This window comes from Acomys minous (assembly GCF_964271855.1).
Source record: "Acomys minous genome assembly, chromosome: 12".
Lineage (NCBI taxonomy): Eukaryota > Metazoa > Chordata > Mammalia > Rodentia > Muridae > Acomys > Acomys minous.
In genome coordinates, this window is record NC_140493.1 from 4,779,131 (window position 1) to 4,847,835 (window position 68,705).

Genomic DNA, 68,705 nt, shown 5'->3' on the forward strand with positions numbered 1-68,705 from the left:
AAGGAAACCCTTTCTCCTCTCTCACTCTGTGGACCTGCTTTCCACCCAGTAGACTGATTTCTGAGGGTGTAGAAACAATATAAATGTGGCCAGGCGTGGTGGCGCACACCTTTAATCTCAGCACTCAGGAGGTAGAGGCAGGCGGATCTCTGTTGAGTTTGAGACCAGCCTGGTCTACAAGTGAGTCTGGGACTAGCCAGGACTACAAGGGAAACGCTGTTTGGAAAAAACAAAAACCCCGAACCCCAAAAAACTAATGTAAAGGTAATATTTATTAAGAAGCGACCAGGGGCCCAAAGGGTTAAGAAACTAAGGTCCTAGAGCTGAGAGAGTTGGGTAGACAGGCTTGAAAAAAAAACCTGGCCAGTCATGGGGCAAGCCTGGTAGCTGTCTGCACCCGTTAGCGGGGGAAGATTGATGACCAAACAGCAAGAGGACAGAAACGGGAGGGGGGGAAGCCTAGAGTGAGGAGTAACCAGGGACGAAGTCTGAGCAAATGTGTATCACGGACCATGAGGTGGTTGGAACAGGAATGCCTGGTCTTTAGAGTTGCTGCTTGAGAAGGACCAGGAGGCATGGCCTTGCTGGAGGAAGTGTGTCACTGGGGGCGGGCTTTGAGGTTTTAAATGCCCAAGCCAGGCCCAGCGGCTCCCCCCCTCCCCCCACCATGCTTCCTGCCATGATGGCAGTGGACTTTAACTTCTAACACTGGAAAGCAAGCCCCCAATGAGATGCTTTCTTTTATAAGCATTACCATGGTCACAGTGTGTCTTCCTAGCAATAGGACACTAAGACAGACAGGGGCCAACGCCTCAGACGCACGGGAACTGGGAAAACCTTCCTCCACGGGGTCAGAGTGTGAACACTGACAGGAAGCACCTCCTGCAGCTTTCTCCTTCCAGGACCACCGCAGCCTGAGACAGCTCTCCGCCGGAGGCCTCCCGTGGAAACCAACTAGTTCCTCTTTCTCATGCTCGTACGTAATAGCCACTCTGAGGATCTGGGGTGCTGTAGAGATGGTGCCACTTCGTCAGAGAGACCATGACCCACCCGCTCCCCCAGCTTTTCCGTCTGGGGTCCCTGTCAGTCTTCGTGCCCTCATCACCCATGTCTGGATTCCAGGACCAAGCCCTGCTGGACAGGACAGCAAGGACATCAGATTTCTCTTTCAAACGTGCCGATGGCCGTACACCGAAGGTGCACAAAGTGAAGTCCTCTCCCCACAAGGTGCCCCGGTGAGTGTGTTTTGTCACAGCAACAGGACAGTAACTGATAGAGCAAAGGACTGTGCGTGAGGTTTTTGGTGGTGGTGAGGACACAAGTTTTTGAAACATGGTGTGGTCGAGGCTAGCCCTGAATTCATCATGTAGCCCAGGCTGAGTGAAAGAAGAGCACCAGGGGATCACACTGGCAAGGGAGAAGGGGCTAGACCTCACGGGCCGCTGGAGGAGAGCCCATGGTGCGCAGTGGCCTGACCCTAGTCCTTAGCTCTTTGTCTTTCTTCTTTCCAGCTTTGGTCTCCAGCAGCTCCTGCCAGCTGCGCAGGCTCGGCAGTTCCTGAGGTTGCTTGGCGCCCCTCTAGGAGGTAAGTATTCTCGTACCTTAGCGAGGGGGGATAGGAGTTCTCACAGGTCTTGTGATGGAGGCTCAGTGCTAGTCTTGAGATGTGTGGTGTGTGTGTGTGTGTGTGAGAGAGAGAGAGAGAGAGAGAGAGAGAGAGGGAGGGAGGGAGGGAGGGAGAGGGAGAGGGAGGGGGAGAGAGGGAGAGGGAGAGAGAGGGAGAGAGAGAGGAGGAGAGAGAGAGAGAGAGAGAGAGAGAGAGAGAGAGAGAGAGAGAGAGAGAGAGGAGACTGACTTCTTCATAGTTCAGGCTGACCTCAAACTTCGTATCCTCCTGCCTCAGCTTTCCAAGGGCTGGAATTCCAGGCATTCACCACCACAGATGGCAGTCACTTGCTGTTTGGCCTGGCCAAGTCGTTTAACTGTTTCTTACTCCAATTTCATGACTATAAAAAGAGGCTGAGCCAAGCTTGATGGCACACGCCTTTAATCCTAGCACTTCTTGGGAAACAGAGGCAGGCGGATCTTTATGAGTTCGAGGCCAGCCTGGTCGATAAAGAGAGTACCAGGACAGCCAGGGCTGTTATTCAGAAAAACCCTGTCCCCAAAAGCAACAAAAAACAAAACAAACAAAAACCAAAAAAAAGAGGCTGATCTTCCCTTCACCCATTTATTGTCTAGCATTGCTGCTGGCCTCAACTATTTTTAGTGTTTGGCAGTGCTGGGACTGGGATCCAGAATGCATGCTGCGCAAGTGTCCCTCTCTGAGTCACATCTCCTGCAAGTATGGTGCTTTAAGAAGTAGACAGAGGGGCTGGAGAGATGGCTCAGAGGTTAAGAGCACTGTCTGCTCTTCCAGAGGTCCTGAGTTCAATTCCCAGCAACCATATGGTGGCTCACAACCATCTATAAGGTGATCTAACGCCACCTTCTGGCATGAAGCTGTCCATGCAGATAGAGCACTCATACACATAAAAATAAATAATTATGTTTTTTAAAAAGTATGAAGAGGCTGGGCGGTGGTGGCGCGAACCTTTAAACCCAGCACTCGGGAGGCAGAGGCAGGTGGTTTGCTGTGTGTTCCAGGCCAGACTGGTCTACAAAGCAAATCCAGGATAGCCAAAATTACACAGAGAAACCCTGTCGGGGGGGGGGGAGGGGGAAGGAAGAGGGCCAGAAAAAATGGCTCACGAAGGAGCTTGCTGGCAAGCCTGTCAACTGAGCAGGATCCCAGACCCACATGGTGAAAGGGAAGAGCCCAGTTTCCACAGATTGTCCTCTGACCTCCCCATGCACACTCAGGCCTGCACACATACACACACAGGTACTCACTAAAGAAATACTATGCAGTTTCAATAACTAAGAGACACTTGCTTCCCAGAATGAGAGCTGTTCAGGGAGCCCGCAGCTGACCTCAGGTATGCCTGAGGTATCCGAGTGCACACTTCACCTCTGGCTCTTTTCTGAGCCTCACCGTACCCTGCACCCACTCAGTACTACACTGGCCACCTCCTAGTTAGAGCCCCACTTCCTGGGTCCAGCCTCATCTCCAAGATGAAATTTAGTGCTTCTCTCTGTTCATGCTCAGCCCTCAAAACTCATCCTTTAGTGCTGGGTGTGGTGGCGCACGCCTTTAATCCCAGCTCTAGGGAGGCAGAGGCAGGCGGATTGCTGTGAGTTCAAGGCCAGCCTGGTCTACAGAATGAGTTCCAGAACAGCCAGGGTTACACAGAGATACCCTGTCTCGAAAAACAAAACGAAAGACTCGCCCTTTATTTACTATTATTATTATTATTATTATTATTATTATTATTATTATTACTATTATTATTACTACTACTACTACTACTACTACTACTACTTTTATGAGTTGGGTGTTGTACTTGCATGCATGTCTATTGATGATGTGTAAAGAGGCCAGAAGAGGAGGTGGGGGTCCCTGGAAGTGAAGTTCCTTGCCTCTGACATCTGGCCTCTTTCCTCTGCCCCTGAGGCTAGCTGTTGCTCCCCATCTCTGCTTATCCTTGGCCTGCCTGAGGCACTCACCCCTGTGGCCTCATTTCCCACCTGCCCTTTCCTGGCACCCCTAACCTGCCAAGTGGGCCCGATGAGGGCTTTTCAGGATTCTATTGCTTCCTCGGGCCCTCATCCACAATTTCCTTCTGGCCTAACTTGTGTTTGTCTGCCTCTTTCCTATTGCTTCCGGCTTCAGCCTGTCAGTCATCCACCCTTCTCTACCAAGACTCCTGTGGGACCTTCCCCCGGGTCTCTCAGAATTCAGATTTCACTACTGTGTTGTTTGCTTGCTTGTTCATTCTCAGACAGGGTCTCCCTTAGCCCAGGCTGGCCCTCAGACTTGGAATATAGATAAAGCTGGCCTCGAACTCTTAATCCATCTACTTCAGCCTTCATTAGTGCTGGGAGCATGAGCAGGTGCCACTATGCTCAGTTACCCACTGGGTGTTTGTTTGTTTGTTTGTTCAAGACCGGGTTTCTCTGTGTAGCCTTGGCTGTCCTGGACTCCCTTTGTAGATCAGGCTGGCCTCGAACTCACAGTGATCCGCCTGCCTCTGCCTCCCGAGTGCTGGGATTAAAGACATGCGCCACCACACCCAGCCCCAACCCACTGTTTTTTGAAGAGCCACTTCACTTATCTGTGCCTCCCGTTACTCTGTCAGACTTGGGCATAATTATAGTTACCTCCATATGAGCCAGGGTACAAAAGACCAGGAGAAAGCCGGCCAAGCCTAAGACACCGAAGCCCTTGGGTTTGATTTCCAGCCCTAGCCGAAGAAAAAGAAAAATAAAAGGAGGCAGGTGTGGTGGCACGCACCTGATAATCCTAGAATTTGGGAGGCTGAGGCAGGAGGACTGCCATGAGTTTGAGGCCAGCCTGGCTACATATCAAATCTTGTCTCAAACTGAAAAGAGGGGTGGGTGTGCTGGTGCACGCCTTAAGTCCCGGCACCTGGGAAGCAGAGGCAGGCAGACCCCCCGTGGGTTTGTGGTCAGCCTCGTTCCCAGGCTCTCAAAACAGAAACGGAACAACTTCACGTGGAACATTTGAACGTGTGAATAACAGATGCACTGTCTGCCCTGGTCTGATGATCACGCCATGCGGTGTGCACGTATGGAAATGTCTCCCGACTCCCCATGGAGTGGAGGCAAAAGGAGGCAAGAAGGTTCGCACACACGCACACACGCACACATACACGCTGCTCGCTCCAGTCTTACCACAGTGAGGATGACTGCTAATGAGAGCCCTTCAACTGCATTTACCAACCAACCCTGCCTTGCCCCACCCGTCAGTTTAGCTCCAATGAGACAGAACACAGGCTTCTCCACGACCATGCCCTTCGGCGCTTCCCAGGCTCTGCTCCAGCCGGGTCCTCAAACGTTTTGAACTTCCCCACTAATTCTTAGTCAGCCTCCCATGGTTTCCTCTCCCTCCCCTCGTCTCCTCCACCCTCTCTTCCTCTTTGCTTCCCTTCCTTCCTTTTTTTCTCTGGTATCAGGGCTTGAACCCAGTACCTCAAACAGCTAAACAAGTATACCACTTCTGAGGTTCATCCTCAGCACTGAAAAAAAAAAAATTTTTTTTTTTGAGACATAGTCTGGCTTCCTTGCCTAGACTGGTCTTGAGCTCACTCTGTCACCCAAGATAACTTTGGCCATTTATCTTCCTACCACAGTCTTTTTTGGCGGGCTAACAAGCACAAGCCACTACATTCCATTCTTATTTTTAATTTTTTCTCTCCTTCTACACTTACCTTCACACATACACACACCCCAAACTCTTCCCTGGGCTTGCCTGTTTTACTTCCAAGCTATGCTATTCTTCTAGATTCTAGAGTCTAGAATATTCCCTATACTCTGACCAGCTCTCAGATGCTACCATAGTATCATAGCTCAGCGCCATTTCTCTCAGGGTATCTTCTTGGGAGAGTCTCTTCAGGATTGTTTTCTCTTCTGCTGACTCAACAAAACAAGCCCACCTCCCAGGGAAAAGAGCAGGAGAGTGGCCAAGACAGGAAGTGCTGCCCCTGGCAGCTGGGCACTGGGTGGGCACTCGGAGTAATGCTTTGCTTTTCTCCTGTTGAGGACAAGCCGTTTCATACAAGACCATTATGAGGTGAGGCCATACATTCAAGCCACAGGAACAAGAACACATTCACCTGTCCTGGCTTGTATGGCTGCTACACCTCCCCAAGCCACCCTCCCGTGGTCTGATTACCCCAGGCTGCTCACATCCTTGTTCTTTTTTTTTTTTTTTTTTGGTTTTTTGAGACAGGGTTTCTCTGTGTAGCCTTGGCTGTTGTCCTGGACTCACTTTGTAGACCAGGCTGGCCTCGAGCTCACAGCGATCCACCTGCCTCTGCCTCCCGAGTGCTGGGATTAAAGGCGTGCGCCACCACCGCCTGGCTTCATCCTTGTTCTTTTAAAGGAGTCAGGACAAGTTACAGCTCCCCTCTGTGGAGTCAGCTCCTGTTCTATTCAGGAATGGGCACACACACACACACACACACACACACACACACACACACACACACACACACGGGCAGGTGGCAAGGTATCTGGGGATCCTTTGCAGAGTCCCTAGGGCTGAGAAGGTGCTGAGCTTGTGAACTCTCTGGTAAAGTCCGGGTGAATTTTAATTTGCCAATGCCCTGAACATCTTTGTGTATTCCGCCTCTGTCCCAGAATGGGAGCTTATCCGAGTAATCAGAACCGGAAAGAAGATAAAGACGGTTCTGAGCTTTGAACAGGTGGTGTCCTCTCCCTCCCTCCTTCCCTCCTTCCCTCCCTCCCTCCCTTCCTCCTTTCTCTGTTCCCTGGGGTTTGTCCTTTCAAAGAGACTAGGGGCAGAATGAACCCCACAGGGCAGCACCCCAATTCTCATCTTTATGGTTTAAGGCTGTTTATAAGATTCATGTTAAAGAAATAGCTTGTGAGCTCACGTGGTAAGGAAAGCAGGGTTGGGGTAAAAATTTCCTTAACTTGTAAGTGACACTGTTGGAGATACCATCAGCAAAATGCTGAATGCTGGGAACAATCCACCTGGCTTCTCACAAGAAAACAAAACAAGTTGCAGAGGGGTGAGTGAGGTAGCTCAGCAGGTAAAGGTCCTGACAACCCGGACCCACATGGTGGAAAGAGAGGACCAACTCCCACAAGTTACCCCTGACCCCCACAAGTTACTCCTGACTCCCACAAGTTACTCCTGACTCCCACAAGTTATCCCTGACCCCCACAAGTTACCCCTGACACCCACAAGTTACCCCTGACACCCACAAGTTACCCCTGACACTCACAAGTTACCCCTGACACCCACAAGTTACTCCTGACACCCACAAGTTACCCCTGACCCCCACAAGTTACTCCTGACTCCCACAAGTTACCCCTGACCCCCACAAGTTACCCCTGACACCCACAAGTTATTCCTGACACCCACAAGTTACCCCTGACCCCCACAAGTTACTCCTGACTCCCACAAGTTACCCCTGACCCCCACAAGTTATTCCTGACACCCACAAGTTACCCCTGACCCCCACAAGTTACCCCTGACCCCCACAAGTAGCTGTGGCATCTCCCCATCCCACCACCCAAACACACACAAAACACTATTTAGCTGCAAAGAAAACTTTAATCACAAAGTTTGGAGGAAAATGGATGGAATTAGAATGTATAGAGGCAGCTGCAGAGATGGCTCAGAGGTTAAGAGCACCGTCTGCTCTTCCAGAGGTCCTGAGTTCAATTCCCAGCACCCACATGGTGGCTCACGACCATGTATAATGTGACTTGATGCCCTCTTCTGACACCCAGGTGTACGTGCAGATAGAGCACTGTATACATAATATACATAATAATAAATAAGCTGGGGTGGGTGGGGTGGGGTGGCGTGGGGTGGAGTTGGCGCACCCATTTAATCCCAGGACTTGGGAGGCAGAAGCAGGCAGATCGATATGAGTTCCATGCCAGCCTGCTCTACAAAATGAGTTCCAGGACAGCCAAGGCTACACAGAGAAACCCGGTCTTGGGAATCAAATAAATAAGCCAGGGGTGGTAGTGCACGCCTTTAATCCCAGCACTAAGAAGGCAGAGGCAGGTGGATCTCTGTGAGTTCGAGGGAGGCTAGCCTAGTCTACAGAGGGAGTTCCAGGACAGAGAAACCATGTCTTGAAAAACAAAAACAAACAAAAAACAAAACAAAACAAAAACAAAGAAAAAGAAAAAGAAAGAAAGGCTAAATATAAATATTAGCAGACAACAGAGGACTGACTACAGATAACGAACATGCGTTATGAGAAAAGATATAAAGCTAAATGTTTTTCTAGTTGTAAGTCTGTCATGGATTTTTCATTTTTAGTAGCGACTGTCTAAAAATACATTCCGTAGTGAAAGTGTAAAATCCAGCACGAAGCCCCACAGTTTCTCTACCAAATGCTGCTCTCTGTTCAGAAGTTCGCTTAGATGTACAGACTTTGGGTCTGGCTAATTGTTAAAATTATTTTATGTGCATGAATATTTTGCCTGCTTGCACGTATGCGTGGTATGCATGTGTTGGGGGCCCACCTAAGTCAGAAGAGGGCTGCAGATGCTCTGGAACCGGAGTTACAGACAAGCCCCCTTATGAGTGCTGCTCTTATTTGCTGAGCCAACTCTCCAGCCCCAGTGTGGTTTAGTTTGTTGTATAATTTTTTTTTGCAATATTTAAAAATCATAAAGTTTATAAAATAAAAAAATGCTAAAAAGAAATGGGAAATTAGAACATAAAAAAAGTTTTAGTCCTGGCAGTCGTGGTGCATATCTTTAATCCCAGTGTTTGGGAGGCAGAGGCAGGCAGATCTCTGAGTTCGAGGCCAGCCTGGTCTACAGAGCGAGTCCAGGATAGCCAAAGCTACCCAGAGAAACCCTGTCTTGAAAAACCAAAAAACAAAAAAACCCTTTTAAACTGCATTTTTTGTTTGTTTGTTTGTTTTGAGGTGGGGTTTCTCTGTGTAGCCTTGGCTGTCCTGGACTTTCCTTGTAGACCAGGCTGGCCTCAAACTCACAGTGATCCACCTGCCTCAGCCTCTGGAGTGCTGGGATTAAAGGCGTGTACCATCACTCCCGGCCCTTGAACTGCATTCTTATTTATTGTGTGTGCATGCATGTGAGTGGACATCAGGGGACAAGTCATGGCAGTTACCTCTCCCACCATGTGGGGACCCAAGGAATTGAACTCAGAAAATCAGGATTGGTAGCAAGGAGTACCTTTATCCACTGAACCATCTCCCAACTCCTGGTTTGTTTGTTTGTTTTGAGACAGGCTCCCCTGTAGCCCAGGACAGACTCAAACAGGATATGTAGTTGAGGATGACCTTGGCTTCCTGCTCCTTCTGCCTCCACCTCCTGCACACTGGCATTACAGGTGTGCACCATCATGCCTAGTGTTTATGGCCTGTTCATGCAGCCCTAGGGATTATGAACCTAGCACTCGCTGCCTGGATTCTTAGAGGCAAGTGCGATAGCCATTAAGCTCTATCGGTGTGTGTGTGTGTGTGTGTGTGTGTGTGTGTGTGTGTGTGTGTGTGTATGCGCGCGCGCGCGCGTGTGCGTATGTGGTGTGTGTGTGCGTGCGTGTGTGGTGTGTGTGTGTGTGGTGTGTGCGTGTGTGGTGTGTGTGTGTGTGGTGTGTGCGTGTGTGTGTGTGTGTGTGTGTGTGTGTGGTGTGTGTGTGTGTGCGTGTGTGTGCGCCTGTGGGTACACCTTTGTATTTCTCAAGTTCTGAGTAAAAGCATGCCTGCTTGGCTATAACCTTGCTCCTTCAAGATGTAATACACATGATATTGTAGAGACCAAACCAATGCCAATTTGTGTTCAGGGCCTGAGAACTTGACACACACACACAATCCGCCCTCCCCGCCGCCCCCCCCCCCACTCCACCCACCAGAGTTTCCAAGGAGAGCCATAAACCATTCCTGGGAGCTTGCACCTGGGGCCAACCAATCAGAGTCACAGGTCACCACAACCAGAACATACAAAAAACTGTCCCCTGCAGTCTGGCACTGGTCCCCCTTGCTTAGCCCTGGTCCCCCAGCCAATCAGCTTAAAGGGCAACTTTCCTGTGCCCCTCTAACCTATCATGTGATAGCAAGGCTTGGAAAAACCCCCTACAGTTTTTTTCCTTTAAAAACCCTGTTCCCCCAGCACTAGGGGCCGCCATCTTCCCTCCTAACAAGGGGGCTGACAGTCCAGGCTCTGAGCTTAAAATAAATGAGACCCTGTGTGATTTGCATCCAGCTGATGCCTGGTGGTCTTTGGGGGTTTCACAACTTGGGCATTGTAATACAAACAGCTCATCAGTTTAAGCTGTGTGATTTGGTGGATTTATAATCACCCTCTCTACTCTAGCACCCTCAGAGGCTTGTAATCTGCTTTCTTTTAACATTTTATCACAACATATTTATTTATTTTGTGTGTGTGTGTGGTGTGTGGTGTGTATGCTCACATGTGTGCACATGTATAGACCAGAGAGCAATCTGCAGGAGTCTATTCTCTTTCTCCACCATGAGGGTCTTGGAGGGGTCAAACCCAAGTTGTCAGACTCTGTGGCAAGAGCCTTCACCAGCTGAGTCATCTCACTGCCCTGCTTGACCTTCCACCTCACTGGATTTGCGTGTTTTGAAGACTTAGTGTAAATGTATCATAATATGTTGTATTTTTAACTGATTTCTTTTTTTAATTGTTTTTTTTTTGTTTATTTATTTAGTTATTTATCATTTATACAATGCTCTGCCTGTATGTGTGCCTGCCCGTCAGAAGAGGACATTAGATTGCATTATAGATGACTGTAAGCAACCATCTGGGTGCTGGGAATTGAACTCGGAACCTCTGGAAGAGCAGCCAGTGCTCTTAACCGCTGAGCCATCTCTCCAGCTCCCCTTTAACTGGTTTCTTTCACCCTTAAGCATGTGGCTTAAAAGATCCACATGCCTCTGCCTCCTACCTAGCACTAGGATTAAAGGCATGGGCCACCATGTCCTGGCTTAGTGGTTTCAATTTTTACCTTGTTTGAAATGTCCCTAGTGTCACCAGGGGACATCCATCTTATAAACATATTATTCTGGCTACAGAATTTTAAATAAAGACATTTTGAAGAAGTTTAAACAAAGACAGGAACTACTGGGTGGTAAATGGGTCAACAGGACTGCCATCAAGCATTCATCACAAGGTGGGGTGTGGTGGGACAGACTCCTGCAAGGGCTCTGTGAACTCCACATAATGGCATGAGCGAGTCCCACTCCTCCTCTAAGTATAATAACTAAGAAAAATGTAATTTAAAAAAATTAGAGCTGGGCACAGTGGAGACACTTGTAATCCAAGTAATGAGAGGCTGAGGCAGGAGAATTGCTCTGAATTTGAGGCCAATCTGGGCTACAGTGAGACCCTGGCTCAAAACCAAACAAAACCAGCCCAGTCTACATATCCAGTACCAACCCAGCCAGTTACATGGTGAGAAAATGGTGAAAACCAAACCATGAACAAACAAACAAAAATGAAAAGTTGGAGAGGGAACCTAATTGCAAAGCAGAGGTTAAAAAAAAACCTCTTCCTAACGAAATTCCAGCACGAAGCCTCCTGAACTCAGGCCCCCTGAACATCCACATACAGTGTGTTTCCCCAGCACAACTCACAAGCATGTGACCCACAGGATAACTTTAGGAACACAGCTTTTGTGTGTGTCAACTGGTGAAAGTCCGGCTCCCAGGCACACATTAGTGCGTCAGAGTCAGCTGGTATGGGCCTGCCACTAGACCTGCACTGATTCACCCAGGAAGCTAAAGCCAGGCCACAGAACAAAACACCTTGACACGCCCGCCCACTAGGCCTCCTGGGCGAACAGCCTCCTGGCCAATAGAAACCGGAAAGCAGCTTGTTTGGCGTTCTCCCTCTATTCCTACTTGCAAGACTCCCTCATTTGTTTCCTGTGCCTATCTCTGGGTCCAGAGCTGTACTTTTTTCTTCTTTTTTTCTTTTTTCTTTCTTTCTTTCTTTCTTTCTTTCTTTCTTTCTTTCTTTCTTGTTTTGGGGACGGTGATCCCTGAAGAACGGAGCTGGGCTGGAAAAGAGGGACAGTAGGAGGTCTATTAAAAGAAGCCAGAAGTGGAACCAAGGTGGATGGAAACTACATAGAATTAATGAGTCAGAGATCTCTGGGCCACTTTCTCCCCGAGAGCTGCCACCTGTCCACTGGTTAGGCAGGCCCTGCTGTCCTCCTGGAACAGACCCCGCGGCCATGCTTTCTGATCCCACAGCTCTTTATGGGTCTTGGACGGACATTCAAAGGTCACTTAGCTTTACTTCCAGTCTCCTCCCGACCTCCTAACAGCAACACAAAAAGTGTGGGAATCCCCCTCCAAGAGGAAGCAATGGTGCAGCTTTAACAGAAAGGGAAGGGAGGAAGAGGGCGCTGACTCAGAGTCCCCTGCTATTGGCTGCTGCAGGGGATCCCACCGTAGGGATTGGCTTCGGCAGAGTCCGCCTCCTCTTGTGATTGGCTCCGTCTGGGACATATAACGGGGGCCTGGCTGGCCTCCGCCTCAGTTGGAGGCAGGCAGGGAACCGGGATCTAGTCGCCAGTTCGGATACTTCAGGCGCGACCTTCCTCCTCGCTGAACCCGACTCCAGGTCCCTCCGAGGCTGCAGCTATGAAGGAGAGACGGGCGCCGCAGCCGGTGGTGGTCAGATGTAAGCTCGTGCTGGTGGGGGACGTGCAGTGCGGGAAGACCGCGATGTTACAGGTGTTAGCGAAAGACTGCTATCCCGAGGTGAGCTACCCGCTGGCCTGGGGTCGATTCCCACCTGTCCAGGAGAGCCATCTCCTCCATCCTCAGGCCGCCCCACCCTGCCCTGCCTTCTGGCTAGAGGACTGCCCTGCCTTGCTTCCCCTGAGACCTGACCCACTTCTGCCGCCCGGTCGGCTCCTCCTCACCTCTTTACCCATTACATCCCCTCCCACTTTCCTTCATCCCTGAGACCTGGAGGATCAGGAGAGCCTGAGCTTTATTCTTGACGCAGTACCTGCCTGCCCCTCCTGTAAGGTTCTATGAGGGTGGCCCCGGCAGGCTTCTGTTTCGGTTGTTCACCTGTGCCAAGGGACTAGAGGGGAGAAGACAACGATTAGAATTGGCTTGTGGCTCTGGAAAAAAAAAGGGGGGGAGGGGGACCCGAATCTGGAATAAAAAGAAAGCGTGAATGATGTGTCTCAGACCAGGCAGGATGTGGGGGGCTTGTCCCAGGCTGGAGAGCGAAGGCCAGTCAGTTCCCTATGGATCCTCTCCTCCCGCTCCTCCTCACTGACACTCGAATGTTTCAGCGCATGTCTGAGTGGCTGCTTGTGTAGCCAACACTAGGTGTGGGTTCTGAGGGCACGAGTGCCCAGGTGTGAAAGATCCCTCTCTCCTCACAGACCTATGTGCCTACCGTGTTTGAGAATTACACAGCCTGTCTGGAGACGGAGGAACAGAGAGTGGAGCTTAGTCTCTGGGATACCTCAGGTAAGACTGCACCCCCAATATAGCACCATCCTACTTTCCCTGGCTAACTACCCCCCAATATAGCATCCTACCTTCCCTGGCTAACTGCAGCTGCTGCGTTTTTAGTTGGTGATAGGAAAACCTCTATCCACCTTTAAGGATAGCGGTGCTTGTCAGGAAACCAAAAGAAGAGATGTAAAGATTCTTTGGGTAGACATCCACACTTTTAGATGACCCGGGAAAGCAGTGGACAAACCTAAGAGCCACTCTGGTCTAGTTCCATTTTTCAGAGGGCTGGGACAGTGAGGTAAAGGGACCCCTGAGTACTCCCAGGGAGCACCAGCAGGTTGCCTCCCCCCCCCCCCGTGTGTGTGTGTGTGTGTGTGTGTGTGTGTGTGTCTGTCTGTCTGTCTGTCTGTCTGTCTGTCTGTCTCTCCCTCTCTCCCTCCCGCTGCCCCCCCCATTCCCTCTCTCTCACACACATATTCTCTCCCTACCCCCTGTCCTCCAAAGCAAGTTAAGTGAGAGGTCGGAGCGAGGCTAGAGGCAGCCGTAGTGTGGCAGCTAGGCGCCTGCTCTGGATGGAATCTCTCTCTCCTGCACTCCCTCTCAGGCCACTGCTGTCTGCTTGCCGCAACTCAGCCCTCTCGTCAGAGGCTGCGGCTCAGAGGCTCGGAGAGATGAAGCGATGCATCATCGATGTTTTGGAGGGTGGGGAGACCGTGAATGTAGGGCACGTTTGGGTTAGTGTCCAGCGGGGCGCATGGGCTTTAGTTCTGACGGGTTCTCCCTGTGCTGGGGTGAGCTGGAGATGCCAGTCCTTTAGGAATGTAGACAGCAGTGTGGTTCCCACTCTGCACCCCCCCAAGCCCTTTGAGCTCAGCTAACGTTTGCTTTGCTTCTGAGCCCTTCCCACTTTCTCTACCCAGTCCCTCTTTTTAACAGTCTGTCTCAGATATAATTAAAGAGTAAGAGCCAGCAATATGAGAAAGAAAAGAAAATCCATGCTTTACCAATTTCTCTCTCTCTCTTTTTTTCCCCCTACGTGCTTAAGCTAAGTTTTAAAGAGAAACTGTAAATCACCAAGGCATGTCTGATAAATACGCCACCCCACTTCTCAGGGGGAGTCGTGTTCCTGTTCTCCAGTTTTGAGGTCTGGGAGGACTGGGGGGTCCTGGGGTGGGCAGACAGAAAATGATAGATACTGCCTTTGCTCTCTCCCAAACCAAAATGCCTCAGGCTGGTGCATGGTCCTCTGTTGCAGTTTCAGGAGAGGGGAGTCGGGGTTCTGCTTACCCTGGACTGTGCTATGCTGGCTGGATCGGCCCAGAATGCAGCGTGGCTGCATGATGTATGGTTTTTTTTTTCCCCTCCTGCTGTACCCTCCCACCTTCCAATCGTCCCTGAACCTTGCTGCGGCTCATCTCTTTTCATTACCGCCCTCCCTCCAGGCTTCCCCCCTGCACCCCCTCCTCTCACAGCCCTTGAATCTCCAGCCCAGATAATGGAAAACCAGCAAGTGTGGTCTTTCTACCCCAGGTCCCACCCTACCCCCTCATTTCAAAGCAATGAAGGCAATCCGTTATCCTTCACCGTGGTGTGTGGGATGGAGCTTCTCTACCTCTGGACCACGGCTGACCCTGATTCTGTTATTTTCGTACTGGTCTTAGGGGAGGGGGATTGCTTAGAGCCAAAATGGAGACCTGCTCCCCCTCCCCCTCCCCCAGTACCGCAGCGCTCCCCCTGCCTCAGTGCTGTTGTCGGCCAACCCCCACCTTGCCTCAGTAAGACATGGGGGTGGATTACTGAAGGAGCAAGCAGCTATCCCAACTCCCCCTTACTTCTACTTCTTCTTCTTCTTTTTTTTTATGACCGACACCCCCACCTCAGCTTGGATTCCCCCCAGTTTCCATGGTGATTGCAGTACAGGGAGAGGGGCTGCTTGCTATTCTAAGCACGGATTGTCTGGATTCCAAATCTGCTCCTGTTCCTTACTGGGGTGGAGGGGGCTCAGCTCCTAGCATTCACCCCATCACACCCCGGGCCTGAATCGCCCCTTCCTCCCGTCCACCAAGGAACCTTGCTCTTGCCTCAAACTCCACAGCTATGGGTGTTGCCTGTCTTTGAGACTGCCTCCCTGAGATCTGAGGGGTTGGGGGCGGCGGGGGTGGGTGGGGGTGGGGGTGGCACAGTATTCCCACAGTATTCCCTTTGCCCTTTCCAGTGTAAGCTGACTTGGGTGGGTAACGGAGGAGTAAAATGCCAAATCCTGGATGCTCTCTCTGCCCCATCAGCCCTCCTGAAGTTCTGACCTGGAGGTAAAGAACCAGGGCAGCCAGCCAGTTATGTAACGGGCAGGGCTGGTTCTTCGTTGGAGACCCTAGAGCGGGAGAATGGAACCGAGGCTAGGCAGCAGACAGACTCATGTGGAGGGACCCTCAAGCAAGCCCTCGCCTCTCCGTCGTTGGGTACAGGCGGCGTCTGCTGGGACTCCCGGGGCTGAGCAGAGTGAAACCCACTGTAGGAAACTCAGACTGTGACCTCTACCCGGTTTGTTTCCCCTCTTTTAGGACCAAGGGAAGAGGTGTTTCTGGCTAGCTTTCTGGTACCCCAAGCTTTTCTACAGCAGCACCAGGCCCCGGGACACAGCTGGATGCTAAGCTTAAGGGACTGAGAATTACATTCCCCAGGGAGGCTAGGCTGAGGCCTCTAGAGGCGGGGAAGGACGGCATGGTTGGCTCACTCTCAGCTCTTCTCCCCTCATGCCAGGCTCTCCTTACTATGACAATGTCCGCCCACTCTGCTACAGCGACTCAGATGCGGTGTTACTGTGCTTTGATATCAGCCGCCCAGAGACTATGGAGAGCGCACTCAAGAAGGTAAGGCTGGGCCAAAGGCAGTGGCGCTTTTAGCAGGAGGATCTTAAGTTCAAGTTCAGCTTGGGCTATGGAGGTCAGGACCAGGCAGCTGAGTGAGACCCTGTCCCCAAATAAAAAGTAAAACAGGGCTGAGAAGGAATCTCAGCTGATAAGACAGTTCAACGCCCAGAATGGGGGTGGGGTAGGGGGTTGGTATATACCCAGAAGAAGGAGCAGCTGGGCGTGGTGGAGCACCCCTTTAATCCCAGCACTCCGGAGGTGGAGGCAGGTGGATCTCTGAGTTCGAGGCCAGCCTGGTCTACAGAGTGAGTTACAAGATAGCCAAGGTTATACAGAAAAACCCTGTCTTGAAAAAAAAAAAGAAAGAAAGAAAGAAAAAAAAAAGAACAAGAAGGAGCCTTGTCCCACAGTCCTGCTGTCTACCAGCTGTGAGAGAGTTGTTTTGCTTGAGGCCTCACCATTGGCTGTGGCTCTGGGTCTCCTTCACTTTTCAGCCTTCTGTTTTCTCTTCATCCCATACAACTTTCCCTGAGGCCTAGCTCGGGGGTAGGGTGGGGGTGGATTGAGGGGATGCTGAGGGCTCAGAGAACCTTCTGGTGGTGTGAGAAGTGGGGCCTTTTGGGAGCAACTTCAGGGGACTGTGATCCTGGGTCCACTGAGTCAGGCAGGCCAGGCCTCAACAGCTGGCGGAGGTGTCAGGTCTGAGGGGTGAGGTCTGTCTGCACCTGAGAAAGACTCTGGGACTTGCCTAGCTTCTCAGCGAAGAGGCCGCCTCATCCCTCTGTACTGGCATGTAGGGCTTGTTTGTCCCTCGATAGGGAAAGAAGATAGATAGATCCATGTCTTCTCTGTATGGCCGGGAGCGAGAGACTTAGCCTGTGCTCCCTTTAGTGACTGAAGAGCAAGGCTCTGGGTTATCACAATGGTGCCACCAAGGGCCTCCTGGGCAGGAAGATGATGTAATTAGTGCAGCAGAGATGCTGTGACTCACAGGGAGCGCTGGCATCTGAGAATCTGAGCGATGTGCTGGGTGTTGCCTGCTGGACTTCCGTATCTGTCTGCCACTGACTGCGCTTCCCTTCCACCTGCCTTCTCGCTCCGCTCCTCAGTGGAGAACAGAAATCCTAGACTATTGCCCCAGCACACGTGTATTGCTTATTGGCTGCAAGACAGACCTGCGAACAGACCTGAGCACGCTAATGGAACTGTCCCACCAGAAGCAGGCACCCATCTCCTATGAACAGGTGCGTGTGTGCACGTGCACACGTGAGGGCGTGTGTGTGTGTGTGTGTGTGTGTGTGTGTGTGTGTGTGTGTTTGGCCTGTGAGTGTATAATGGAGAATGGAGACATGGCTTTGATTTAAACTCTTTCTATAGGAGAAGATGGTATTAGAGGGCTAACTATAAAACAGTCAACTGTTGCCTAGGTTGTAGGAGCAGGAGCTTGTTTACTTAGAGCCCTGCTATAGGTTGGTCTTTGAGCTTCTTCTGTGTGTGTGCCAGCATTCTTAACTTTTTTTTTTTTTTTTTTGGTAAACCATATGCACCAGACTCATTAAAGATGCTTGTTAGAGCTGGATGTAGTCTGTAATCCCAGAACTCATGAGGTGGAGGCAGAAGGATTCCAAGTGTGAGGACAGCCAGGCTCCATAATAAGGCTCAGTCTCAAAAATAAATAAATAAATAAATAAATAAACCCAAAAGGCAAATGAAAACGAACAAACGAAAAAGTAATTGTTAGAATTTTGAATTCCGGGTTTCATGCCTATAAAATAACTCTGGGAGAAAGATATGGAAATCAGCCTTTTATAACAGGACCCAAGGATAATTTTTAATTATTCAATTGTGTGAGTGATGCATGGCATGCCATGTATGGAGTTTTAGGAGTTGGTTCTTTCCTTCCACCGCATGGGTTTCTGGGATTAAACTCAGGCTGCCCAGCTTGGTGGCCTCTCTTTGCTGAGCCGTCTCACCAGCCCCAGGGATAATTTTTAATGCACGCAGGAGTGTAAGAATGTCTGCCAAGCCGGGCTGCGGTGGCGCACGCCTGTAATCCCAGCATTCGGGAGGCAGAGGCAGGCGGATCTCTGTGAGTTCGAGGCCAGCCTCGTCTACAAAGTGAGTCCAGGACAGCCAAGGCTACACAGAGAAATCCTGTCTCAAAAAAACAAAATAAAAAGGCTGCCAGTATCTCTTATTAGCATCACCTTACAAATATAGGGGGCTGGTGAGATGGGTTAGGAGTGAGGGCCCTCGCCACTTGATGGCTTGAGTTTGTTCCCTGAGACCCACAGGGTGGCAGGAGAGAGCTGATTTCCACAATTGTACTCTGACCTCCACATGGATGCTGAGGCATAAATATGCACATAGACAAACACACACTCACACGAAATAAATATATTTAGAAGTGTTTAAGAGCTGGGCGTGGTAGCCGGGCGGTGGTGGCGTACGCCTCTAATCCCAGCAACTCGGGAGGCAGAGGCAGGCGGATCGCTGTGAGTTCGAGGCCAGGCTGGTCTACAAAGCGAGTCTAGGACAGCCAAGGCTACACAGAGAAACCCTGTCTCAAAAAACAAACAAAAGAGCCGGGCTTGGTGGCGCACACCTTTAATCCCAGCACTTGGGAGGCAAACAGACACAGGCGGATCTCTGTGAATTCAAGGCCAGCCAGGCCTAAACAGAGAGAACCTGTTTAAATGCTAATGTTGACGGAACCCAGGGCTGCAAGCACACTAACATCCCAGACACCTGCTGTACCTGGTTTGGCATCAGTTCGCTTTTGAAAATGCTGTAGGTGATTCTAGGGTGCACCTAGTCTTTAGCTCTAGGAATACTGGCCGCAGTGGGGTGTCGTCTGGAATAGCCCTGAGGTGTGACACATGCAATGCCTTGGCGTTTCCTAGGCATTTTTAGGCCACTGCGTTAATGACCTCACCCTTCCTACAGGGCTGTGCGATAGCCAAGCAGTTGGGTGCAGAACTCTACCTGGAGGGCTCGGCCTTCACCTCAGAGAAGAGCATCCACAGTATCTTCCGGACGGCATCCATGGTGTGTCTGAACAAGCCCAGCCCCGTGCCTCCCAAGAGCCCTGTCCGCAGCCTCTCGAAGCGACTACTCCATCTCCCCAGCCGCTCTGAACTCATCTCTTCTACATTCAAGAAGGAAAAGGCCAAAAGCTGTTCCATTATGTGAAGCTGGAGCCGGAGGCGGGGGGGGGGGAGGAGACAGCCCCCCACTTCCTCCCTTGGGGTGCAGAGGCACGGGGAGAGGGAGGATGAGACAGTTTGAGACACGGGATGTGACTTTTTCAGACGGCCACAGTGAGGGCTTAAGGAGACAGGAGTGGGACTGACGAGGATGGCCAGGCCTGGCAGGAGGGCCTGACGCGAAGCAAGAACCATCACACCCAAAGCCGGGCACTAGGCTGTGGAGGGGGGAGTTGCCCCAGCGTCCCCCTACTCCAGAGGAAGGAAGGGTGCTGGGGACATGGGGACATGCTGGCCTCGCCTTCAGCGTCACATCTCTCTTCCACACAGCAGCGTTCCCATGTAGGCCCGGGGTGGGAGGGGTCCTCGAGCCCTTCTCTTCCCCTTTAAGAGGTGGCAGCAGACTGGAGAGTTGGAAAGCCCAGAGGTAGCTAGCTCCCTTGGGGGCTTAGCCCGGGGGCTTCATAACTGAGACCAGGAGGGCGAGGGCCGGGCAAGCGGAGCTAAAAGGAAGCCTCATCTTTGCATAGCCCATGCGTCATGGAGAGCGACATCTCACACGCACGCACACGCGCGCGCGCGCACACACATACACACACACACACACACACACACACACACACACACGACATTCACACGCTTCTCACTCAAGTCCCCAGGGCCCAAGGGAGAAGCCCCAGACCCCCTTCTCTTGCAGAATGTGGGGGTGGTGGTGCTGCAGGGGCAGGACTGATAGGGGGGAGGTCACCAGACTTTCCTGCCCTTAGGGCGGAACAGTTGGCATTCGTTTTCTAGACTCTTGTCTTTGGAACTGGGGGGGAGGGGGTAGCGCTTCAATCTGTTATATGTTCTGTGTTTAAAGAAGAAAACCTATTTATTAATGAAATATAACATATGAAGACGTTGATTGTTCTTTGTTGCTGTTTGAGTTTTTATTTTTTATTATTATTATTTTTTTTGGTAACTGACGAGCAGGGAGAAGCGGCCTTGAATCCCTTCCTGTGAGTTTGAGTGGTGTCTGTCTCCGTGGTCGCCTAGCCCCACTTCTCCAGATCCCACTCACATCCTGCTAAGGCAAGAAAGAGCTCCTCGCTGGAGTAGGGCTCCTCATGGCATACCCCAGGATGCTGGCAGTGTGGGTGGGAGGATGGTTTTGTTTTGTTTTGTTTTTTGGGAGGGTATTTTGGTTTTTCGAGACAGGGTCTCTCTGTGTAGTCTTGGCTGTCCTGGACTCACTTTGTAGACCAGGCTGGCCTCGAACTCGCAGAGATCCACCTGCCTCTGCCTCCCGAGTGCTGGGATTAAAGGCGTGTGCCACCATGCCCGGTTCGGGAGGATGTTTTTTTTTTTTTTGTAAGGGGCTATCCTCTGTAGTATATGATGTTCAGCAACAGCCCTGGCATCCCTGGTTCTGGATGACAGTTGCGTCCTCCAGTTGTGACAGCCAGAAATGTCCTTAGATGTTGCTGAATGTTCTCTGGGTAACATCACTTTATGTTGATGACCACTCCCCTAAAGCAGTGGTTCTCAGCCTTCCTAATGCTGCAGCCTTTAAATACACCTCCTCATGTTGTGGTGACCCCCAACTATAAAGTTACTTTTGTCACTACTAAATAAGTGTGGTTTTGTGATTTTTGCTACTGCTACAAGTTATAATGTAAATATCAGATATGCAACCACAAAGGGGTCATGACCCACAAGTTGAGAACCACTGCCCTACAGAGACTGAAGGAGAGAGCAAGCTCGCCTCAAATAGAGGATCAAGCTGCTGAGTCCCTCTCCCAGTGGGTGCTACACAGACTAGTTCAAAACTCAGGGAAAGCACCTGGGATTCCCACTTCCTGAGTTCAAGGAGAGGTGACCTTTGTTACTGATTTTCCAGTTCTTAAGAGGTTTAGCGGCTCTTCCTCAGTGACTCAGCTCTTGTTTGCCAAGGTTCATAGAATAGTAATAGAAATTAAAGGTTATTATTGGGACTGGACAGACGGCCCGGGGCTTAAGAGCAGTTCTTATTTTTGCAGAGGACTCTGTTCCCAGCTCCCACACAGTGGCTGACAACTCTCTGTAACTGCAGTTCCAGAGGATGTTATGTCCTCTTCTGGCCACCATGTGCACCACAGGCATGTGGTGCATACACAGACAATACGCCTGTGCATAAAATAATAACATGCACAAAATAAAAAACATCATTTTAAAAACTTACTATAGAGCTGGAGAGATGGCTCAGAGGTTAAGAACACTGGCTGCTCTTCCAGAGGTCCTGAGTTCAGTTCCCAGCAACCACATGGTGGCTCCCAACCATCCTTCAAGAGATCTGCTGCCCCCTTTATCATGTGGAAGAACATGCAAATAGAACACTCATAAATAAACATTTCTTTTTAAAACCTCCACTTTCGTTTTAATTTTGTGTGTGTGAGTGTCTGTGAGTGGGTGTGTTTACATGAATGCAGGTGTCCTCAGAGAGCCCCTGGAGCTGGAGCTAACAGGCAATTATGAGCTGCCCTACTATGCATATGCTAAGAGTTGAACTCAGGTCTTCTGCAAGAGCAGTAGGTGCTCTTAACTGCTGAGCCACCTCTCCAGCTCCATTTTATGCATCTGCTTTAACCAAATTTAGCCTCAAAAACAAAACTAGTTAATATTTGTTATATGTTTGGCATGTGTCAGAGTCCTTATATGTCTGTGATAACCTTTTGAGGCATTGCCTGTTTCATTAGCTAGGCCAGAAGGGCCAGAGAGATTAATGTGCCCAAACCGTGCAGCTATGAAGCATCCCAACATGGATAAAATCCAAGAGATCTAGACCTCTAGAACTTTCTATGAGACAGGGTCTTACTATATAACTACAGGTGACCTAGAAGTCACAGAGATCTTCCTACTTCTGCCTCCCAGGGCGGGTATCAAAGGTGGGCCTCACCAGGCCGAGATGCTGCAGGCCAGGATGGCTCCATTCCCCTGCCTCTACCCCCCAAGTGCTGGGATTACAGCGCTGTGTCACCATGCCTTGGTACCAAACCTAGCTTTTTTTTTTTTTTTTCTCGAGACAAGGTCTCTCTGTGTTAGCCTTGGCCATCCCGAACTTGCTTTGTAGACCAGGCTGGCCTCGAACTCACAGTGATCCACCTGCCTCTGCCTCCCGAGTGCTGGGATTAAAGGTATGCGCCACCATGCCCGGTTCTCAAACCTAGCTTTTAAGTGTGCGCTTAAAATTTTATTTTCTTTTGCTGCTCTTCTCTTCTGTCTTTCATCCTTCATCCCACTTTTCTCACTTTCAACCTTGCTCTCTGGAGCGCTCTCTCGGAGGAAGTGCTTGTTGAATTGCCCAGGATGGACTCCAACTCTGGGCTTAAGTGACACTTCCATGTCAGCCTCCTGAGGAGCTGGCATTTGTCACTGTATCTGGCAACATAATATGCTTTCATGCTATTTATTTATTATTTATTTATTTTGTGGGGATGGTAGGAGGTAAGACTGGGTCTGTTTTTGTTTGTTTTCTTTTCTTTTTCTTTCTTTCTTCTTTTGAGATAGGGTTTCTCTGTGTAGCCCTGGTTGTCCTGGAACTCACAGAGATCTGCCTGCCTCTACCCTGCTCCATTGCAGGGATTAAAGGTGTGCACTAGTACTGTCTGCGTGTTATGCAGCTTGAACTTGCTATGCAGCTAAGGGTAATCCTGAACCTTTGCTACTTCTACCTTCACTTCACAGTGCTGATATTACATGCATGCATTAACACACCTGGCAAAAAGAAAATCACACTTTAAACTTCCTTGCTAGCCCATCCTGTAAGGCAAAGAATATAATTATTTCTGTAAAGGAGTAAAGCCTATATACTACAGTATATATACCAAAAATTTTATAGCATAGCTAATATATATAATATAATCATATATAATATGCATAGTATATTATGTAAATTTATACCACATAGGATATATTATGTAATTTTATATAACATGCATAATATATATAATATGCATATTATGTATACTATAAAACATGCAGAAGATCATACTGATAGTGACTGAGTCAAAATTTAAACCAAGTCTCACTGTTAAGTATATTACATGTTCCCCTTATTGTTAGCTATGTTGCTAAATAGGAGACTAGCTCTGATTCTTACTAAATATAATCTCAGGGGCTGGAGAGTCGGCCCCTGGTTAAAGTGCTTGCCTTGCAGACATGAGGGTCTGAGTTCAAATCCCTGAACCCGCATAAAGCTGCACGTGCTACCTGTCTGCAATCCCAGTGCTTCTACAGCAAGATGGGAGGTGGAAACAAGGGGAAAGGCAAAGACTAAGAGCAGGTTGTCATGCGACCTCCACGTGCAGATACACAAGAACCCACACACGTACACCCAACACAACCATATCAACAATAGTCCTTATGGGCAGGGCATGGTAGCGCACACCTGTAGTCCCAACACTTAGGAGGCAGAGGCAGGTGGATCGCTGTGAGTTCGAGGCCAGCCTGGTCTACAAAGTGAGTCCAGGACAGCCAGGGCTACACAGAGAGGCCTGTCTTGAAAAAAAAAAAAGTTCTTATGTCCTTAATTATTTGTTTTGTTTTGTTTCTTGTTTTATTTTGGTTTTTTGAGCTCAGAGATCCGCCTGCCTCTGCCTCCCGAGTGCTGGGATTAAAGGCATGTGCCACCATGCCTAGCTTGTCCTTAATTATAAGAATAAATATTTGTGAGAGAACTAGAAGAGTAAAATCAAGAAGTATCTTGAAGATTGGTGGTCTTCTTATGTGTGCTGTAAGAAATACAAAGTGCTAGAGGCCTGGCTCGGTGAACTCAAGACAAAGCCTTTTCATCTTTCTGACTCCCAGTTCACTTTTTTTTTCAATTGTTCATTTAGGGCTTGGAAGGATAGCTCAGCAGTTAAGAGCACTGGCTATGGCCAGGCGTGGTGGCGCACGCCTTTAATCCTAGCACTCGGGAGGTAAAAGCGAGTGGATCGCTGTGAGTTCGAGGCCAGCCTGGTCTACAAAGTGAGTCCAAGAGAGCCAAGGCTAACACAGAGAAACCTTGTCTCAAAAAACAAAAAACAAAAACAAATAAACAAACAAACAAATAAATAAATCCACTGGCTTCTCTTCCAGAGGACCTTGGTTTGATTCCCAGCACCCACAGAGCAGCTCACAACCCTATGTGACTCCATTTGATGGGGATCTGACAGCCCTCTTCTGGTTTCATTATGTCCCAGGCACCATGTACTACACATATGCATACATGTAAAGAAAGTTTTAGGTTCTTTGTAAACTCAGTTATGTTATGTAAATAAGTTTTTGTTTTAATCCCAACTGTGGGATTTTTAGTTTGGGTTTTAATATTTCTACAACTGATAATTGCCTCCTGCGGACGTGGTCTTTCCCAGTTGGTAACAGCCTGGTGCCCCGTTGGGCACGGAAAGCGGTGTGGTCTAGGACTCTGGGGGAGATAACTAGGAGAGCCTGAAGAGACAAGAGGTGGTGGGTGGCTTGTAGCACTTTGGAGAGACCAGGGAGGGAAGTATGGTGGCTTGGGGACAGATGAGAGAAACGTTTCAGTTCAGTGGCTTGGAGGAGATAGGTCTTGCCGCAAAAGAACCCACTGACCCTAAAGAGCCAGGAGAAGTAAAGGGGTGTCTACCTCTTTACTCCATCAACCTTCCTCTCTCACCCAGGGTTAAGGGGGGCTGGTGGAAGGGAGGTAGAGCTTCAATGCCTGAAATAAAATAGAGTTTAAAAAAAGAGAGTTTACACATACATGCAGAAACAAAAACAAAAACACATACACATAAAATTAAAACAAATAAATCTAAATCCATCATCATTACTTGTATGAGTATACAGGACAGTATTCTGAACTAGAGAAAGGTAGGGATTCCGAAATCAAGTCAACCTGAGGAAGTCACATCCCCATCTTTCTTAGCTTTGTGGACAGTACTCAGCCATACTTTCCTTACCAGTAAAATCAAGGGATGAATGCCCATCTCGCGCTGTTATGACAACGAAGTAAGACAAGAAACATTAGCCCAAGTGTCTAGCACAGAGCAGGGCACTTGGAAGACTGTCAATCAATAGGTGAAGATTTTTAAAGTTCCCACCCATCTTGTGTGTGTGTGTGTGTGTGTGTGTGTGTGTGTGTGTGTGTGTGTGTGTGTGTGTTTTGGGTTTTGTTTTGTAGAGTGGAGAGCCCTCTAGTGTTCATTATACCCAACAGCTCTCGGAACGACTGACTGAGTCCTTCCTGAACCAGAAGTTGCAACGTCAAAGGCTGTGAGAGCGCCCCTAACTCTCCTAAACTACCCTGCGCCACTGTGGAACCGTGTTTGCCCATTAGGATGTGTCAGGAGACCCTGTTTGAGAACTGAAAGAATACACAGAGTGAAAAACCAGACCAGGGGCTGGAGAGGTAGATTAGCTCTGCGCTTAAGAGCACCGGTTTTCCTGCTAGAGGACCCAGGTTCAATTCCCAGCACTCATATGGCAGCTCACAACTGTCTGTAACTCCAGTTCCAGGGGATCTGACACCCTCACACAGACATACACGCAGGCAAAACATCAATGTACATAAAATAAAAACAGAATAAACAACAACAAAAACAAACAAACCAACAACTAAGTGGAATTAAAACAAAACTGACGATGGGAAAACGTTGCGAGAAGTCCTGGGTACCCCAGTTAACCTCAGCCATCCTAGCAGTATGGTTTTTATTTTGTTTTGGCGGGTGTGATGGTACAGTTTGAACCAAAGAGAAAGGAAGTGGGTATACGACTAGAAGAAAGATTCGATGAATTGATGTATGCAGACTCTAAGGGAAGAAATCAACAAAAACAAGTAGCTGGATCGGGTTTGGCCGGTATTAAGGAGTTTACCACATTGGGTGCCCAAGGTTGTTAAGATATCTTCCTACGATTGGAGTAGTTCTACCATGGAAACGTACGGCCTTCCTTGTGAAATACTAGGCTACTCCAGTTAACTCATCCTAGTTCATCTAGCTGTGAAACAGGCAATAATCGCTCACAATTGCTATTTAAAAAAAAAAAAAAAACCACACACACACCTTTTCAAAAACAGTAAATTACCGTAAAACTTCCCTTGCTGTAAGATGCCAGCTATGACTGCGATTAACTGCAGTATCTACTAGAAGAATCCAGAAAGACTGCGCCGCGGGAGAACCTCGTAAGTGGGAGACAACACTTGGCTAATTCTTTCTTCCACAGACACCAAACCTTCGGCGAACCACAATACCCAGAAGACCTCGCGGCCTGGCCTGCCCTCGCGCCGTGCATTCAGGGATTGGTAGTTTTTGGAGCTTATTCGTCAGCTCGCGCGGTACAGGCCCAGGAACTCGCTTTCCCGGCTCCCCGCGCGGCCAGGCTGCTTTCTCCGCGATCAGGAAACGCGAAAGATGGCGACTGCTTGGCGACGTTGAGGCCGCGTTAAGGCGGTTCAGGCGCGGGGTGGTGAGTCTTGGGCGGTGGAGGCGGATCCCACGAGTTTGGAGAGTGGGTGAGGAGCGGGGGACGATACCGGTGGCCTCAGCCTCTGGGACCGGACGGGGAAGAATGTCTTAGGGAAGGGGCACGAGCCGGGGAAGCTCTGGCAGGGGCGCGGGCCCTGGGAACAGTGTTGGCTGCCTGGGGCACAGGCCACCCCCAGGACGATGTTAAGACCCCAGACTTTGGCCGTGGACATAGCGCTTGCTCTACGTCAGTCTGACCTTGCTCTTTTCCCCTTACTTCGGCCAGACTGGAACTCTGCTGTACTCCCAGAAACCAGTCCTTGCCGTCCCGCCTCGGCGTCACCAGTATACTATTGCTTTTGCCGGAAATTAGTTCTCACTCTAACTCACGATTGCTCATCTTCAAATTCTACCCATGTTTTAAGAGCTCAGGAGCCACTTCCTCTGTGGATCTATGCATATCCTCTTTTACGAATGGGAAGAAACGGGTACTTTGGATTCTCGCAGTAGTTCACCTGAGCGTTCTTCATCTTGGCGTGTCGCCTGTCTTCTGCTGCTTCCCGTGTACAGAATTTCATTTGTAATTTCCACAGGGCCTAGAACTGAGCCTTGCATGTAGTAGCGCTTTTTTAAAAAAACAATTAATGGAAAAAAATTGCCTTTGCCCTGCAGCAGAGCTGGGAAGCCCCGCCAGGGTCTTCTGAATCAACAGTGCCTGTGGTTACATTTTTTGTTTTGGAGTTCAAGCTAGCCTTGAACTCAATATGCAGCTTAGTCTGTTCTGTCTTTGAACTCTCAGGACTGCCTTCACCTTTCTAGTGCTAAGATTACAGTCGTGAGCGGTGGTAGTGCACACGCCTTTAATCCCAGCACTCTGGAGGCAGAGGCAGGAGGATCGCTGTGAGATTGCGGCTAGCCTGGTCTACAAATCAAGTCCAAGATAGCCAAGAGAAACTAAGCGTTTTATGTAGTTTTAAAAAAATATATGTATATATATCTCACTGGGCAGTGGTAGCGTAGGCCTTTAATCCCAGCACTTGGGAGGCATAGGCAGGTGGAACGCTGTGAGTTTGAGGCCATCCTGGTCTACAAAGCAAGTCCAGGACAGCCAAGGCTACACAGAGAAACCTTGTCTTGAAAAAGAAAAGTTCCCTGTTTGAATACCTTTTTTGTGCTCATTCTGAGTATCTATAATAGTGTGCTACACTAAGTTTACGTTTCTTCAAATCAGAGGCTTTGTTTTGTTTACTGACTCATCTCCAGGACCCAGAAGAGCTTCTGGCACTAGCAGGTGCTCAGTCCATACTGCTGACAGAAGGAGGCAGATGGGGTGGCATGCGCTTTAATCCCAGCACTTGGGATTAAAAGCAGAGGCAGGCAAGTCTCTGTAAATTTGAGGCCATCTGGTCTACGTAGTGAGTTCCAGGCCAGGCAGGAGCCATATAGAAAAACGCTGTCCACCCCTCCCAAAAAAAAATCCCCAACAACAAAAACAAGCCAAAAATACAAGGTCCAGGATGCTTTATAGAGAAAACAACTTTTTTTTTTGGTTGTTTTCTTTTTTATGCATATATAATTTTTTAAAGTTTTTTTTTTTTTTTTTAGTATGAATTGATGTTTTGCCTACATGTCTTCTGTCTGTCTGTGTGAGGGTGTCAAAACTTGTAGTTACAGACAGTTGTAACCCACCATGTATCCATGTGGGTGCTGGGAATTGAACCCGGGTCTTCTGGAAGAGCAGTCAGTGCTCTTAACCACTGAGCCATCTCTCCAGTCCCCTTGGTTGTTTTCTTAAGGCTATAAGTAGGAGAGACATACTGTGAAATACATGATGTACTGATTTGGAATATTGATTTATTTTAGTTAGTTATGAGATAAAAATAGGTTGTCTTCACCTTTAGAAAGTGTTATTTGTTGCTGGGCGGTGGTGGCGCACGCCTTTAATCCCAGCACTCCGGAGGTAGAGGCAGGCGGATCACTGTAAGTTCGAGGCCAGCCTGGTCTATAAAGTTAGTCCAGGACAGCTAAGGCAACACAGAGAAACCCTGTCTCGAAGAAAACAAAAAACAAACAAACAAACAAACATAAAAAGAAGCAGGGGAGGAGAAAGAAAGGGAATGTACATGTCCCAGTATGTGTGTGTCAGAGGACAATTTGCCAGAGGTTGGTTCTCTCCTTCTGCCATGTGGGTCCCAGGGATCAAACTCAGCAGCTTTGCCTTTCTGAGCCTATTAGGTGATGACTGATCATGTGGGCCAGCATGTCTAATAGACACCTGAAATAGAAGTGTGAGCCGGGCGTGGTGATGCACACCTGTAATCCCAGCACTCGGGAGGCAGAGGCTGGTGGATCACTGTGAGTTCGAGGCCAGCCTGGTCTACAAAGTGAGTCCAGTACAGCTAAGGCTACATACACAGAGAAACCTTGTCTCAAAAAAACAAAAACAAAAACAAACAAACAAAGAAGTAGGTGATGTTTACTTACACTTCTCTCTCTCTCTCTCTCTCTCTCTCTCTCTCTCTCTCTCTCTCTCACACACACACACACACACACACACACACACACACACACACATACACACCCCAAGTCTTACTCTGTTGTCCAGGCCGCCCTAGAACTTAGTTCTTAGTTCAGGCTGGTCTTGAATTTGTAGTTATTCTCCTGCATCAGTTTCCAGCTGCTGGGATTACAGGTGTAAGTTAGTACATGTGGCTTCTAACACATCTTTTTAACAATATTCTTTCTAGTTTAATTACAAAACACAGTATACTCATTGTATATGTTTACAATTTTGTTGCTTTTTTTTTTTAGATTTATTTATTTGTTTATTTTTGTTTTTTTGAGACAGGGTTTCTCTGTGTAGCCTTGGCTGTCCTGGACTAACTTTATAGACCAGGCTGGCCTTGAACTCACAGCTATCTGCCTGCCTCTGCCCCTCAAGTGCTGGGATTAAAGGCATGCGCCACCATGCCTGGCTCCTTGTATGTATTTAGAAATGAGTGCACACCCTCTAATCCTAGCGCTTGGAAAGCTGAGGCAGGAAGATCACCCACCATGGGTTAAAGCCAGCCTGTGCTACAGAGTGAGGCCCAGTCTCACAATTAAATAGTGGATATATAAGAAGAAACCACAGGAGACAGTATGATGTAATGAGTAAGAATTGGCTTTTGTTCAAGCTAGACTACCAGGTCTTCGCTATTTAGAATTGGTATTAGCTTAAGCAAGTTAGTGTATGTACCTGTGCCTCAGTTTCCTCATCTGTGGAGCAGATGAATTGACTGTTTTGAGGTTTGCTGAGCTGTACGCAGTGAGCACTGTCTCTCACACACAGATGGCAGGAGAACTGGCTGACAAAAAGGACCGAGATGCATCACCCAAGGACGAAAGGAAGCGATCACGGACACCTGATAGAGAGCGAGACAGAGACCGCGACCGGAAGTCCTCCCCATCTAAAGACAGGAAGAGGCATCGGTCGCGGGATCGGCGTCGAGGAGGCAGCCGTTCCCGCTCTCGGTCCCGCTCCAAGTCTACAGAGAGGTAAAGTGACTTCGCGTCTGTTACGTGAGAAGGAAGGACATCTGATGCCCCAGTATTGAGCAACTGCTGCTGTTGTTGCTGTTGTTTCGAGACTGGGTTTCTCTGTGTAGCCCTCGATGTCCCAGACTCACTTTGTAGACCAGGCAGGTCTCGAACTCAAAGAGATCCGCCTGCCTCTGCCTCGCTGAGTGAGGTGTGCGCCACCACGCCTGGTGCAACAACTGCTTTTCATATACTAGTCTACCCTTGTCCCAGGTGGACCTTCAAGGACTTTCAGATTTCTCTTCTTCCTTTACTTTTCTGAGGTGTAGTCTCGTTGTGTAGGCCAGGTGTTCTTCTGCCCCAGCCTCCTGAGGCTGTGATTATAGGTGTTTCCATGACACCGAGCTGAGTGACTGGCTCACCTGTCCTCACTGTCCATGATCTGGCCTTGCTGCTAACAAGCAGCACTATGACTGCTCTGAAGAGCCCCTGAGGGTCAGGAACTGTGTGCTGTTAGCGTGCAGGCCTGGGCTCAGTGGGCTCACCTGCTGTGCAAGTGTGACAACCTGAGTTCCGATCCTGAGCATGCAGGTAAGAAGCCACATGTGGCAGCATGCACCTGTGATCCCAGCTGTGGCAGGACCTTCCCTAGTCAGCCAGCCAGCCTAGCCAATTGGGAAGTTCCAGGTCTGTGAGACAGCCTGTCTTTAAAAGGGGGCAAAAAGAGGTGACAGAAATGGCTCAGCAGCTAAGAGCACTGACGGCTTTCCAGAGGACCCAGGTTCAATTTCTAGGACTCCTGACCCCCACAACAGGCACACATGTGATACTTGAATATACATGAAGAAAAACACACACATACATTTATTTATTTATTTTTAAGTGGAAGGTGGGGCGATCTCTCAGTGGTAAGCATAAGGACTTAAGTTCAAATCCCCAGAACCCAAGTAAAAAGCTATGAATGCCTGTAATCCCTAGACACAGGCAGATGCCTGAGCGCGTTAGGCAGCCAACGTAGCTGGGGTCTTCTAGCCTCAGCAAAGGAATGAGCTTGCTAGAAAGCTGAGGGCAAGCAGGAGGCAAAGAGCAAAAGCTTCCCACTCCCACGTCCCTACAGACTTCCAGCAGAAGCTGTGGCCGCATTGGAGCTGGGTTAGAAGTGGGTCTTCCTACTTCAAATGAAGCAAAAACCCCTCCCAGATGTGCCCTCCGTTTCTGGGCTTTAGTTCCAGACATGGTCACATTGGTAACCAAGAATGGCCACCACGCAGGCCTTGTTTCTAAGGCAGAGAGTTGTGGATGAAGACACCTCATGTCCTGCTTGCACTTGGGCACTACCGTGTATTCACCATGCACATATCACCAAACATGGGGCACACTCACGCACACAAAGTGGAGGTGATAGAAGACAGTTGATGTCAACCCTAGCCTCCACACATGTGCACAAGGGTGTGTGTATCTGCACAGCTGTACACACACGCATGCACACAGATCTTGCTAGAATTTTCTCATAGCTTCTCTGAGAAATACGTTCTCCAGTTTGTTAAACATTGCTTTGAGACGACGAGAGCATGAGAACCTTCTTAGGCCGTTGGTGAAGTAAGAAGCTCTAGAAATAGCGCGGGATTGCCTCACTTTTCTGTCCTGCAGAGAGCGACGGCACAAAGAGCGGGAGCGCGATAAGGAGCGGGAGCGGAGTAAGAAGGAGCGGGACCGCGACAAGGATGGGCACCGGCGGGACAAGGACCGCAAAAGATCCAGGTAACGCTCCGGAGTGGCCTCTAAGGGGCTTCGGGCCCTGTACTCTGCAGCTCAGCCTCATGGCAAAAAGTAGATTTCGCTCAGCACATCCCATTGGTGCTTTCTTCAGAATGGTTTTCCTCGGGAAGGATATGTCATTTTCAATGTATTTGTTTGATTAAACAGCGTCTTCTCACACCCTCCTGGGTGGCCTGCAGCTTCCCATGTAGACCAGGCTTGCCTTGAACTGTGACCCTAGTTGTGGGTGGTCTGGGACTCTCGCTCCTCCTGCCTCTGCCTCGGAAGTGCTAGGATCGCAGGTGGGAGCCACTGTGCTCAGCTCAGCATAGAGCTTCTTTAGGAAGTAAAACTGCCTGTGACATGTAAAAATGGTTGACTACTGTCTTGACCCAGAAACCCCTGCAAAATCAAATAAATCAAGTAACCAAAGGAAAAGATACCCCAGAAAAAGCAGGAAACAAAAACTGATGGTATGGGGATTAATTCAGCAAAAAATAAATGCAAATAAAAGTAAAAAGAAAACAAAATGGCTGGGTGTGGTAGTGCGCACCTTTAATCCCAGCACTTGGGAGGCAGAGGCAGGTGGATCTCTGTGAGTTCGAGGCCAGCCTGGTCTACAAAGCGAGTCCAAGAAAGCCAAGGCTACATAGAGAAACCCTGTCTCGGAAAAACAAATAAACAAACAAACCAAAAAGAAAAAAAGAAAACAAAAAAGAAAGTGAAGAGGGGATGGGGAGGTTCAGTGGTAAGAAGAGCACAAGGGCTCGGATCCCAGCCCCGCAAGGTTCTGAAGGTCGGTGCTGCCGCCTTCTCCCACCTGCAGCCTCAGTGGGCAGTGAGTGGGCAGGGCAGGAGGACCCCTGAGGCTTACTGGTCAGCAGCCTAGCTCAGGGTCAGTGAGAGACTGCGTCTCAAGGAAGGAGGGAAGAGATGCCTTCCGGTGCCCTCTGTGCACATATGCGCAGGTGCGCATACACACAACCCAGAGAGTAAAATAATTAAGGTTACAATTTGAAGTTCAGATTATTTTTGCAACTTAGAAATTAATTTGAAAAAGTCAATCAAACATTCCTATAGCTCCATTATACTATACAAATAAATGTGATAGAATACCTTTAAAAATACTTTTGGTTGTGAGCCTAGCCTTTAATGCCTGAACCATCTTTCCAGCCCAACCTTTTAAAATTGTTATTTGGGGGGCTGGAGAGATGGCTCAGAGGTTGAGAGCGCTGACTGCCCTTCCAGAGTCCTGAGTTCAATTCCCAGCAACCACATGGTGCCTCACAACCATCTATAATGTGATCTGATGCCCTCTTCTGGCCTGCCGGTGTACATTGCAGGTATAATAACAGTATAATAGTATAATATATATTAAATAATAAGTAAATCACCTTTAAAAAAAATCCTTTTTTTAAATAAATCTTTAAAAAAATTATTTTTTTTGGACTGGAGAGATTCCTCTATGAGTAAGAGCACTTGCTACTCTTGGAGAAGAGCCAGGTTCAGTGCCCAGCACCCAGATCAGGTGTTTCAAACTGCCTGTAGCTACAGCTCCATAGGATGCAAGGTTTCTGGTCCCCATGAGCACCCGCACTCACCTGCACACACCGACAGACACATACACAGAATTAAAAATAAAAATATATTCATTTGTTTGTTTTTTGAGGCGGAGTTTCTCTGTGTAACCCTGGCTGTCCTGGAACTTGTCTGTAGACCAGGCTGGCTTTGAATTCAGAGAGCCACCTGCCTATGCCTCTTGAGTACTAAGATTAAAGGTGTGTGCTACCGTTGCCCAGCTAAAAATATATTCTTAATTTTAAAAACCCCATTTATTTATTTATGTGTTTGTGTGTGTGTGTGTGTGTGTGTGTGTGTGTGTGTGTGTGTGTGTGTCTGCCTGCATGTGTGCATGTGTACCACCTGTATGCCTGGTGCCCCCTGAGGTCAGACGAGGGCATTAGATGCTTAGATGCCCTTGGACCTGAGTTGTGGATGGTTCTGAGGCTGTGACCCATCATGTGGGTGCTGGAATAGGAGGAATAAGAGGAGGAGGAGGAAGGAAGGAAGGGGAAAAGAAGAAGAAGGAGGAGGAGGAGAAGAAGAAACAAAAGAACCAAAGAAACAGAATTCAGTGTGGCACAGGTTCCCAGGGAGTAGTATGCTCCCTCTGTACAAAGGCCTTACCAGGCTGGTATGTGGGTTAAAGGGAAGGACAGATGCTCACAGGAAGTCTGCTATGTTCCCTGTAATGTAGCGTACAGCAGCTGTGAGGAAGCCTGTGCTGGGGATCCTGCTCAGTGGGAAAATGAGTCAGTGTAGTAACCGCATTTCCTAGTTGTGAAGGGCCCAGCCGTGTGTGCTCAATTCACTGTGTATTATAAAGTGAAGAACTTTAGTTTTCAATGTGCAACTACTGTTTGAGATTTTTCTTTTTACAGTTTTTTAATTGGGGGCACGTACAAGGCAGAGTCTTGCTAGATCTCAGGTTGTCCTGGAACTTGCTGTGTGGCACAGGCTGGTCTCGAACTCAGAGATCCACCCACCTCTGCCTCCTGAATGCAGGGATTAAAGGCATGTGCCACCAGCACCTGGCTTTATTTTACATTTTAAAAAGTATTTCTTTTATATTTTGAGAGTATGCTATACTTACATCATTTCCCCCTTTCTTCCCTGTCTCTAAATCCTCTGTGCTCTCTTTCAAATTTATGACCTCATTTCTCATTTTCATGTAATTGTTGTTACATACATGTATGTGTGTATGTTCTAAATCAAGTGCAATCTGCTCAGCACATACAGTGTTACTTGTGTGTATGTCTTGGGGGCTGGGCACTTGGTATTGGATAAGCAGGTGGTGTGCTAGTTCCTGCAGAGCACTCTCCATGGTCTCCGCATCCCTGAGTTGCCTGTAGTTCTTTCTGTAGGGTTGGGGTGGGCATTCTGCTTCCTTGTTAGCTGTTGTCCTTCTTCAGCTCATGGGTGGGGCGTCATGGTGGTGACACTTCATGGGTGTGATTTTTCTTTCCTAAGACAAAGTCTCTGTATGTAGCCCCGGCTGTCCTTAAACTCTGTACACCAGGCTGGCCCCCAACTCTCAGACCTCTGTCTGCTTACGTCTGCCTCCTCCTGGGAGCCTGGGTGCATGTGCCATCACACCCTGACTTGTTTGAACTTTCCATGACAGTGGTGAAGTCCCCTTTCCTTGAAGGGATTGCTCAGAAGGAGACTCAGGTGGTGTGGGGCCAGGGTAGTGCGTGAGTAGGTTGCAGAGCGGGCAGAGGGACTAGCCCTTGCCTAAGAGAACTCTAGGGCGTGGAGGAGGACCGCGGCCGGGCCAGAGTGGTAGGAAAACTTCTCTACTCTTTTGGAGGCTCAACGAGAACCTCATTCAGGGGCTGCACGATTTTAATCCCAGCACTTGGGGGGCAGAGGCAGGCAGATGACTGTGAGTTCAAGGCCAGCCTGGTCTACAAAGTGAGTCCAGGACAGCCAAGGCTACACAGAGAGACCCTGTCTCAAAAACCAAACCAAACCAAAAAGAGCTGTGGCCCTTTCTCCTTTTTTCTTCAAGCTTGTCTCCTGGTCGAGGAAAAGATTTCAAGTCACGGAAGGACAGAGACTTTAAGAAGGGTGATGAGGATGAACACGGTGACAAGAAACCTAAGGTAAAGAAGGCTGATGCAGCTCTGTCTTCTTCAAGGGAGAGACTCTGCTGCCCCCACCCTCCCCCTCCGTCCCCCCACCTCCAAGACGGAGTGTCTCTGTGTAGCCCTGGCTGTTCTGGAACTGGATCTGTAGACCAGACTGACCTTAAACTCAGAGAGATCCTCCTTCCTCTGCCTCCTCAGTGCTGGGATTAAATGCATGTGCCACTATCACCACTGCCCAGCAAGGAAGAGAATCTTCTTTTTAACGATTTCTTTACATTTGTATGTGCATTGGTGTTTTGTTTGTATATATGTCTGTGTGAGGATGTTGGATCCCCTGGAACTGGAGTTATAGACAGTTGTGAGCTGCCATGTGGGTGCTGGGAATTGAACCAGGGTCCTCTGGAAGAGCAGCCAGTGCTTCAACCACTGAGCCAGCTCTGTGGCTCCATGAGGGAGAATCTCTATAAACCAGGTTCCCATGTTTTATCTTCAGATCCAGCCACTGTCCCTGGAGGAACTTCTGGCCAAGAAAAAGGCTGAGGAAGAAGCTGAAGCTAAGGTAAGAATTTGGGGTCTATATTAGTATGTTCTGTCGACAATAACAAAATACTACAAACTGGGTAGCTTCACCGTCAGAGTTCTAGAAGTTAGAGGTCTATCTCAGCTGCAGTATCAGCAGTTATTTCTGCTGAGGGCCCTGTTCCTAGATGTAGGTGCCTTTTCTGTCCTCACACAGTCACCTTTATTGGCGCTCATCTCCCCAGAGTGTCAGTCCTCTGTTGTTATTTTCTCATGAAGCTGCCATGCCAGGCAGTGGCTGTGCTATCGCCATGCCACCTAACTGTGTCTGCAGCCTCTGTCTACTGTGGATTATGATGAGGGAAAGCTTTAGCCCGGAGCAGAATCCTCAGCCTCTTATTTATTTTTGTCAGGATAGTTACTGTCTTAGCGAGTGTTGAGGGGCTCCTGGGTCTCACTGGCAGCGATGTGCCCTGGACTCTGTTACCCATTTCCTTCTGTCTTGCAGCCCAAGTTCCTTTCCAAAGCAGAGAGGGAGGCTGAAGCTCTGAAGCGGCGGCAGCAGGAGGTGGAAGAGCGCCAGAAGATGCTTGAAGAGGAGAGGAAGAAAAGGAAACAGTTCCAGGATCTGGGCAGAAAGATGCTGGGTTTGTTTTCTGTCCTGTGTAGAAAGGATGGGGTGAAATTTTATACACACACACACACACACACACACACAGAGAGAGAGAGAGAGAGAGAGAGAGAGAGAGAGAGAGAGAGAGAGAGAGAGAGAGAGAAACCTAGCCTGGAGCCATAGCTCAGTGGTAGAACCTGCCTACCATACAAAAGTCCCTGGCAAAGGAGAGGGGAGGGTGGAGGAAACTTGTTTGTTTCAGAGTTTGGAAAAGAGAAAAAGGTGAAAGTTTGTGGGAATACCTATCAGGCCCTCTTTCTATCATGTGTCCACTCGTGTCCTCATTTGTGCCTATTGGCTGGGTTCCGTTTGAGGCCTCGTCCTCCCACTGAGGCCCTGCAGCTTTCCTTCTCTGTCTACAGAAGATCCTCAGGAGCGGGAGCGGCGGGAGCGGAGGGAGAGGATGGAGCGGGAGACCAATGGAACCGAGGATGAGGAGGGGCGGCAGAAGATCCGGGAGGAGAAGGACAAGAGCAAGGAGCTGCACGCAATCAAGGTGCCGGCCTCGGCCCACCAGCGAGGGCCAGCTGTCAGCCTCTCTGCTCTCAGGTCTGGGTCTTGACACTGACAGCTCTGTGCTCTCTCCCTGAGCAGGAGCGCTACCTAGGTGGCATCAAAAAACGGCGCCGAACAAGGCATCTCAATGATCGAAAGTTTGTCTTTGAGTGGGACGCATCTGAAGATACCTCCATTGACTACAACCCCCTGTGAGTGCCTTTGTGCCCACACACTGGTCTTGGACACTGTGTGGTCCTGGAAAGAGCTGGTGGCAGGGAAAGTAAGATGGGCTAGGATGAGGAAGTTGGTAGATGAGCATCTGCCCAGCAGGGGAAGAGAATTGGTGCGCATTGGCGGTCTGCCCCGCCTCCTACAGCTTCTTCTACCTCTGCCTCCATCCCAGGTACAAGGAGCGGCACCAGGTGCAGCTGCTGGGGCGCGGCTTCATCGCAGGCATCGACCTAAAGCAGCAGAAGCGGGAGCAGTCACGGTTCTATGGAGACCTAATGGAAAAGAGGAGAACCCTGGAAGAGAAGGAGCAGGAGGAGTGAGTCATTGGCTCAGGGTGCCTGAGGTACAGAAGGGAGCGTGCTGACTTTGCTTGACCTTCATCATGCCTTGCTTCAGGGCAAGACTCCGCAAACTCCGTAAGAAGGAAGCCAAGCAACGCTGGGATGATCGCCACTGGTCCCAGAAGAAGTTAGACGAGATGACAGACAGGGACTGGCGGATCTTCCGTGAAGACTACAGCATCACCACCAAAGGTGGCAAGATCCCCAATCCCATCCGGTCCTGGAAAGATTCGTCTCTGCCCCCACATATCTTGGAAGTCATTGATAAGTGTGGCTACAAGGTAAAGGGGCAGATTGGCCGGGGCACCTGCCACTTCCTCTCTCCCATTCTAGGACTGGAAATGTAATTGGGACGAGAGAACTTTGTGTCTTCACTATTGAGTGTCTTCTCTGGCCACAGCACCAAACTAGCTGCATGTCACTTTCTGGCGGACGTATGAGCCTTTAGCGAGTGTTTTTCCTATATGTCCCTCTTTCCTATATGTCCCAGGTGTATGGTGGCAGCGTGCTTTGCCCACTGTGTCAGCACTATCCTGAATAGTGTGATGCTTTGCTCATTACCTTTGTTCTGGGTCACTGCAGGAGCCAACACCTATCCAGCGCCAGGCCATCCCCATTGGGCTACAGAATCGTGACATCATTGGTGTGGCTGAGACTGGCAGCGGCAAGACGGCAGCCTTCCTCATCCCATTACTGGTCTGGATCACCACACTTCCCAAAATTGACAGGTAGGGTCAGCTAATTTTCAGTTGGGTGGATTGGTGGGTAGGAAAGATGAGGCAGACAAGAGTCGGTAGCTGTCTCGTTATCTTGCAGTCTGGTTTTTGCATGGGGTCCTGCCCGTTCCCATAGCTGCCCGTAAGAGTGACTTTGTCCTGCTCCCGCTTGTGGTTGACAAGACCAAAGCTTATGAAGCTGTGGGACACCCCATTTACCACAGGATCGAAGAGTCAGACCAGGGCCCTTACGCCATCATTCTGGCTCCCACCCGTGAGTTGGCTCAGCAGATTGAGGAAGAAACCATCAAATTTGGAAAGCCACTAGGTATCCGCACTGTGGCTGTCATTGGTGGCATCTCCAGAGAAGACCAAGGCTTCAGGCTACGCATGGGTTGTGAGGTTTGTTTTTCAAATGAACATTGATTAATTATATTAATATAGTAGTTCATAATGCTAATAATTAGTGGGCATTACAACGATCTTATGAGAGTGGAGATTGCACACTATTTTATAGGTGAAGACAAAGTTAACAGTTTGTCTGCAGTCGCACAGCTGCCACTGGGCCATGTGGAGGAGGGAAGGTTCATATCAAAGCCTGTGTTCTTAGTATTATCCGCGCTGTTGGCGTGCTCTCTGTAGGATAGATGGAGAGATCCTCTAAGGAGTCTGAGATTGAGTCCTGGGTGGACATCTCAGTGTAATCCGCGCACGTTGCTCCTCCCACAGTATTTTGTAGCCTCTTTTCCATCTAAGGTAGTTCCTCCTGATTCTGTTAGCTGTCTCACTCCTGGATCTTACTCAGAAACCCCATTCATTCCTGAAGGAGACTGAAGGTCGCAGATGGTTTCACATCAGTTCTCAGGGACCATAAGTACAAAACCTGACTGGAGTTGAGGCCCAAGTTCCTTAGCATTGAAGGTCTGTTGCCTAAGTGGGTGCATAGTTCACAGCAGAGAGAAAAAGACAGAGTTGCCTGCTAAGGTGTACATGACTACACCGTGTCTCCCAGATTGTGATCGCCACCCCAGGACGCCTCATTGATGTGCTAGAGAACCGCTACCTGGTGCTGAGCCGCTGTACCTATGTGGTTCTGGATGAGGCTGATCGGATGATTGACATGGGCTTCGAGCCAGATGTGCAGAAGATCCTGGAACACATGCCTGTGAGCAACCAGAAGCCAGACACAGATGAGGCTGAGGACCCAGAGAAGATGTTGGCCAACTTTGAATCAGGAAAACATAAATACCGCCAAGTAAGGCATCTTTCTTGGGAGAAGTTGAGCCGGTTCCCAAGTCTGTTTTCAGAGCCTCCTTGCCTATGGAGGCCCCTACTGCACGTGCTTCCATTGTGCAAACACTGTGTGCCGTCCTCTGTGTGCCCAGTGCACGTGCTTCCAGTGTGCTAACGCTGCCTGTATGCTGTCCTCTGTGTGCCCAGTGCACGTGCTTCCAGTGTGCTAACACTGTGTGCCGTCCTCTGTGTGCCCAGTGCACGTGCTTCCAGTGTGCTAACACTGTGTGCCGTCCTCTGTGTGCCCAGTGCACGTGCTTCCAGTGTGCTAACACTGTGTGCCGTCCTCTGTGGGCCCAGTGCACGTGCTTCCAGTGTGCTAACACTGTGTGCCGTCCTCTGTGGGCCCAGTGCACGTGCTTCCAGTGTGCTAACACTCTGTGCCGTCCTCTGTGTGCCCAGTGCACGTGCTTCCAGTGTGCTAACGCTGCCTGTGTGCAATCGTTTGACAGTCCAAGGGCTGGAGCCATTTAGCTCAGCCTGCAAAGCTGATTCTAGAGAATAATGCTACTTAACAAAGCAAAGCCGGGAGGTAGCCAGGCATGGTGGCGCATGCCTTTAATCCCAGCACTCGGGAGGCAGAGGCAGGCAGATCTCTGTGAGTTCGAGGCCAGTCTGGTCTACAAAGCGAGTCCAGGACAGCCAAGGCTAACAGAGAGACCCTGTCTCTACGGGAAAAAAAAAAAAGAAGAAGAAGGGAAAAGTGCCAAGCAGTGGCTCATGCTTAAAATCCCAGCATTCAGGAGGCAGAGGTAAAAAGATTGCTCGAAGTTGAAGCTGGCTTGTCTTACATGTGAGTTCCAGGCCAGCATATCTACATAGCATGGTCCTGTCTCAAAAAAGCTAAACAAAAGTAAGGAATTGGGCACTGACTAGAGAGATGGCTCAGCAGTTACGAGCATTGGCTGCCCTTCCAGAGCTCAATTCTTAGCTCCTATGTAGTAGTAACGGGATCTGATGCCATCTTCTGGCATGTGAGTGTACGTGCAGAGAGAGCACTCATACATTAAAAAATTACAAATAAATAAATAGAAAGAAAGAAAAAGCTGGGTGGTAGTGGTACATACCTTTAATCCTAGCACTCAGGAGGTGGAGGCAGATGGATCTCTGAGTTCAAGGCCAGCCTGGGCTACAGAGTAGGGATAATGATGCTGTGTGGATCACAGGAGAACAGTTTCCTGTTTCCCAGGGTTATAGCAGGACTTGCTCCATGTTTTTTAGCCTGAGTTGAGCTGCTTGTGGTGGCATTGGGGTGTGAGGTTCCATCTGCCTAGGCCCAGGGCTGAACCTGCTGTTTTATAGACAGTCATGTTCACGGCTACTATGCCCCCAGCGGTGGAACGTCTAGCCAGGAGCTACCTGCGGCGACCTGCTGTGGTGTACATTGGCTCTGCAGGCAAGCCCCATGAGCGGGTGGAACAGAAGGTCTTCCTCATGTCGGAATCAGAAAAAAGGTATGGGGCAGCTGTGCTGGGGAACCCGGGGCAAGGGCTTCTGTCTGGGCCTCTTTCCCTGTGAGGGGGCTGTGGGTCGTCACTGCTGCTCACGTCTTTGCAAGTTCTTGTTGAGGACCTTGGAGTTTGTTCGTTACCAGGGTTGAGTGTCTCATTAGATCTGGGGGTGCTGTGTATCTCATTTTCCTCCCTGCACCCCCCCCCCCCCCAGGAAAAAGCTGCTGGCAATCTTGGAACAAGGTTTTGATCCACCCATCATCATTTTTGTCAACCAGAAGAAAGGCTGTGACGTGTTGGCCAAGTCTCTGGAGAAGATGGGGGTATGTCTGCAGGCAGAGCGCAGTAACCCTAGTGCTGCTGCTTCTGAAGCTAGGGATGGGGGGAAGGGGTCGGCTCCACTCACTGTTTAATCTCTACAGCATCTAACAAGTCAGGGCCAAAAGGAACGCATGGTTTGAGGAAGGAAGGAAGGAAAACTGATAAGTTACTTGGAATCCCATCTATTCCAGCAGCAGTAGCCAGACACGCTGTGGGTCTCCAGCTAACGGGGTGGGAGCAGAGAGGCGCGTCCTGGTAGAGTGTGGGGCTGTGGGAGAGTGGGTCTGTGCTGTCAGGTGGTATGGGGAGGGGAGGAGGTGCTGGTGATCAGTCTTTGTGCTGCTAATAAGGCAAAAAGAGTGTCCTTACCACTCAGCTCCTGCTGTCCCTGCCTTCCTAGTCCCTGTGTCCACCCCGAGTCCCTTGCCCTGACTCTCCTTCAAAGCTGTGGCCTGCCTGGCTCTGTCTCAGCGCGGCGCTCTGCTCTGACCCTACCCTGTCTGCCCCTCCACACTCTCTGTATTTCTTGGCATTTCTCGCTCTAGCTCACACGCTCTTTCTCACTTCACTTGAGCTCCTTTGCTTCCTGTGCCCCCCACTTCTGCTCTCCAGCGCTCCTTGTTCCCAGCCCTTCTGTCCTCCCGTCTCTCCCTGAGCCCATTGCGGTCTACCTCATGTTCCTCCAACAGTACAATGCCTGTACACTGCACGGTGGGAAAGGCCAGGAGCAGCGAGAGTTTGCACTGTCCAACCTCAAGGCTGGAGCCAAGGATATTTTGGTGGCTACAGATGTGGCTGGTCGTGGTATTGATATCCAAGATGTGTCTATGGTTGTCAACTATGATATGGCCAAGAATATCGAGGGTGAGTGCCAGCAGGACTAGGAGACTACTTATATTCTCCCTCTCAGAGTTGGGGTGCACTGAAAACTCTGCTCTAGCCTGGGGTGACGTTGTCCCAGTGTCTAGGACGACACTTGACGGGATACAGAGTGGAGCTAGGAGAGCCTTAGTGCTGCCCTGTGGGGGTGGGAGACAGGCAGGTGGAGAGGACGGTGGGTTCACCAGCAGCAGACACAGGAGGTGGGTTGCTTGCCCCTGGAGGTTGGGTGGGGTGGAGGTGCCTTTGAGGGTGGGTACCACTCCCCAGGGCATCGGCTTGGTCCGAGTGACATCCTTCTGCTCCCCAGATTATATCCATCGAATTGGCCGTACGGGAAGAGCGGGCAAGAGTGGTGTAGCCATCACCTTCCTCACCAAAGAGGACTCAGCCGTGTTCTATGAACTGAAGCAAGCCATCCTAGAGAGCCCAGTGTCATCTTGTCCGCCAGAGCTAGCAAACCACCCGGACGCACAGCACAAGCCAGGCACCATCCTCACCAAGAAGCGCAGGGAGGAGACCATCTTCGCCTGATGCACTCCTGAGGCCGGTGCCTGTTGTAGAGCCCCCGCACCCCTGGCTAGGCGCTCGTGCTTGGCTTCCGGGACTCAGGAAACAGTCACCCTCTGGCCTGGAAGCCTGTGAGGTGGGCTTCAGAGGGACGGGAAGATGGTGTAGGTGGCAGGAGGAGCATACCGCGTCAGGTTTGGCTCAGCTCTGCCCCTTGTAGGCTTGCCGTTGTACTGGTTATGGGGCAGCTGCCCAGGACTGTCCCCCAGCCTGAACAAACACCCGGCCACCTGGAGGGGACTTCCTCTAGCACGTATGTGTGACTGTACACTGCAGCGTGTTGTTGCCCTAAGTGACCCAGGGGATCTGGCATCATGAGGATTGTGGACCTTGGACTCTATCACTCTGACAACTGGTTTCCCATTTGGAGTTTAAACAGGTTGAGAGCCTTTAGAGGTGTGCACAGCCCTATGCCAGGGTGCTGTGCACTCTAGGCGTCCCTCCCCCTAGGAAAGTTTTTTAGATATGGGGACAGGGTGAGCTGGCTGTGTCCATCATTAAGTCACTGAGTGAAATTTCTGTTTTCTATTCTCTGAGAAGATAAGTTTGTATGTTCTGAGAATAAATACATGAATATTAAGGTTGTGTCTAGTTCTAGCTAAACTCTCCTCTCTGGGAAATGCAGAAGAAAGCAAGAGCAGCATTGCCTGGATAGGGCCAGCTGAGAAAGTGGAAGACTGACACCAAAGGCAGGCCTGGCGCTCAGCTAGTAGGCTTTTTGTAGGTGGCACCTGAGGGCAGATGGGAAACCATGACAGCAGGGTGGCAGTGATCTCTCCTGCCCTGCTTTTCTGTGTAACTGGGGGCGTGTCCGGTTACCTTGCTGCTTCTCACAGGAGGAGAAAGGAAGCAGCCGGAACCCACCATGTGCTGAATCCTCGTGTCCCTTGCTCATGGGAAGAGGGTGGGGGTGGATGGAGGACTCAGCACTGGAGGTCTCACTGGCTTCAGCTGAGTTAGGTCTGAGGAGGGCCATAGGTGTCTGTCCTCCAATTCCGGCATGAGCTCTCCTTTGCCCCTCAAAGGCAGGAAGTATGTGCATTCAAGTTGCAGCAACCTGTGGAGCCCTCTGGCCGCGGCAGGGGCAGTGGGAAGCTTTGACTATGTGGCTCCCTTGCTTCTCAGAGCAAGTCCCTTCTGTACCTCCAATACTTCCCCTCCAGACACCGGGCCTGGGTGTGGCGTCCCCATAAATACAGTGCACGCCTTTAATCCCGGCAGAGGCAGAGGCAAGCAGATCTCTGAGTTTGAGGCCAGCCTGGTCTACAATGCGAGTCCAGGACAGCCAGGGCTGTTACACAGAGAAACCCTGTCTGGAAACCCCACCCCCCAAAAAATACAGTGCCTCTCTCTCATGGGCCGCTTCCCCTTCCCACTCATGAATCCTTGATGAGATACTGGCCCTCTGCAGACTTAGGCCACACATCACATAGAGCCACATGAGCCAACAGACCAGAGACACCTGAGGACTGCGCATGGTGTTTTATTGGAGATGACAGTGAGGTGGGGCAGGTTCTTAATGGAGCATGCTCTGTAGGTCACACTATGGCCATACGGCAAGGGTAGCCAGGTGGACGGCCTCTGGGGCTGTCCACTCTGTCCTGTTCTCGTCATCTAACCCTAACTTAACAAGCGGCAGCTGAGTCAGGGAGGACCTCCTGCCCCATCTTGCAAGAGGCATGGAGGGAAAGAACAGAAATGACAGATGCAAGGGCGAAAGAATGAGAAAGGCAAGGGCCCCCCCTCCCCCTCCGGAAGCTGTTCTGCCCTCCCCCGCAGCCCAGGCTGGCTTCTGGCTTGACTGTGCCCCAGTTCCCTAGTCTTGCCAGATGCTAAGCTTCCTGGTTTGGTGAGGAGGGCCTTTTTCTACCAGAGCTTCAGCTACGAGCTGTCGGTGCAGCCTCACCTGCACTGCTCCTGTCTTAGGTGTCAATGCCCATCCCAGCTGATGGGACACCTGTGCCATGCCGCCATGTTGAGCTGTGTTTCATTCCTGATGTGTGGCAGTGAGGTGAGTGGAGGCCCTTTGCTTAGGACTACGCCTGCTCAGGGACAGTGTTTTCTTCCTCATGCTGGGTTACCCACTCCCGCCCTCTAGCTATTTAGAGGGGCATCCATTCTGGTTGGAAGTCCCCTCCTAAGTGAGCCTGGCCTGAGATCATTGCCCACTGGGGCGGCAGCTTGTGCAGGTGAGGAAGGTGCCAGGGATGCAGAACACAGCTAGTATCTGGGACCAGAACCTATTGGGGTCACTGTGCCCAGGAGGTGAGGGGGCCCCTTGCTTCTCCCAGAACCTTGGGACCACCGTCAGCCCTGGACCTGGGGCCGGGCAGAGGGTTGTGGGAGCTGAACCTAGTGGCAGCCTAATGCCATTCTAACTCCAACCGGCCGGAGGTAGGCACCCTAGCCGCTGTGCCTCTGCCTGCCAGGGTAGGGCAGGAGGTGGTCAGTAGCTGTCCTTAGGCCAAGGCCGGTTACGCTGCCAGTTCCGGTCATTGTGGTCGTGCTCCGAGTCCTGGGCTAGGAGCCGGTCTTGGGGGTCGTGCCCGTTAGTGCTGGGCAGCCCCGAGGTGTGTTGGCGGTGAGGCTGGTACAGGTCTTGGTAGGCGTCTGCATAGTCCTCCTCCAGATGGCGGGAGCTGCGCTGTGAAGATCCCGTCCAGGCCTGGCGGGAGCTCTCGCTGGCCTCATCAGAGGGCATCAAGCTGTCCCGCTCCAGGGGCGAATGCTCCTCTCCTCGCTCCCCTAGCAGCTGCTGGCTCTGAGGGCCAAAGAATAGCTCCAAGTAAGGTAAGGGAAACCCAGCCTTCGCTCCTCCTAGGACTCTGGCAGGGAGGTGGGATTCCTCCTCCTTTGTTATCAATCCCTAGGGTGTTTGTATGTATGTTTTGTTTTGTTTTAAAGTAGTGCGAGGAAGAAGTAAGCTGGGGCATTCTTCCAGGCCAGATACAGAAAGCTAGGAGTTTGGGCTCCTGCAAATTCAGGCTCTCCCTTAAAAAGTGACTGGAAGAAAGGGGTAGATAGAATGTTTCCTTGGGCCCTAGAAGGCCCACCTCAGAGTACTCATTCACCATGCTCTCCAGCCAGAAAGTCCCTTGACCTGTGCGCTCTGGGTCTGCAGAGCAAGCAGAGCCAACAGTTCACAGCCCTTGGCTTCACATGCAGAGCAAGGGCGACCCTTTGGCCAGGACGGGAGCTTTGCTCTGACTGTGCAAGCCTGCACATCTGTGCCCACTGGAAGCAGTTACCTGAAGTCCAGGGATGGCACTAGGAGGACCCAGAAGTCCAGGGCCAGGTGCCGGATGGTGGGTAGCTCGCCAGTAAACCTCTAAGTATTCAGCCAGGTGCTCGCAGGCGTCCTCCAGCTGGTTCTCATCCAGGATCACATCAAATGATTCCTGGAGAGAGAGAGAGAGAGAGAGAGAGAGAGAGAGAGAGAGAGAGAGAGAGAGAGAGGACACAGGGAGGTCGGCGTCTCCACAGCAACGCTACAGCTTTACACGTCCTGCAGGGTGTGATTGCGGCTTGACCCAAGCACTTACTGGTGGGCACTGAACTAGCTTATCATATGCCATCATTTGTACGGTCAGGTGTTTCATCTGTGACTTCCCCCTGGAGCGGATGAGCCGCTGGAGTACCTGAAATAGAAGGGCAGAGATGGGCGGAGTCTCTTGGACCGGGCACATTCCCAACTTGTGATGTGGCATTAGAAAGGGTCAAGGGTCTGATGAGGGTGACTCCAAGCGGTGTTAAGGGACAGCAGGAAGATGAAACAGTCACTCCAGGCAGGGCCCAAGCAGAGGGGCACTATCTTCTAGGGGTCGTCTTCTGTGGTACCCCAGTCACCCCAGCCCACTTACCTTCGGTGAGGAGACTTTGACAAAGACGATGATGGGGGCCAGCGAGGTCTTGGCAAGCTGTGCCGGGTGGTTGATGGTATCGGCGTCCAACACCACTAGCTGCAGGGATTTGGCCAGCTCGAATATGCGCTCAATTTCACTCTGTACTTCAGCTAAGGAAGGGGGGCAGCTCACCAGGGGCTCTGGCCACGGCTCACTTCCGGCCTCTGAGAGCTGCTATGGTGGACAGGAAGGACCTACAAGCCTGGGCAGGCAGTGGACTCGGCAAGTGAGGAGGGCAGACTTGGGGCAGGTGGCGGGGGTATGGGCAAAGAGACGAGGAGTTGGGGAAAGGAGGGGGGAGGTTCTCACTAGCATCAAGCAGGCAGAGAACCAGGAAGGCAAGAGTCCTCACCAATGCTGGAGCGGGCGGAGGACCGCTCGATGATGGTCCTCTTGCCAGGGTTGTTGAGCACAGACCGCTTTGCCAGTGAGAGGTCAGCTGTGACACGAGTGATGGAGATCCTGGTGTGGAGAGTCACAGCTGCCTTCTAAGCCAAGGCCTTCCTTACCCAGCTCTCTTAATCCTCCTTGACAGGAGACTAGCTCTGGGCATGAGGAAAAAGTTTTCTTCCTGGACATTCCATTCCAGGCCAGGTTAGCTTACCTGCCATCAAACCTGTGTTTAAGGAAGTCGAAGAGAGCCTTCTGCATCATGTCTGTGACCTGGAGGAGAGGGTGTGGCACTGAGAGAGGGTTCCCCGGAGAGTGGCAGTGTCCCAAAGTAGAGTTCACAACCCCCAACACAGACATCTCCCACCCTCCTTTCCCTGTGGCAGTTACTGTAGGGATGACCCGGGTTGAGAATTTCCTCACCTCGTAGCCTTTCAGAGAGGGTCCCACCAGCACCACAGGCCGCATAGAGGGCACCACATCGTATGGAGGAACATGCTCTGCCTGTCGAATGGCCAGCGGGTCAGACAAAATCCTGGTCCTGGAGCCCACTTCCTGCCTGAGTGCTCTGGTGGCCAGAGTCAAGAGTTCTGGGCACCCTCCCCTCTGTTCTTTTTTTTTTTTTTTAAAGATGTATTTATTATGTATACAGTATGCATCAGATCACATTATAGATGGTTGTGAGCCACCATGTGATTGCTGGGAATTGAACTCAGGACCACTGGAAGAACAGTCAGTGCTCTTAACCACTGAGCCATCTCTCCCGCCCCTCACCTCTGTTCTTGTAGTGACTGACCAGGAGGGTCCCCAGAGCCACAGTCCACAACCACCCTTGCCCAGGTCCCTTTCTGACTCACCTGCTTCTGCTTCTGCTTGGCTTTTTTGGGAAAGGAAATAAAAGATTAAAGTTGGTGGAGGGAAAAGGCCCTGGGGAGATAACCGGCTCTCCCTGCTGTTCTGACCCCTCCACCAGCCCCTTTCCAGAAAGTTCACTGGGTTGGTGCCCTTCCACTGTGCCTTATCTGCCCATCTACCCAAGGTGGGTAAGCTGGTGGGAGGCTACCTAGAGATGGAGGAGGAGAGCGTCGGTTGCCAATGTCACTCAAGCTGGAAGGGTTCCCAGATCTCCTGAAAGAAAGTGGGGGGATGGTAAGACATCTATACAGCTCTATACATTAATGTTTTACAAAACTACTTTTATGACAGCTGAGCATGTATGTGTGTGTGCACGTGCTCCTGTTGTGGTGTAAACGCGTAGCTGTGTTCTATGGCTCAGGTGTGTGTGTTTGTGTGTGTGTGTGTGTGTGTGTGTGTGTGTGTGTGTTTCCTGGGTCTCAGCACTGTTCTCACCTGGCCTTCTGTTCCTGTTTGAGCCGGATGCTTTCCAGGCGTTGGGGGCTGGGGATGAAGGCGACGTCTCCGCCCTCTTTCACTAGCCTCCCGATCCACCAGTCATTGCTGTACTTCTGGGAGGGAGCGAGAGCAGGGAGGAGCTGTGAGAGGCAGCGCTGCCCAGGCTTCGGAGCCAGGGAGTACTCTGGGAAGCTGGCGTGAGGAAGGGCCAAGGAGTGTGTGGTGGCATCACAGGACAGGGAGGCTGTTTCAGGCCACATCCACGGCAGGAGACCACTCGTTAGTTACTCTAAGCCCCCACTTAAGATAGAATTGAGGACCAAGCCAGGTCTGAGAATGGTGGGGGCCGTTGGCATCAGGTCTCTGTATGAAGTGGGGTGGTGGCATACAGGTGTGCACACAGATGAAACGGGATGACCTGGGGACTTATTTTAGATAGAGAACTGCCGAGGCATTGCGACAGCTAACAGAAATCAAGTGCTACAGCAAGCTTCCGGGGAGAACAAGGTTGATTACCTCTTTAATGTGCAGAAAATCTTTGGCCTCAAAGTTGACTCCAGAGCCCTGGACTGGGCACTCCTCATCCAGAACCCCACAGTAGCTGACATTGGTCCTCACAGCAAATGCCACAGGTTTGTGCTGGGGAATTTGAGCATGGCAATGAGAGAGGAGGAGGGAGGCAGAGGCCCGCCACACGCACTCTTCCACAGTACACCCTGGGGACCCATGGCCCTGGATAAGTTTGCGTTTGCGCCCAGCCTGGCCTCCTGCGGGCAGGGATACCTTGGCTCTCTCCAGCTGCTGCTGAGCCTGACTCTCCACTTCTCGCCGGGCGCTCTCTCGGTCCTCCTCCAGCGAGACGTCAGAGTCCAGAGAGGGGCGGCTGGTGTAGGAGTCGGCTGAACCCTGGGATGGGAGAGTCTGGGTAGAAGGGACTATGGAGGTGCCCTCCTAACCCTGATCAGGGCCCCTGTGCCCCACACCTACTAATACCAGAGCTCTGAAAAGAACCTTCACTTTTTTCTCTCTTTTCTCCCTCTACCATGTCCTCTGACGATATGTCCAAGATGGGGCTTAGTCCAGTCTTATCTATGGTAGCCTGAAGCAGGCCTGTAATTCTAGCACTCCAGGAGGCAGAGGCAGGCGGATCTTTGTGGACTTGTCTACAAAGCCAGCCCAGGACAGCCAAGGCTACGCAGAGAAACCCTGTCTGGGGTGCCAAGGGCGGGGGGGGGGGGGGGGGGGGAGGGAGAAAAGTGTACAAGGGATGCTAGTTAGAGCTGGGCATGGTGGGGCACACCTGTAGTTCCAGCATTTGGGAGGTAGAGGGGCAGGAGGTCAAGTTCAGTGGCAGCTAGAGAGTTAAAGGCCATCCTGGGCTACATGAAAACCTCCCTCAAAAAAAAAAAAAGTCAGGCTGGGGTGGGGGAGGGGATGGTGAGCTTGCTCAGCAGGTTACAGCATTTGCTGTTCATACATGAACATGAGGTCAAACCACGGAACCAGCAGTAGAAGCAGAGAACCCATGTCTGAAAGTTGTCCTTTGATCTATATACACACAGTGGCATGTGATTACACACACACACACACACACACACACACACACACACACACACACTCACACACTCATACAGAGATAGAGTCAGTGCCGGGGTAGTGGTGACCCCTGGTCTGCAGCGTGAGTTCCAGGATGACAAGGGCTACACAGAGAACTCTATCTTGAAAACCAACACACACACACACACACACACACACACACACAATCAATCAATAAGAGAGATGCTGGTTGGTCCTGTCAGGATATAGCCATTTGACTAAAACTCTTAAGATTTTTGTTGTTCTTATTTGAGTCAGGGTCACTATGTAGCAAAAGTTAGCCTAGAACTTTTTTTTTTTACATAGACCAAACACAGATATTTGCTTGCCTCTCCCTCCCAGGTGCTGATGTGCCCCCGCAGTAGAGTTTTCCTCTGTAGCCTCGGCTGTCCTGTCCTGTAGATCAGGCTGGCCTCGAACTCACAGTGATCAGGATCAAAGGCGTGTGCCACCACACCTCACTACACAGCAGACTCTTAATAAGGTTTTGGAAGCTTTTAAATGGATGAACACTTGCCTTAAGGTGTGAATACTGGGCCCAAAGCTGCAGACTCCTGGAAGCTATACCTCTCTTTTTGCTCCCCCTACCCTCTGCTGAGACAGGAGACTGGCCAGGGGCAAACAGCAAGAAGTCAAGGGAGTGAGAGAGCAACACAAAGTATCTCCCTGAGTACAGGTGAGGTCGTTCCACCTCCCACCTGGCCTGTAGCGCCTTTATCCTTTCCCTGGGCCCAAGGGAAATCAGGGCCTGGAGGGAGGCTATGCTGGTGCCAGGCAACCCAGCTGAGATACAGGACCCTGGGGATGGAGCACCTCTGTAAGGTGAATGAGGACTGTCATTGAGTCCTGCTCATCGTAGGGACTTGGGACAAGGAGTGTACATCGCAGGGTTGCAGAGTTCACCCTCAGGGCTACGAGGATGGTGCGGGACAAACAAGGGAGGTTCAGCTTTGAAACAAGCAGCTGAGAGTTAAGATAACTGGGCTAGGGAAAAGACAATCTTTTCCGACTCAGTTTCCCCTTCTAACGTGCAGGAGCCTGGAGGAAGTCTTCCTTCAGTTTTGAGTTGCGGCGGCACAGAAAAGCTAAGTGGATAGTTAAAAAGAATGTTTGTAAGGAAAGGTTGCAGAACGGTCCCTCAAACCCCCTGGCTGTGACAGCCCACAAGGCTGCAGAGCAGACCTTTTGGAGAAGACAAACTCACACATCTGCTGTCAACCAAGTCTGGCGGGGGGTAGGGGGTGGGGGGGGTAGGGGGGGCAGCCCTGCCTGTGCAAGAGGGCTGGTCAGCTCTGGTGTCTGGCAGCCCTGGGATCTGAACTGAAGATTCTGTCTGTTGTAAACCCAAGGGCTCCAGGCAGCACCAGGGTGAGGAGGCTTTTTGCTTTTGCAGAAATAGAGGGTGTCTACTGAGTACCCCCCTCTCCCTCCCCCGACTCCCTCCTACCCTGTCCCCAACTCCAGCCAAGGCAGAACAAAGCTGAGCCACTGAAAAAACCTTGACCAGGTGTGAGGGACCTCACTCCCAGGAAGACTAGCTGTGGGGTGTGGCTCCCCCCTCCCCTCCTCCCCCCCCCACCCCAATAGAGACCAGCAGGTGGGAAAGGCTGGAGGCAATGGAGGATGACCACCCACTGCGTATGCGTGTGCGGCAGATGTTTCCTCAATACCCAGCAGGTGTTAGGAAAGTGCAGCTTTGACCTCTTCAGGCCCAAGCTCTCAGGCTAATTTAGTCCTCCCCTGATTTCATCTGGGGTATCTAGGCTAGATGACCTCTTAACCCCAGATAATGACAGGGTCTCTCCCTAAATCCTTTAATGAATGAGTTGTGGTCAGAACAGAAGCCACTTTGCATTATTCTCCGAGACCTCAGGTGGTGCCTGAGGCGGTCTGCTATCACTTGGGAAGGTAGGGACAACAAATAGATATTAGGGTCCTATTTCTCCACCGCATTATGTCCAAACAGCCAGAGTCTCTGGAGCTGCTGGAGTTGGCGCAGTGCCCTAGTGGTGCCCCCCTTGCCTGGTGAGTGTGTGGGCAGGCTGCAGCTCCTCTCCTGCCTGGCACGGGGGAAGGAGGAGAGGAGGGAGAGATGAGCCCAGTGGATTTATTTAGAGCCTGATCTTCCTCCTACGGCTTCAGAGGGGGCCTCAGGGAGAGCAAGGAGCTGGGGGGGGGGGGCGCCAGATCCCAGAACCAGAGAGGGTCAGGAAGGAGCAATGGGTCAGCAGGCTGCCCTCAAATAACACCCATGTGCCAGTCTCTATGCAACAGCCCTGGCTTCTCACCAGGGATGAGAAAGGAGCCCCTAGGCCCTGCAGCTTCACAGAAAGGTCTCTGTTCAAGCTCATCCTGGCTCCCTGGGCTACACCAGCTGTCTCTTCAACTGTCAGAAAGAGGTGCCCACCAGAGCCTTGACAATCCTCTCTCTTTTCTCCCCTGCAATGTAATTAGCCCCAGAGTCCTGTGGAAAATTTGGGTCTGGAAGGAGCCTGGTCCCAGAATCGACTGACATATGCCTGTTCTGAGCCTCACTACTCATCTATCCTGGGCCTGAGACAGAAGACGACTTAATCCTATCAGGGGACCCTTTCAAGCCACTGTTAGTAGTGCTTTCCCAAGAAGGCCTTCGTGGGGGGATGTATGGGGGCGGGGTAGGAAGACTGGCGGCTCCAAGGGGCTCCAAAGCTTATCCCCCACTCCTGTCCCATCTTTCCAGGCGGTCTTTCTGCTCTCTGAGCTCCGGGAATCACTGCCTAATGAGCTGATTTGTCTCAGTGGGTCAGGAGATAAAAGCAAAGAGGAGAATTAAATATTTATTGGTTGCCTGGTTCTCTGAGCAAAGAGCTTCCTTTCCATCTCCATGCCCTGAGCTCCCCTGGTCTCACCCCCAGGCCCTCCAAGCTGAGCAGGAGCACAGAGGAGACCTCAGCAGGGGCCTGTCCTGAACTCGGTCCGATGGCCCACCCATGTGGTCCACCCATGTGGTCGGCGGCCTTTCGAAGAAGCTGGGCAAGAGTGAGGCGGCAAGGCCGAGCGGAGGGACGGTGGGCAAAGGGGAAGAGGAAACCTCAAGTTCTAGAATTCCTGTCTGCAGAGGCTGGTACTCGACTCTCTAACGTTCTTCGGGCTCCCTAATTTGTCATTTACTTCAGACACAGGGCCGGAGTGTCTCCCCGGGAGCTCATCTTTTCCTGTTGTGTCCAGACCCCATAAACCCAGAATTTAGAACTCCAGACGTTGCGTGTTCCCTCTAAAACCTCGGTGTCAGGGCCTCTGTCCTTCCTTCCTCGGCCCCTAGGTCCGTCCTGAGCTTTGGGGCCACCTGCTCGAGCCTTCCCCCTACAGAGTCCCACTGTGTACACACCTGGGAGACCTAGAGCCTACCTCCCCCCTTTCCTAGAGAGCCAACCCCCCCCCCCCACTTACGCGCCCTGCCCCGATGCCAAGACGTTTTTCAAAGTCCTGAACTGGGGGAAGGGTTGACGAGAGAGGAGGAGAGAGAGAGAGAGAGAGAGAGAGAGAGAGAGAGAGAGAGAGAGAGAGAGAGAGAGAGAGAGAGAGAGAGAGAGAGAGAGAGAGAGAGAGAGAGAGAGAGAGAGAGAGAGAGAGAGAGAGGTGTCATCCCAACTCCCCCGCCCCCACCCTCCCCCGTGGGCACTCACCGCCTCCGAGTCCTCAAACCCGGGCACGTAGGAGTCGTCATACATGGGGGAGTCCGGGGTGTGTGAGGGGGGGAAAGCGAGCGGCGCCGGGGGCGAGAACGGCGGGCCGCGCCCGAGATGCCACCGAGCCGCGCAGCCCTGCGGGCAGCGGCGGCGGCGAGCGCGAAGGAAGGAGCGAGCCGCGAAGACCAGCTGCTCGCAGCTCAGATCACCGCTCCCCTCCCCACCCCCCAGCCCTGCCGGTCCCACCCCGAGCGCGCCAGCGCGGCTGAGGAATCTGCCGCCGGCTCCCCACAACAATAGTGCCCGCCCACCTGACCCCCCTCCCGGGAAGACGCGGGTGGCGGGAGCGCCGCGGCCGGGGGACCCGCCGGGGCCGCGGAACCGGACGCACGCGTGCCGGGAAGGTGGGTCCCCGGCACCTCTGGGGCCGGGGCGGCAGGGAAGAAGGGCGGAGAAGCTGCAGGCGGGGCGGATCCCGGCGGGGAGGAGGCGGGGCGAGGAGAGATGCGGAGACAGGGACTCTAGCAACCCAGGAACAGCTCCGCCGGGAAACAAAGGGCTGGCGAGGGGGAGGGGAAGGGGCGAGACGCCGCTACCGGACGCGACCCCAGCGGAGAATCCAGAGGGTGCGGGCGGAGGGGATGCTGGCTGGAGAGAAAGGAGGGCTGGAGGCAGGGAGGACATGGAAGACAGGAAAAATGGAGATCTAGAGAGGGACGGGCAAGCGGGTCGGCAGAGGTCTCAGGTGATGGGGCATTGTCTGCTCCCTGAAAGCCCAGGAGACTCCCAAAGCAAACCCCGCAGTGGTACCAAGGAGGGGTGGTTTGGAGATGCCAGACCCCTGCCATGAAAGCAGCTCCTGCCCCAACAGGTGCCCGGCCCTCTCTCTGGGCTGCAGCAGAGGGCCGATCCTTGAGAAGGGGGAAGTTCGGGGACGGGGGACGCTGCCTAGGCCTCCCTACACCTGTTGCACGGACAGATTTCAACCCAAGTTAAGTCAGGATGTAGAGTCTATCCCTCCCTTCCCTGCCAACAAGGATTGTGCCAGACGTTGCCAAGGCATCCGTGGGAACTGGGGCAGAAAGGGGGCTGTTCCAGGTGAGCCTAGAGGGAGAGGTGAAGCCAGAGAACTGGGAAGCAAGAGGATGGCTGTGGGTGGAGCGGAAGGTGGGAAGGAAAAAGGGCATGCATGTCTCGGCTTTGCAAAAGGCCAGAAATACGGTGGGCAGGATGCTGGTTCTAGCCACCTCGCACCACGCAGCCCCCTTTGAAGGACTGCCAAGGAAAGGGCAGAGTTCTTATCTTGGAAGAGATCTTCCAAACCGCCCCCCTCATTTAAGCGCACTCTTTTTTTTTTTTCATCCCCTGACTAAAATTTTCCTTTTGAATTTTGCCCACCTGCCTGGGCACCCCAAGAGAATTGTGAGACAGACATCAGCCGCGCCTGGTGTCTTGCCTTCTCAGTTCAGGCCCTTGCCACTCTTAGTTCCCCCCAAACCCTGGAAGGGTAAGTCCCAGGTTCTCAGCCCACCCCGTTCCCTTCCCACATCAGAAAGACCCACAAGTTGAAAGGGTTAAGGAGATCTATAGAAGGTAGTGTGTGTGTGAGAGAGGGAGACCACCCAAGCCAGCTGGCTTCTCGACTTTGCCTTATCTTCCTGTTGCTTTGGCAAGAAAAAAAAAGGGGGGTGGGTGGGTCTCATGACACCCTAGTCTGTCTCCTTCTGGTAGAAGAATTGGGGTCCTTGTGGTTGGGGCAGATAGCTTTCACAGCTGGGGTGGGTCCTGTGTGTTTAGGGACCAGATACAGTCTATGTTCCCAAGCACTGCCTTGTCCTTTTTTTGTTGTCTCTTAGTGACCTCTCTCCTTCCAGAGGGTGGAGAGATATCTCTTCCCCTGGAGGAGGGTCCCCATCTGAAATCTCTTCCTCTGGGCTCTCATTTTGGGACTCTCCACCCACAGGAGGTCCCTGGACTGGAGGGAGCAGTGGATTTGCTATCAGCAACACTCCTTCCTCACACCTTGTTGTCTTCATCCCCAGCTGGGACACTGGTGTCTAAGTCTGCCTCTGAGAAATTCGTTGCCATGCCAACCACCTCCCCAGGGGATGGGTTCAAGTTCCTCATACCTGCAGGCATCCCCTGGGTCCTGCGGGCACTTGCTCTTTCCTTCTCCTCTACCTTCTAAGAGTTGCTGCTACCCAGTGCCCACTTTGTTTCCCACTACAGCCACACCTGCCTGTTCCAGCTCTGCTAATCAAGCTACGGAGGCAGGATCACGGAGGAAAGCCCATACGAACAGGTTTCGGAGCTGGAAACTCTTTAAGTGTGCCAGGAAGCTGGGCACTAAGGAGGGAAACTGAGGCAGGAACTGGGAGCTGTACTCCAGGTTGAGGCCCCTAGCATTCCAGCTATTAGGTTGTCACCCCCCAGGGAACTCTGTGAGAGTCAACGAAGGAGCTTGGCACGGCCCTCCCCCCCCCCCCCCGCACCCCACGTCCCCCCCACCCGCTCCCCAGTCAGACCCTCATTACATTTTGAAGAAGCTGCCAGTCCCTGCAGCCTTCCCTTCCTCTGTACCCAGAGGGCTCGCCTCCTGTCTTCCCTCCCTCCCCATCCAACAGTTCCCCCCCCCCAAAAATAGGAGCTTTCCTCCCACCTCTCTGGGGAGCCCCCCCCCACCCCCAGCGGTTACCTCGTTCAGCAGGAAGGTTGCACTGGAGTCAGAAAAAGACATAGACCGGGTTAGCGGCCTCTCTCCCTCCCCCGGGCCAGGGGCTCCGAGGCGGGAGCAGGACCCAGCCGCGGCTCAGCACACTGCTCCAGCCTGCACGCCTGGCCTCGCCCCACGCCCGCCCAGCTCCAGCCGCCCGCTCTCTCTCTCTCCTCGCTCCTGGTTCCACCCCTTTCCCTCCTCCTTCCTCCCTCCCGCCCCCCCCCCCCCACTTCTAGCCTCCTCCTCCTTCAACCTCTTTCGCACTCCCTCCCTCGCCTTTCAGTCCGTTCTCTCCCCCACGTCAGTCTTTCCTCTCTCCCCACCCCAGTTCCCAGTTCCCCAGTTCTGGTGTCTCCCACTATTCCTTCCACCCTCACCCCTCTTTCCCTATCAGTCTTCCCCTCCCCCTCCACCAGGTCTCTCCAGAAAAGACGGGGTCTCTAGAGTTCTGCCACCGCAGGCAGAGGGCGGGAAAGGTTCAAAGACGACAGGCGCGGCACCCAGTCTTTGGTTGGGGGGGGGGGGAGGCTCGGTTCGGCTCCCTGCAGGCCCCAGCAGCTCGGTGCAGCTAAGGCCCCACCCCTAGCGCCCCAGCAAGAAAGGCCCTACTGCGCGTCCCCAAACCAGCCGGGTAACAGACCGAGAAGGAAGAGCGCCGGGGTTCAGTCCGCTGCTTGCCCAAGCCTCAAGACGCCCCTCTGAGTTCTGGGGAAGCCGTGTCCATTCACCCTGTCTAGGTCCTGACTCTCTGGCCTCTGCAGAATCCTTTGGGAGACAGCCCAGCAGGGACGCCTCCTGTGTCAGTTAGGGTGCCGCAGGTCTCAGATCCGCCAAAGGGAAGGTCAAGGCGAGGTGAGGCGGCTGCTTCCCTACCCGCCGTAGCGCCCCCTAGATTCGATGGCCGGGTGTCCGCACCCGCCCTCCAGGTGGTGGCACCCGCCGCACGTGCTGTCTCCTGCCAGCAGGAGGCGCTGCCGGGGAGGGCGCTGCCTTGCATCTAGACCCTGCTGAAACCTTAAAACCCTTCACCAGGAGCTGCAGTTCCATCTCCAGACCCCCGCCCCCAGGAGAAAACCCCAGGCCGCACTCTGTTCCCATCCCTGGGGGGGTTCTTTTGAGACACTCTAGCCCCCTCCGCAGCCTCAGTCTGCACTTACCTCCATCCTGGTCTCAGGGGAACCCCGGGCAAACCGGGCAGCATCCCAGCTCAGTCTGGGCGGCAGAGAGCACAAAGTGGCTGGACCGCTTCTCGGGTCAGTACCCCTTCTTGTCCCCTCTGGCTGGGCACGTCAAAGTGGACAAGCCCAAGTTCTGGCGTGGGAGGGGGGGAGCAAGGGTGTAACCCCAGTCGGCTCTCGCTTCCTACACCCTTCTAAGCGGACCAGCCTCTCATTGGTGCGGCCATACCGGACCCTTCCCTGTTCTTAAGACAGTGTCTTCTTCGCCTGGGCCTGGCAGGGGTGCAGACCCCCTTCCGGAGACAGCACTGAGAGACCTAATGACCTGGGTGAGTCTCCAGCTTCTCACCTCAGGGTTTTCCAACTGAAAAACTCTTTTTCTCGGCCCTCCTTCAAACTCACTTTCTCGGGGGTGGAGGGGGCTCGGGACCCCTCCCTCCCCCTTTCCTATTCCCTGAAGATCTTCAGGGACTGTTTCTCTCTCTCTGCTCAGCAGACTCTCCACTGGTCCCAATCCAATGAGAGCTAAGGTGGAAGAGCATCCATTCTCCCAACGCTCCATTCCAGGTTCCTCTTGGGCTGGCTTTAACCTGGAAGGTGCCTGGGGAGGGCATTTGCGTCTTCCTCTGCGGTCTGTTCCTGCCACAGATATGGTTTCCTTGATGCCCCAACATACTGAGCTGCAACCTTGCAGAGGAGACACGTGTTTGGGGGCGGCGTTGGGAGGGTATCCATTATTTTCATTTTGTTTTTGTTGGGGGTTTTAATGAAGGGAAACCAAAGTTTGGTACAGGCAATAAGACCTGGAGGGAGAGAAGTACCTCCCCCGCCACGAACCGCTCATCTCTTCCCCCCCCACCACCCCCGCCTCCCCTGCTGACCACAGCTAATGGACTAGCTCCTCTGGGCCTTGGGGCGCTTCAGTTTTCACAGGAGAAGCAATTGTCCCTGGCTGCCCTTCCCCCTCTGCCTGAACCCAAACTCCCCGCCCCACCCCACCCCCAGCCATCACCACCTCTTTAAAGCGTAAATACCAATTCTCCCGAGTTTGTCAGAGGAAATCTGAGATGCACAGGGAAAGCCCACACCCCCCTGTTCCTTAATTTTCACCCAAGCTGTGGGTGAAACAGGTCTGCACTTCTCCAAAAAGGTAGGCATCAGAACTGGACTCCAAAACCCTGTCTCCAGGCCCTCCTCCCAGTGAGGTACAGCGGCAGGTCTCAAACACACACACACACACACACACACACACACACACACACACACACACACACACACACAAACACACCACCTCCTCACTTTTAGTTCCTGCCCCCCACCTGGGACTTGAGTTTCAGGACAGGCTCCCTAAGAGAGGCCCCTAGCAGATCCCTCTTTGGGGCTCCTGCCCCAGCTTGCCCTATGCAAACCCTAGGTCCCCACACAGAGCCCTCCCTCCCCCAACCAGGCTTCCTCAGCTCACCCTGTCAGGACTCAGGGTACTGCCAATCATCTTGGCTAGGCTGCCCTGCTGATGAAGAGGTACTTTTCAGTCTCCACCTGCCTCCTCAGAATGCCATAATCTGGACAAGTCTGCTTAGAGGGCTCTGGTTATTACTTGGTAGCCAGGGCATTGCCAGGACAGAACCTGTGGCCCACCATGTCCACTCTTTTGCACCTACTATAACAAAACCAATGCCTAAACCCTCAGAGAAAGTTCTGCAGAAGTAATTTCTACAGGGAATTCCCGTTGTCAGTTCCAAATATGACTCTGGGAAGCTCCTCCTCCGACAGCAAGCCTCAGTCTCTCCTACTGCAGTCACCATTCCCACCCCCCTGCCAGCTCCCGCCCCCCCCAACTCTGCCTCTGGGCCTATAGAGTTATCTGATGCTCTGAGGCACTCTCACTCCATCCCCTGATACAGCATTTGCTATAAATATGTCTGAAGAGTGTCTTGCTGACAGTGCCCAGAAACGATGATTGCACCTTCTCTCCTGAAGGAAAGAGGATAAAGCACGGCTTCCAGACCAAACTCTTGCCCGCTTTGGGGCAGACAGTGGGTCTGCTTTGAATATTTGGGGGATCCCTCTTCACTTGGAAGAGGAAAGCGAGTGGCCAGAGATGCTGGGCTCTCTCGGGCTTCTTCAGGTCAGTCTGGCTCAGCCTGGTGCATGCTGGGAGCTCTGCGAATGTTTGTTTAAATCTTCCATCTCAGTTTCTCCTCTGATGCCATTGCATGCATTAAGTGATGCCCATTGCAGTGAGTGGCTTGCACTAGGAGCAGAGCTAGCATGTGAACAGAATTCAGGCTGCCTCCAGTGTAGGAGAGGGGACACTGGGACACCGGGAAGCAAAGCCACTCCTCCTTGCTACAGACAAAGAACTGCCTGGCACACACGCGCGCACACACACACACACACACACACACACTCCTCACACTGAGGGTTCTGAATCCGTTCCCTCATCATGCACGGGGTCAGTTCAGGTCCTCCACCCCCACAGTCTACAAGCTCCATCAACATCAGTTGAGAGGCTGGGGTGGAAGAGATGAGGGTGGAATAGCAAGGCCAAGAAGAGGCTCAGTTATGTCTAAGCAGTGAGAATTCCAGCAAGCAGGACTCCTGAAGTGGGCGCAAATGAGACATGGTCAGGGGACAGAGGGATGTATGTGGGCAACGGTAGAAAGGTAGCCTGCAGAGGCTTGGCTAGGACAATGGGGTTGATCCTGGTACATGCATCTCTGAGATCCTTCTGTGTCATCCCCCACCACACACACACACACACACACACACACACACACACACACACATACTGCAATATGGTTTCTGTCTCCCTGGATCCCTGGTATCAGCCCAGATAGAAACCTTTTTCACAAGGAATAGTGGGGCTGTGTGCAGTATAGGCCTGGAGGCTGGGTATCTTCTACTTGTTCTCCTAGCTGTCTGCTCCTCTCAGCCTCCCTCTCTCACCCTACAGAAGGCTCTGAGATGTGGCAGCCATCTCTGGCTCAGAATGAGGGCATGGCGCCTGCAGCCCGCTGGAGAATGAATTATTGAAGAGAATGTAGTGCTAGCTGCTCACAGCTGCTACCTCCTGGGCCCCAGCATTGCCTGTCATTCTGCTTCTCACTGCTGTGAGGGACGTGAGGCCTCGGGGGAAGGATATTGGGGAGAGCAAGGCCTGGATGGGGTTGGGTGGGGTGCTGGGTTTGAGGAGAACCGTCCTGCAAAGGAAGGAAGTGGGGCCAGTAGAGGGTGTCCAGGCGAGGAAGCTGCTCTGAGGGCAGAGAGCTGGCCCTCACCTTTGAAGCAGGCTGGAAACCTGGAACAGAAGACCCTTCCGCCAAGCCAGAAGTTGCAGGTTTGGGCTCCTACAGATCTCTGCGGCTGTAGAGCCAAGAGTCTAGGGTTTTTGAATGACGTGAAATCAGCACAGTGAGGGGACATTGAGTGTTGTTCTGTGCCTCCCTACACACAGGATTCTGTGTGTGTTGCAGGGTGCGGGGGGGGGGGGTGGAGGGGGTGGAGAGTGGGCAACTAAGCTTTGGGGTTCTGAAAGGCCATCCAGAAAAATCTTGGGAAGAAGGCAGCATTTGGAGTCTGAGGAGCAGAGGGAGGGCCTAATTCTACCAGTTACTACTTGTATGTAAGTATTTATTGCCTCAGGAACTTCTTTTTTAAAAAGGGAAAGAGGGGTCAGGTGGTGGTGGTGCAAGCCTTTAATCCCAGCACAATGGAGGCAGAGGCAAGACAGCCAAGTGGAGAGATGGCTCAGGGTTTAAGAGCATTCATTGCTCTTCCAGAGCCTCTGGGTTTGCTGTGGCAGCTCACAGCTGTCTGTAGCTGTAGTTTCAGGGGGATGTGGCACTCTCTTTTAACCTCCTTTGGGCACCAGGCATGCACATGATACCCAGACATATATTCAGGCAAAGCACTCATAAAGAATAAATAGATAAACTTTTAAAAGAAAGGGGCTGAGGATGTGGCTCACCTGGAGGAAGGTTTGCCTGAGGCCCTGGGTTAAATTCTCAGCCCTGAATAATCTAAGCAAGGAGGCACACACCTATAATCCCAGCACTCTGGAGGTGGAGACAGGAGGATCAGAAAGTCAAAGTCATCCCCAGCTGGATAGGGAGGTGGAGCCCAATCTGGTCCACACCAGACCCTATCAAGAAAAGGGGGAAAGGGAAGCCAGAGAGAAGGGTCAGCACTTCAGAGTACTGCCTGATCTTCCAGAGGACTCGGGTTTGGTTTTCAGCACCCACATGGGGGCTCTCAACTTGTAAATCTGGTTCTAGGGGATCCGGCTTCCTCTTCTGGCCTCCATGGGCACAAAGCACACAAGGAGTGCACAGACATACATGTAGGCAAAACACATATACACATAAAATGAAACGAAAATGGTGGGTATCAAAGGAAAAGAGCAAAATTGGGCACAATGGCACACACCTGCAACTCAGGCGTGTAGAAAGCCTAATCAGGAGGCTTCGGTGTGTGAGACCAGCCTAGGCAACAGAGGGAGGTCCTGTCTCAAAGCCCAACAAGAAAGAAGACAGGAAAGGGCAGTTTTGCTTGTCAGAAGCTCTGTGCGAACTGGACCAGAAGGTCAGTGGTTCACCAAGTATAAACTGTTCTGTCAGAGTCAGGGCCGGGGTTCCAGAAACCAGAGAAGCTGGCATAGTGGAAAGATCCTGTGCCAGCTTAGAGTTGGGGCTCTTAGCCCTGTGACTAAACCTCGGAGGGACTTCTGAGATTAGGTGACTTTTAAAAGCCACAGATTCAAATCTTCTCAGTTCGAGCTCCTGGTTACTGCGCATGGCTGGATGCTTCGGTTCCTTGGGACATCCCCCTGAAAAGTGTCACCCTCCCCCCACGCCCCCCAACCCCAACCCCTGAGCCAAATGCCAGGGCCTGAGGAGGCCACATCCCTCTCTCTTTCCTGCAGTAGGTCCCTCCCCTCCCCCCATCCCACCCCCTCCACCCCCCCACCCCTCCACCCCCCCACCCCTTCACCCCACCCCACCCCTCCACCCCCCCCACCCCTCCACCACCACCACCCCTCCACCCCACCCTACCCCTCCACCCCCCCACCCCTCCACCACCACCACCCCTCCACCCCCCACCCCTCCCCGCTGTATGAATCAAGTATTTGGAATGTAGTTCTCAAAACAATCTTTGATTCTTATAGAACTGTTGCCTATATGTTGCAAAAAAATAAAAGGGAAAGGATTTTCAGAAGCTGGGTGGGGTAGTTTACAGCCTCAATCAAGACTGACAACTGGAGGTGAGGTAAGTGGCTGCCAGCAAGTCCAGCCTGGACAACACAATGAGCTTCAGCTCAGTCTGTGCTAGAGAGTGGGATCTTGTTACACACACACACACACACATACACACACACACACACACACAAACACAAACACACACACACTGAATGGAAACAGGAAGTGTTTTTCCTCAGTGTCACACCTACGAATTTTGTTGAGTTTTGAGGATGTGTGTGTGTTCATGTACACACACACACACACACACACACACACACACACATATATATATATATACATGCATGTGCAAGGTCCCATGGAAGTAAGAAGGCCTCAAATCCTATGAAGCTGGTGTTGCAGGCTATTATGGGCTGACTTATGTGGGTGCTACAAATTGAGCCTGGGTCCTCTGCAAGAGCAGCAAGCGTGATGGGCAGATCTGGGCCCAGGGGTTCTGCACAAACTATGGCACCAACCAAGGACAATACGTGCAGTAAACACTGAACCCCTACCCAGATCTAGCCAAGGGACAGGTCATTCTCTGCAGATGAGTGGAGAGTGGGACTGACTTTCACATGAACTCTGGTGCCCCATATTTGACCACGTCCCCTTGATGGGGAGGCCTGGTGGCATTCAGGGGAAGGATAGCAGGCTACCAAGAAGAGACTTGATACCCTATGAGCATATACAGGGGGAGGAGGTCCCTAGTCACAGTCACAGTCATAGGGGAGGGGAATAGGGTGAAAGTGGGAGGGAGGGAGGAATGGGAGGACAGAAGAGATGGGATAGTAATTGAGATGTAATATGAATGAATGAATAAAATTTTTTAAACACTTATTTATTTATTATTATGCATACAATGTTCTGCCTGCATGTACACCTGCAGGCCAGAAGAGGGCATCAGATCACATTACAAGCAGTTGTGAACCACTATGTGGTTGCTGGGAATTGAACTCAGGACCTTTGGAAGAGCAGGTGGTGCTCTTAACCACTGAGCCATCTCTCCAGCCCGAATGAATAAATTCTTTAAAAAAGCAGCAAGTGTTTTTTTTTAAGCACTAACCTATCTCTCCAGCCCTTTCGGTATGAAGTTTAAATTGCTCAGAAGAATAAAGGATTGGGTTTCTGTCTTGCTTGTCTTGGTGTTTGTTTTGTTGATGTTAGTATGAGAAGAGTAGCCTGAGGCTAAGTCCCCGGGGAGGTGGAGGGGACAGGACTTGCTCTCACAGTGCTGCTGTGACAGCGCTGCTGTCTTGGTTCTGTTATTCTGTGCTGGGGGTTGAACTCACGGCCTCAGCACATGCCGGGCAAGCGTTATACCACCGAACAACACCCCCAGCACTGCAGAGCTGTGCTCAAGTTGAATAATGCATATGTGAAGGTGCCTCCCCCTTTTCTTGTGTCCTCCCGTGCTATGGATCCTACAGACAGCTCCAAGGGACCTCTCTGCAACAGCAACCTCTGCCTCCTTGGATTCAGGCCTGGTTGTCACCCCGTGTTCTCTCTGTTTCTTGGACCTAAAGATTGCTCTTCCCCTCCCTACTTTTGAGGGAGGGTTGGTTCTTTCTAAGACATGGTTTCCCTGTGTATCTTTGGCTGTCCTAGACTCACTTTGTAGACCAGGCTGGCCTCCCAAGTCACAGAGATCCGCCTGCTGAGTTTACAGGGGTGAGCCACCACAGCTGGCTGCAAGGATTGGTGCCTAAAGAGTATACTGCAGCAAAGGATGAGATATCTATAGCTTTCAAAATTAGGTTACAACAAGCTTGTGGTTTAGCCGAGTGTGTTGGCATACATCTGTAATCTCAGCTCTGGGAGGCAGAGGCAAGCGGATCTCTGTGAGTTCGAGGCCAGCCTTGGTCTACAGAGCGAGTCCAGGGCAGCCAAGGCCACACAGAGAAAAGCATGTGGCTTCTACTTGCATCCACAACAAACTCCCTCCTTCTGCCACCCCTAGAAGTGAGCTGCTATGTTATGGTGAGACTACAAAGAGATTCAGATAGTGAGGAACACATGTGTCTAGCCAACAGCCTGCTAAGAGCCAAGGTAGGCTTGCCGACAGCAGATAGGCCTGTCTGCCTCATGGAAGGGTAGACGGTACATCATCTTGGATTGGACATTGTGTGGAACTTATCAGCAATTTGTAAAAGACAGTTGGGGGCGGGGCTGGAGAGATGGCTCAGAGGTTAAGAGCACTGGCTGTTCTTCCCATGGTCGTGAGTTTAATTCCCAGCAACCACATGGTGACTCACAACCATTTATAATGAGAAAAGAAGAAAGAAGGAGAAGAAGAAGAAGAAGAAGAAGAAGAAGAAGAAGAAGAAGAAGAAAAAGAAGAAGAAGAAAAGACAATTTGGGATAAATTAGGTATTGACTAAGAATAGATTAAAAAATTAACAAGCTGGGCATGATGGCGCACGCCTTTAATCCCCAGCACTCTGGGAGGCAGAGGCAGGCGGATCGCTGTGAGTTGGAGGTCAGCCTGGTCTACAAAGCGAGTCCAGGACAGTCAAGGATACACAGAGAAACACCCCCCCCCCCCGTCTTGAAAAACAAAAAACAAACATACAAACAAACAAGTTAACACAATGTCAGCCAGGCATGGTGGCGCACGCCTTTAATCTCAGCACTCAAGAGGCAGAAGCAGGCAGATCACTGTGAGTTCAAGGACAGCCTGGTCTACAAATTGAGTCTAGGACAAGCGAGAATACACAGAGAAACCCTGTCTTGAAAAAAAAAATTAACAAAATGTAAAGGAAAAAGATCATTGAATGAAACCATTTTCATTATGATCTCATTTTTCTAAAAACAAAAAACAAAACAAAACAAAAAAACCAAAAAACAAAAACCCTATCAATGTATGTGTATGAAAAGAGATAAATTTTATCCTGTAATTCCATTTCTAAAGTATATATCCAACAGAAATGAGTTGTGTGATTACCAAAAGACATATTCAGAATGATCATAGGAATCTTATTTATTATAGACCAAATTGGAACCTCCCTTTAACAGAAGAAGAATGTGGTACCCTCTGAGAGCAGTCTGCTGCCAAGCATTGGAGAGCTCATGGATGCTGATGTGGGCCAGTCTCAGAAACCCAGTGCTGCAGGGAGTAGGGAGAGGATGCCACAGGTGGGAGCACTTGCTGCTCTTGCAGAGGATCCGAGGGCAGTGCCCAGTACCCGTTGGGTGGCTCACAGGCTATAGCTCCAGCTCCAGGAGATCTGACACCCTCTTCTTACCTCTGCAGATATCTGTACACACGAACCATGTGCACATGCATACATGTAATGCCATTCACCTGGACCATCCCTTGTAAACAGAGCTCAAGTACAGGCAAGTGTAATTTATAATGGCATCTGCATAGCCATGTACACAAAAGGGTGGGTGCTAACCAGGAAGGAGGCGGAAGAAAGCCTTTAGCATGAGGTTAATGCCTAAATTCTGACTTGGCTATGGTTACACAGAGGTAGATGCATATCTATGAATGCAAAAAGTCGTCAAATTGTATATTTAATATTTGTACTTTACACAACTCAGTTATATCTCATTCCATACATTTTAAAAAAAGATTTATTTATTATGTATACAATATTCTATCTGCATGTGTGCCTGCAGGCCAGAAGAGGGCACCTGATCTCTTTCTAGATGGTTGTGAGCCAACATGTGGTTGCTGGGAATTGAACTCAGGACCTCTGCAAGAACAGACAGTGCTCTTAACCGCTGAGCCATCTCTCCAGCCCTCCATACATTTTGTTGTTGTTGTTTTTTGTTTTTGTTGTTGTTGTTTGAGACAGGGTTTCTCTGTGTAGCCTTGGTTGGTCTGGACTCTCTTTGTAGACCAGGCTGGCCTTGAACTCATTAGCCTGCCTCTACCTCCCAAGTGCCGGGGTTAAAGACATGCTCCACCACGCCCAGCTCCATACATTTTTTATTTAAAATAAAATTTAAAAAGAAAATGCAGGGGCTGGAGACATGGTTTAGCAGTTAAGAGCACTGCCTGCTCTTCCAGAGGTCGTGAGTTCAATTCCCAGCAACCACATGGTGGCTTACAACCATTTATAATGTGCAGGTGTACATGCAAATAGAGCACTCACACATAAAAAATAAATAAACCTTTATTAAAAAAAAAAAAAAGAAAATACAGAGGCTGGAGGTGTAGGTCAGGGGCAGAGTTTAACCTGCAACATTGCAAGAAGAGAAAAAGAATCCAACCAGATTGCAGAAATGTTAGCAGCAGGGGTGGAAATATGACACTGAGGAAAAATAGTTCCTGTGTTTCCATTCAGGGTGTGTGTGTGTGTGTGTGTGTGTGTGTGTGTGTGTGTGTGTGTGTACCTCCTCAGCTCTCAACAACACAATGACTGATCATTCCTACATTTATGTCAGAGTTCAGAGTTCACTGATGGTGTAGGCTGTGTGCTGGGTGTGACTATGCCAACCCATTACTACATCACACAAAGAGTTGTATTTCCATACTCATCTCTTTGTGTGTGCGTGTGCGCGTGCGTGCGTGCGTGCGTGCGTGTGTGTGTGTGTGTGTGTGTGTGTGTGTGATGAATGTCTTCTGCAACACACAGGAAATGAAGAACTAAATAGCTTTGCCTAACATAAAGGTCAGAATGAATATAAACAATGAAATTCATGAGCTCTAACTTGGCTTGAGGTATTTAACCCCCTGCAGCGAACAGACAAACAGACTTCGGAATAAAACAAAAGCCGTGGCAACAGTAACAAGCCAGCTTAGAGGAGATCGAAATGTAGCGGCTGTCTTCTTACAGGCACTTTCTCCCGGAGCCCCACCCTCCTGCCTGCCTCCCACACTACTGCTAGCACAGGGCTTCTTCAGAGTTTGGCAGTCCCCTTGTGTGGCCTTTTGTTTTCCCCGCCTCCCAGCTCCTCCTGCCTGTTTGCCTTGGGGTGGTGTGGGGACAGATTGGGACTTAGAAGTACAGTAAGCACTAGAAATATTTTGATGACCCCATGCGGTGAAGACCAAATCAACTGTACCTGCTGGGCAGTGTTGGGGGCACAGGCCTATAATTTTAGCTCAGAGAGGTGGGAGGGCGCACGGCGGGGGGGGGGGGGGCACAGACCATGAGTTTAAGATCACCAAACATGGCCAATCTGAGGCTAGCCTGATTTGACCTTGTCTCAAAACAAAAAACAACAACAAAAAAGGATAGCAACAAAACATTCAGTTCAAATGTTGAAATATAAAGGAGACAAACAAAACTGTGACGATTTCCATAGGAAATTGATATTGGGGAGGGATTTCAAATATGGGATCATCTCTAAATAAACATTGTTCAGTAACCTTGGTTGCAGGTACCCGGTACTCAGATTTCACCTGTACTTTCAGTTATATTTCTGTGGAAGTAGGAAGTTTAGGGAGACCATTGTGCTCTGTTACTTCCCTCACTGGGAGTGTTTTCATTATTCATCACCATGATCATCATCATCATTAATTTTCTTTTAAAGATTATTTATTGTGTGTACAATGCTCTGCCTGCATTACACCTGCAGGCCAGAAGAGGGCACAAGATCACATTATAGATGGTTATGAGCCACCATATCGTTGCTAGGAATTGAACTCAGGACCTCTGGAAGAGCAGACAGCACTCTTAACCT

At 51.1% G+C, this 68,705-nt stretch overlaps 3 protein-coding genes across 8 annotated transcripts; 2 read left to right on the forward strand and 1 right to left on the reverse strand.

Annotated features, from left to right (window-relative positions):
* Nucleotides 1–12,132: 12,132 nt before the first annotated feature.
* On the forward strand, nucleotides 12,133–20,069 carry RND1 (Rho family GTPase 1). The gene is made up of 5 exons (XM_084802884.1): nucleotides 12,133–12,371; nucleotides 13,013–13,100; nucleotides 15,849–15,958; nucleotides 17,068–17,202; nucleotides 18,905–20,069. Exons 1-5 carry the CDS (start codon nucleotides 12,252–12,254, stop codon nucleotides 19,148–19,150), a joined length of 699 nt encoding a protein of 232 aa, XP_084659010.1. The 5' UTR covers nucleotides 12,133–12,251; the 3' UTR covers nucleotides 19,151–20,069.
* Nucleotides 20,070–26,467: 6,398 nt separating this feature from the next.
* DDX23 (DEAD-box helicase 23) lies at nucleotides 26,468–43,611 on the forward strand. 2 transcript variants are annotated; one of them, XM_084748935.1, is made up of 17 exons: nucleotides 26,468–26,613; nucleotides 29,944–30,149; nucleotides 31,782–31,892; nucleotides 35,461–35,554; nucleotides 36,033–36,098; nucleotides 36,567–36,705; nucleotides 37,094–37,227; nucleotides 37,326–37,438; nucleotides 37,633–37,776; nucleotides 37,857–38,082; nucleotides 38,384–38,529; nucleotides 38,742–38,919; nucleotides 39,530–39,772; nucleotides 41,113–41,264; nucleotides 41,476–41,584; nucleotides 42,272–42,446; nucleotides 42,772–43,611. In XM_084748935.1, the coding sequence occupies exons 2-17, from the start codon at nucleotides 29,944–29,946 to the stop codon at nucleotides 42,993–42,995; spliced, it is 2,460 nt and encodes an 819-aa protein (XP_084605061.1). In that variant the 5' UTR covers nucleotides 26,468–26,613; the 3' UTR covers nucleotides 42,996–43,611. The 2 variants fall into 2 exon arrangements, with proteins under 2 accessions (XP_084605061.1, XP_084605062.1); XM_084748936.1 differs by having other exon boundaries at nucleotides 26,545–26,659.
* Nucleotides 43,612–44,498: 887 nt separating this feature from the next.
* Nucleotides 44,499–56,806, reverse strand: CACNB3 (calcium voltage-gated channel auxiliary subunit beta 3). 5 transcript variants are annotated; one of them, XM_084749745.1, is made up of 13 exons: nucleotides 56,636–56,806; nucleotides 49,460–49,582; nucleotides 49,193–49,315; nucleotides 48,674–48,789; nucleotides 48,387–48,451; nucleotides 48,181–48,200; nucleotides 47,747–47,827; nucleotides 47,538–47,596; nucleotides 47,286–47,395; nucleotides 46,892–47,043; nucleotides 46,574–46,669; nucleotides 46,280–46,429; nucleotides 44,499–45,792 (listed from the first exon to the last, which is right to left on the reverse strand). In XM_084749745.1, exons 1-13 carry the CDS (start codon nucleotides 56,675–56,677, stop codon nucleotides 45,478–45,480), a joined length of 1,452 nt encoding a protein of 483 aa, XP_084605871.1. In that variant the 5' UTR covers nucleotides 56,678–56,806; the 3' UTR covers nucleotides 44,499–45,477. The 5 variants fall into 5 exon arrangements, with proteins under 5 accessions (XP_084605871.1, XP_084605869.1, XP_084605870.1 ...); XM_084749743.1 differs by lacking the exon at nucleotides 56,636–56,806 and adding an exon at nucleotides 53,938–54,425; XM_084749744.1 differs by lacking the exons at nucleotides 44,499–45,792; nucleotides 56,636–56,806 and adding an exon at nucleotides 53,938–56,351 and having other exon boundaries at nucleotides 46,290–46,429; nucleotides 46,892–46,990.
* Between the last annotated feature and the right edge of the window lie 11,899 nt (nucleotides 56,807–68,705).

Excerpts from the sequence above, each read along its gene's own strand:
- RND1 (XM_084802884.1), top strand. The coding sequence starts at position 12,252 with ATGAAGGAGAGACGGGCGCCGCAGCCGGTGGTGGTCAGATGTAAGCTC. Across the intron at positions 13,101-15,848 it reads TAGTCTCTGGGATACCTCAG|GCTCTCCTTACTATGACAAT; the intron begins GTAAGACTGCAC and ends CCCTCATGCCAG. Across the intron at positions 15,959-17,067 it reads TGGAGAGCGCACTCAAGAAG|TGGAGAACAGAAATCCTAGA; the intron begins GTAAGGCTGGGC and ends TCCGCTCCTCAG.
- DDX23 (XM_084748935.1), top strand. The coding sequence starts at position 29,944 with ATGGCAGGAGAACTGGCTGACAAAAAGGACCGAGATGCATCACCCAAG. Across the intron at positions 38,083-38,383 it reads TTGATAAGTGTGGCTACAAG|GAGCCAACACCTATCCAGCG; the intron begins GTAAAGGGGCAG and ends GGGTCACTGCAG. Across the intron at positions 41,585-42,271 it reads AGTCTCTGGAGAAGATGGGG|TACAATGCCTGTACACTGCA; the intron begins GTATGTCTGCAG and ends TTCCTCCAACAG.
- CACNB3 (XM_084749744.1), bottom strand. The coding sequence starts at position 54,624 with ATGTCCTCCCTGCCTCCAGCCCTCCTTTCTCTCCAGCCAGCATCCCCT. Across the intron at positions 49,316-49,459 it reads AGCAGCTGGAGAGAGCCAAG|CACAAACCTGTGGCATTTGC; the intron begins GTATCCCTGCCC and ends CAAATTCCCCAG. Across the intron at positions 47,597-47,746 it reads CCTCTCTGAAAGGCTACGAG|GTCACAGACATGATGCAGAA; the intron begins GTGAGGAAATTC and ends CCTCTCCTCCAG.